Here is a 72,089-nt window from a genome sequence, read left to right as displayed (position 1 = left end):
GAGTTACCCTAGTCCCTTATAAGCACTCCCTAACCCCAAGAGAGTTATCCTAGCCCCTTTATATGCACTCCCTGACCTGAAGTGAGTTATCCTAGCCCCTTTATATGTACTCTCTGACCGCAAGTGAGTTATCCTAGTCCCTTTATAAGTACTCCCTTACCCCAAGTGTGTTACCCTAGTTTCATATTAGTTATCCCTGGCCCCAAGTGAGTTACCATAGCCCCTTTATAAATACTCCCTGACCCCAAGTGAGTTACCCTAGCCCCTTTATAAGTACACCCTGGCCACAAGTGAGTTACCCTGGTCCCAAATAAGTTCTCTCAAACACCAAGTGAGTTACCCTAGTCCAGTATAAGTACTCCTTGACCCAAAGAGAGTTACCCTAGCCCCTTTTTAATTACCCCCTGACCGCAAGTGAGTTACCCTAGTCCCATATAAGTACTCCCTGACCCCAAGTGAGGTACCATAGCCCCTTTATATGTACTCTCTGACCGCAAGTGAGTTATTCAAACCCCTTTTATAAGTACTCCCTGACCCCAACTGTGTTACCCTAGTCTCGTATAAGTACTCCCTGAACCCAAGTGTGTTACCTTAGCCCCTTTATAAGTGTTCCCTGACCCCAAGTGAGTTATCCTATCCCATTTATATGTACTCTCTGACCGCAAGTGAGTTACCCTAGTCCCATATATGTACTCCCTGACCCCAAGTGAGTTATCCTATCCCCTTTATATGTACTCTCTGACCGCAAGTGAGTTACCCTAGTCCCATATAACAACTACCTGTCCCTAAATGAGTACCCTAGTCCCAAATAAGTACTTCCTGACCCCAAGTGAGTTACTATAGCCCCTTTATAAGTACTCCCTGACCCCAAGTGAGTTATCCTAGCCCCTTTATAAGTACTCCTTGACCCCAAGTGAGTTACCATATCACCTTTATAAGTACTCCCTGACCCCAAGTGAGTTATCCTAGCCCCTATATAAGTACTCTCTTCCCGCAAGTGAGTTATCCTAGCCCCTTTATATGTACTCTCTGACGGCAAGTGAGTTACCTAGTCCCATAGTAGTACTCCTTGACCCCAAGTGAGTTACCATAGCCCCTTTATAAGTACCCCCTGACCCCAAGTGAGTTATTCTAGCCCCTTTATATGTATTCTCTGTCGGCAAGTGAGTTATCCTAGTCCCATAGTAGTACTCCTTGACCCCAAGTGAGTTACCCTAGTCCCTTATAAGTACTCCCTGACCCCAAGAGAGTTACCTTAGTCCCATAAATGTACTCCCTGACCCCAAGTGAGTTATCCTAGCCTCTTTATAAGTACTCCCTGAACCCAAGTGTGTTACCTTAGTTTCATATTAGTACTCTCTGGCCCCAAGTGAGTTACCATAGCCCCTTTATAAGTACTCCCTGACCCCAAGTGTGTTACCCTAGTCTCATATAAGTACTCCCTGACCCCAAGTGTGTTACCCTAGTTTCATATTAGTACTCCCTAGCCACAATTGAGTTACCATAGGCCCTTTATAAGTACTCCCTGACCCCAAGTGAGTTATCCTAGCCCCTTGATAAGTACTCCCTGACCCCAAGTGAGTTATCCTAGCCGCTTTATATGTACTCCCAGACCCCAAGAGAGTTACCTTAGTCCCATAAATGTACTCCCTGACCCCAAGTGAGTATTCCTAGCCCCTTTATATGTACTCTCTGACCACAAGTGAGTTATCCTAGCTCCTTTATAAGTACTCCCTGGCCCCAAGTGAGTTACCATAGCCCCTTTATAAGTACTTCCTAACGCCAAGTGAGTTATCCTAGCCCCTTTATATGTACTCTCTGAACGCAAGTGAGTTACCCTGGTCCCATATAAGTACTCCCAGACACCAAGTGAGTTAGCCTAGTCCAATAGAAGTACTCCTTGACCCAAAGAGAATTACCCTAGCCCCTTTATAAGTACTCCCAGACCCCAAGAGAGTTACCTTAGTCCCATAAATGTACTCCCTGACCCCAAGTGAGTTACCCTAGCCCCTTTATATGTACTCTCTGAACGCAAGTGAGTTACCCTGGTCCCATATATGTACTCCCTGACCCCAAGTGAGTTATCCTATCCCCTTTATATGTACTCTCTGACTCCAAGTGAGTTACCCTAGTCCCTTATAAGTACTCCCTGACCCCAAGAGAGTTACCTTAGTCCCATAAATGTACTCCCTGGCCCCAAGTGAGTTACCATAGCCCCTTTATAAGTACTCCCTGACCCCAAGTGAGTTATCCTAGCCGCTTTATATGTACTCCCAGACCCCAAGTAGTTACCCTAGTCCCTTATAGGTACTCCCTGACCCCAAGAGAGTTACCCTAGCCCTTTTATAAGTAGACCCTGGCCCCAAGTGAGTTACCCTGGTCCCATATAATTACTCACAGACACCAAGTGAGTTATCCTAGACCCTTTATATGTACTCTCTGTCGGCAAGTGAGCTATCCTAGTCCCATAGTAGTACTCATTGACTCCAAGTGAGTTACCCTAGTCCCTTATAAGTACTCCCAGACCCCAACAGAGTTACCTTAGTCCCATAAATGTACTCCCTGACCCCAAGTGAGTTACCCTAGCCCCTTTATATGTACTCTCTGAACGCAAGTGAGTTACCCTGGTCCCATATATGTACTCCCTGACCCCAAGTGAGTTATCCTATCCCCTTTATATGTACTCTCTGACTCCAAGTGAGTTACCCTAGTCCCTTATAAGTACTCCCTGACCCCAAGAGAGTTACCTTAGTCCCATAAATGTACTCCCTGTCCCCAAGTGAGTTATACTAGCCCCTTTATAAGTACTCCCTGACCCCTAGTGTGTTACCCTAGTCTCATATAAATACTCCCACACCCCAAGTGTGTTACCCTAGTTTCATATTAGTACTCCCTGGCCACAATTGAGTTACCATAGGCCCTTTATAAGTACTCCCTGACCCCAAGTGAGTTATCCTAATCCCTTTATATGTACTCTCTGACCGCAAGTGAGTTACCATAGCCCCTTTATAAGTACTCCCTGACCCCAAGTGAGTTATCCTAGCCGCTTTATATGTACTCCCAGACCCCAAGAGAGTTACCTTAGTCCCATAAATGTACTCCCTGACCCCAAGTGAGTTATCCTAGCCCCTTTATATGTACTCTCTGACCACAAGTGAGTTATCCTAGCCCCTTTATAAGTACTCCCTGGCCCCAAGTGAGTTACCATAGCCCCTTTATAAGTACTCCCTGACCCCAAGTGAGTTATCCTAGCCCCTTTATATGTTCTCTCTGACCGCAAGTGAGTTACCCTGGTCCCTTATAAGTACTCCCAAACACCAAGTGAGTTAGCCTAGTCCAATAGAAGTACTCCTTGACCCAAAGAGAGTTACCCTAGCCCCTTTATAAGTACTCCCTGACCGCAAGTGAGTTACCCTAGTCCCATATATGTACTCCCTGACCCTAAGTGAGTTATCCTATCCCCTTTATATGTACTCTCTGACCGCAAGTGAGTTATCCTAGCCCCTTTGTATGTACTCCCTGACCCCAAGTGAGTTATTCTAGCCCCTTTATATGTACTCTCTGACCGCAAGTGAGTAATCCTAGCCCCTTTATAAGTACTCCCTGACCGCAAGTAAGTTACCCTAGTCCCATATATGTACTCCCTGACCCCAAGTGAGTTATCCTAGCCCCTTTATATGTACTCTCTGACCGCAAGTGAGTTACCCTGGTCCCATATAAGTACCCTCAGACACCAAGTGAGTTAGCCTAGTCTAATAGAAGTACTCCTTGACCCAAAGAGAGTTACCCTAGTCCAATATAAGTACTCCTTGACCCAAAGAGAGTTACCCTAGTCCCTTATAAGTACTCCCTGACCCCAAGAGAGTTACCCTAGTCCCATATATGTACTCCCTGACCCCAAGTGAGTTATCCTATCGCCTTTTTATGTACTCTCTAACCGCAAGTGAGTTATACTAGCCCCTTTATAAGTACTCCCTGAACCCAAGTGTGTTACCCTAGTTTCATTTATGTATTCCCTGAACACAAGTGAGTTACCCTAGTCCCATAGAGGTACTCCCTGATCCCAAATGAGTCACCGTAGCACCTTTATAAATTCTCCCTGACCCCAAGTGTGTTACCTTAGTCACATAAATGTACTCCCTGACCCCAAGTGAGTTATCCTAGTCCCATCGAAGTACTCCCTGACCCCAAGTGAGTTATCCTATCCCCTTTATATGTACACTCTGACCGCAAGTGAGTTATTCAAACCCCTTTATAAGTACTCCCTGACCCCAAGTGTGTTACCCTAGTCTCATAAAAGTACTCCCTGAACACAAGTGAGTTAACATATCACCTTTATAAGTACTCCCTGACCCCAAGTAAGTTATCCTAGCTCCTTTATAAGTACTCTCTGACCGCAAGTGAGTTATCCTTGCCCCTTTATATGTACTCTCTGACGGCAAGTGAGTTATCCTAGTCCCATAGTAGTACTCCTTGACCCCAAGTGAGTTACCATAGCCCCTTTATAAGTACTCCCTTACCCCAAGTGAGTTGCCGTAGCCCCTTTATAAGAACTCCCTGACCCCAATTGAGTTATCCTAGCCCCTTTATATCTACTCTCTCACCGCAAGTGAGTTATCCTAGTTTCATATTAGTACTCCCTGGCCCCAAGTGAGTTACCATAGCCCCTTTATAAGTACTCCCTGACCGCAAGTGAGTCACCCTAGCCCCTTTATATGTACTCTCTGACCGCAAGTGAGTTATCCTAGCCCCTTTATATGCACTCCCTGCCCTCAAGTGAGTTATCCTAGCCCCTTTATATGTACTCTCTGACCGCAAGTGAGTTATCCTAGTCCCTTTATAAGTACTCCCTGACCCCAAGTGTGTTACCCTAGTGTCATATTAGTACTCCCTGACCCCAAGTGAGTTATCCTAGCCGCTTTATATATACTCCCAGACCCAAAGTGAGTTACCCTAGTCCCTTATAAGCACTCCCTAACCCCAAGAGAGTTATCCTAGCCCCTTTATATGCACTCCCTGACCTGAAGTGAGTTATCCTAGCCCCTTTATATGTACTCTCTGACCGCAAGTGAGTTATCCTAGTCCCTTTATAAGTACTCCCTTACCCCAAGTGTGTTACCCTAGTTTCATATTAGTTATCCCTGGCCCCAAGTGAGTTACCATACGCCCAACCATTGCGAGGTCCCTAATCTCCGCGCAGAGGGTCATGGCGCTGAGGGTTTCCCGCGCGTGTCGTACGGCTTCGTCCTGTGCGCTATTAGTAATCTCGGGCATACCACCGGCCCATCTTTTAGCTTTGGAGCGCAGGGAGGTGTACGATGCGTCGCGTGCGGGTGGCTCCTCGGCTGGCGTGGCCGAAGCGCGGAGATTGGCGAGGGCTAATTTAGTAGAGAGATGGCAGGCAGCATGGGACTCGGATGGTCGGGGTAGGTGGACCCACCGCCTCATCCCGGACATCCGGTCCTGGCTGGCTGCTAATTGTAGAAGCTTGAACTACCATGTTTCCCAGATGCTCCTGGGGCATGGTAGTTTCATGAGTCATCGCGCGAGGGTGGGCCGCAGGGCGACTCCCGACTGCTGGTGCTCCCCGAATCCGGTCGCGGATACGGCGGAGCACACGCTGTTGTGGTGTCCCCTGTGGGAATGCGAAAGAGCAGAACTCTGTGATGCTTTAGGTGTGCCCTCGTTGGAGGTGGAGACCCTTGTGTCCCATGTTACGAGTACGCCGAGAGCTTGGAATGCATTTTCCAGCTTCTCGGTTAGGGTCCTCACCTCCAAGGACAGTAGAGTCCGAGCTGAGGAGTCTGCTGCTCTCTCCTCTGGGGTGGGGTAGAGTCTGGGGTTTTTGTTTGTCTTGGGATGACCGCATACGGTCGTAGAGTAGAGCGTATACCCTCCTACCTGATGTTATAAGCTATGCTTGGTACCGGGTAGGGGGGCAGGTAGGGGGTTTTGGTGGGTTAGAATCCCACATAACCTCTGGCCAAAACATCGGCCGCCGGAGGTACTTAACAAGCCGTAAGGCTTTAAGAAGTTTCCCCCTACCTCGCAAAGCGTCGGAAAAAAAAAAAAAAAAAAAAAAAAAAAAAAAAAAGTGAGTTACCATAGCCCCTTTATAAATACTCCCTGACCCCAAGTGAGTTACCCTAGCCCCTTTATAAGTACACCCTGGCCACAAGTGAGTTACCCTGGTCCCATATAAGTTCTCTCAAACACCAAGTGAGTTACCCTAGTCCAGTATAAGTACTCCTTGACCCAAAGAGAGTTACCCTAGCCCCTTTTTAATTACCCCCTGACCGCAAGTGAGTTACCCTAGTCCCATATAAGTACTCCCTGACCCCAAGTGAGGTACCATAGCCCCTTTATATGTACTCTCTGACCGCAAGTGAGTTATTCAAACCCCTTTTATAAGTACTCCCTGACCCCAACTGTGTTACCCTAGTCTCGTATAAGTACTCCCTGAACCCAAGTGTGTTACCTTAGCCCCTTTATAAGTGTTCCCTGACCCCAAGTGAGTTATCCTATCCCCTTTATATGTACTCTCTGACCGTAAGTGAGTTACCCTAGTCCCTAATAAAAACTCCCTGTCCCTAAGTGAGTACCCAAGTCCCAAATAAGTACTTCCTGACCCCAAGTGAGTTACTATAGCCCCTTTATAAGTACTCCCTGACCCCAAGTTAGTTATCCTAGCCCCTTTATATGTACTCCCTGACCCCAAGTGAGTTATCCTATCCCCTTTATATGTACTCTCTGACCGCAAGTGAGTTATTCAAACCCCTTTATAAGTACTCCCTGACCCCAAGTGAGTTATCCTAGTCCCATCGAAGTACTCCCTGACCCCAAGTGAGTTATCCTATCCCCTTTATATGTACACTCTGACCGCAAGTGAGTTATTCAAACCCCTTTATAAGTACTCCCTGTCCCTAAGTGAGTACCCTAGTCCCAAATAAGTACTTCCTGACCCCAAGTGAGTTACTATAGCCCCTTTATAAGTACTCCCTGACCCCAAGTGAGTTATCCTAGCCCCTTTATAAGTACTCCTTGACCCCAAGTGAGTTACCATATCACCTTTATAAGTACTCCCAGACCCCAAGTGAGTTATCCTAGCCCCTATATAAGTACTCTCTTCCCGCAAGTGAGTTATCCTAGCCCCTTTATATGTACTCTCTGACGGCAAGTGAGTTACCTAGTCCCATAATAGTACTCCTTGACCCCAAGTGAGTTACCATAGCCCCTTTATAAGTACCCCCTGACCCCAAGTGAGTTATTCTAGCCCCTTTATATGTATTCTCTGTCGGCAAGTGAGTTATCCTAGTCCCATAGTAGTACTCCTTGACCCCAAGTGAGTTACCCTAGTCCCTTATAAGTACTCCCTGACCCCAAGAGAGTTACCTTAGTCCCATAAATGTACTCCCTGACCCCAAGTGAGTTATCCTAGCCTCTTTATAAGTACTCCCTGAACCCAAGTGTGTTACCTTAGTTTCATATTAGTACTCTCTGGCCCCAAGTGAGTTACCATAGCCCCTTTATAAGTACTCCCTGACCCCAAGTGTGTTACCCTAGTCTCATATAAGTACTCCCTGACCCCAAGTGTGTTACCCTAGTTTCATATTAGTACTCCCTAGCCACAATTGAGTTACCATAGGCCCTTTATAAGTACTCCCTGACCCCAAGTGAGTTATCCTAGCCCCTTGATAAGTACTCCCTGACCCCAAGTGAGTTATCCTAGCCGCTTTATATGTACTCCCAGACCCCAAGAGAGTTACCTTAGTCCCATAAATGTACTCCCTGACCCCAAGTGAGTATTCCTAGCCCCTTTATATGTACTCTCTGAACGCAAGTGAGTTACCCTGGTCCCATATAAGTACTCCCAGACACCAAGTGAGTTAGCCTAGTCCAATAGAAGTACTCCTTGACCCAAAGAGAATTACCCTAGCCCCTTTATAAGTACTTCCAGACCCCAAGAGAGTTACCTTAGTCCCATAAATGTACTCCCTGACCCCAAGTGAGTTACCCTAGCCCCTTTATATGTACTCTCTGAACGCAAGTGAGTTACCCTGGTCCCATATATGTACTCCCTGACCCCAAGTGAATTATCCTATCCCCTTTATATGTACTCTCTGACTCCAAGTGAGTTACCCTAGTCCCTTATAAGTACTCCCTGACCCCAAGAGAGTTACCTTAGTCCCATAAATGTACTCCCTGGCCCCAAGTGAGTTACCATAGCCCCTTTATAAGTACTCCCTGACCCCAAGTGAGTTATCCTAGCCGCTTTATATGTACTCCCAGACCCCAAGTAGTTACCCTAGTCCCTTATAGGTACTCCCTGACCCCAAGAGAGTTACCCTAGCCCTTTTATAAGTAGACCCTGGCCCCAAGTGAGTTACCCTGGTCCCATATAAGTACTCACAGACACCAAGTGAGTTATCCTAGACCCTTTATATGTACTCTCTGTCGGCAAGTGAGCTAACCTAGTCCCATAGTAGTACTCATTGACTCCAAGTGAGTTACCCTAGTCCCTTATAAGTACTCCCTGACCCCGAGAGAGTTACCTTAGTCCCATAAATGTACTCCCTGTCCCCAAGTGAGTTATCCTAGCCCCTTTATATGTACTCTCTGACCACAAGTGAGTTATCCTAGCCCTTTTATAAGTACTCCCTGACCCCAAGTGTGTTACCCTAGTTTCATATTAGTACTCCCTGGCCACAATTGAGTTACCATAGGCCCTTTATAAGTACTCCCTGACCCCAAGTGAGTTATCCTAATCCCTTTATATGTACTCTCTGACCGCAAGTGAGTTACCATAGCCCCTGTATAAGTACTCCCTGACCCCAAGTGAGTTATCCTAGCCGCTTTATATGTACTCCCAGACCCCAAGAGAGTTACCTTAGTCCCATAAATGTACTCCCTGACCCCAAGTGAGTTATCCTAGCCCCTTTATATGTACTCTCTGACCACAAGTGAGTTATCCTAGCCCCTTTATAAGTACTCCCTGGCCCCAAGTGAGTTACCATAGCCCCTTTATAAGTACTCCCTGACCCCAAGTGAGTTATCCTAGCCCCTTTATATGTACTCTCTGAACGCAAGTGAGTTACCCTGGTCCCATATAAGTACTCCCAGACACCAAGTGAGTTAGCCTAGTCCAATAGAAGTACTCCTTGACCCAAAGAGAATTACCCTAGCCCCTTTATAAGTACTCCCAGACCCCAAGAGAGTTACCTTAGTCCCATAAATGTACTCCCTGACCGCAAGTGAGTTACCCTAGCCCCTTTATATGTACTCTCTGAACGCAAGTGAGTTACCCTGGTCCCATATATGTACTCCCTGACCCCAAGTGAGTTATCCTATCCCCTTTATATGTACTCTCTGACTCCAAGTGAGTTACCCTAGTCCCTTATAAGTACTCCCTGACCCCAAGAGAGTTACCTTAGTCCCATAAATGTACTCCCTGGCCCCAAGTGAGTTACCATAGCCCCTTTATAAGTACTCCCTGACCCCAAGTGAGTTATCCTAGCCGCTTTATATGTACTCCCAGACCCCAAGTAGTTACCCTAGTCCCTTATAGGTACTCCCTGACCCCAAGAGAGTTACCCTAGCCCCTTTATAAGTACTCCCTGACCGCAAGTGAGTTACCCTAGTCCCATATATATACTCCCTGACCCCAAGTGAGTTATCCTATCTCCTTTATATGTACTCCCTGACCCCAATTGAGTTATCCTAGCCCCTTTATATGTACTCTCTGACCGCAAGTGAGTTATCCTAGCCCCTTTATATGTACTCTATGACCGCATGTGTGTTACCCTAGTCTCATATAAGTACTCCGTGACCCCAAGTGTGTTACCCTAGTTTCATATTAGTACTCCCTGGCCACAATTGAGTTACCATAGGCCCTTTATATTTACTCCCTGACCCAAAGTGAGTTATCCTAGCTCCTTTATATGTACTCTCTGACCGCAAGTGAGTTATCCTAGCCCCTTTATAAGTACTCCCTGACCCCAAGTGTGTTACCCTAGTGTCATATTAGTACTCCCTGGCCCCAAGTGAGTTACCATAGCCTGGGGCGGTTTACCACGCTACCAGGCGCGTCCCCGGGTGGTGGATAGGGGGACGGCCGGCAGATATGCCGGTTAGCTGCGAAATAAGCCGTTTCATACGGACGAATAAGCAGTCGCGAACCAAAATGGTATTCTCACCCTCGCCTCATTTCATTCTCATGTGTCATCTGCCGTCGTACGGATTCCGGACGAGGGCCCCATAACATCACTTTTCTCATTTCACCCATTTCAGGGGACACGGGTACGGCCTCTGTGTTGACACTGCCCGAAAGGGATGTGTGGATGATTCCAGTAAGGTCGTGCTCGTGTCGGATCCCGGTGTCTACGCACCGTCCTCCCACGGAGGTATGCGGAATGCCAGTGATGGAAGAAGGTGTAAGGCGGCCTGGATGTTTGTCCCCGGGCTTGAGCCCCAAGCCATGGTGTCTGATGGAGGTAGGCATCATGGTGATCACCCCTCCACTTCCTGAGGCGGCGCGTTCGGAGACGCTCCGCATGCTGGTGATTATTTATTAATTTATGGAAAACCAAACTTCTTCTTATTCTTCCCCTACAGGTAACGGCGTTAGCGCAGGATCGGGCTCCAGAGCCATGGACTTGGAGGAGGTGCGGCTGCGCCTGGAGGCCCGTGACAGAAGTGCGCAGGAACTGCATACGCTCATCCAGCGTATGTCAGTAGCAATGACGGAGCTTCTTGGACTCACGGACGGGAGAAAGGGCGTCAAGAGGAGCATCCAGGGAAAAGTGAGGGACCTGCGGGATCTCGTCGTCTCCGCTGTGCAGGAGGTGCAGGGAGCTGCGACCCAGGATTGTGGGTCACTTTTCCCTGTGCTTCTTGAGACGAGGGAGCGGGACGAAGCGCGAGAAGAGGTGCAACGGCCAGCGCTGAAGAATAAGGGTACGCAGACGTCGCTTCCGCTTCCACCGACTTCTAAAGGGGGGAGGGGGGTTTCGATTAAGTCGGGTGGAAGCGGCAATAGGGAAAGGGGCGCGAAAAGGGGAGCTGCCCTGGGGACGCCTTCTCCGCCGAAGGAGGGGGCCTCTGGGGCAGCTGGCCCGCCACCAGTGGCTACGGCATCTCCTCCGCGGGAAAAGGGGGTGCAATGGTCGGTCGTGGCTGGGCGGAAGGGAAGGGGGAGGAGGGATTTGGGGCCGGCCCCGATATCCCGTCCTCCTCATTCGGGTAGGGTTGGGGGACCTCCTCGTCGCCCCCGTGCCCAGGCCGTGCTCGTAGCGTGCGGGTCGGATGGGTATGGGGGGGCGATGAGGTTGCTGAAGGAAAGGGTGGACCCCGGTAAGGTCGGGGTTGAGGTCAGGTCGATCAGGAGGACTCGCAGGGGAGACCTCCTGATTGAGCTGAACAAAGGAGGGGGCTCCGCGTCCACGCTCGCGGGGGCGGTCGCGGAGGCGTTGGGTAACGGGATTCCGGTCTCTGCTCTCTCTCCGATGGAGAGGGTGGAGATCCGGGACCTCGATGGGGTTTCGTCCGGGGAGGATGTGCGTGCGGCCCTTCTGGCCGCACTGGGCAAGGAGGCAGCCGGGGTTAGAGTCTCCGCGCCGCGAAGAACTGGTGGGGGCTCCTGGGCCGTCGGCGCTTCCATGCCACCCGAGGTGGCTGGCAAGTTGTTGCGGCTTGGGCGCGTTCGCGTTGGGTGGGTGGTCTGCAGGGTTCGCCCTGCGACCAGTATCGTGCGGTGCAAGAGGTGTCACCACTTCGGTCACACCTCGGGTAGCTGCAAATTCAGCACAGACCGTTCGGGGCTGTGTTGGAGATGCGGGGAGGGGGGTCATGCCTCTGCCAGTTGTAGGGGTTCTCCTTGTTGTCTCGCCTGTAGGGACTCGGGGCTTGCGCATGATCACGCTGGGGGCTCTTCAGCGTGCGGATCGATCGGGGTGTGGAGAGGATCGAGACGTACATGAAGGGTCTCCAGATCAATGTCAATCGTTCGCGATCTGCTCAGGACTTGGCCGTCCATTGCACGTACTCTGGCGAGTACACGGTCTGCCTTGTCTCAGAGCAGCATAGGAATAGTAATTTCCCAAGCACCGGCTTGGAGGATGTCGGGGGGGATTCGGCTATGCTGCCCGGTGCTTCGTGCAAACTGGCATCCGTCTCGTCCGGTCGGGGGTTTTGTTCGTCTCTCGTTGGGGACATTAGGGTGTACAGTGTTTACTTTACCCCTAATGCCCCCATCGGGGAGTTCGAGGCTTTCCTGGAGGACTTGGCGGGGAGTGTCAGGGAGCATGGGGTGCCGGTCCTCATTGGTGGAGACTTCAACTCGTGGTCGACATCATGGGGATCCGGTTGCACTAACCGACGTGGAGAGCTTGTTGAGGAATGGGGCGGTCAGCTCGGGTTGACATTGCTCAACCGAGGTCGTTCTCCGACCTTCGTCTCAGGCGACCGTGGTAGTATAATAGATCTCACCTGGGTATCGTCGTCGATCGCCTCGAGAGTAGTCTCTTGGGAGGTGCTCGATGACGAGACTCTGAGCGATCACCGCTTCATCCAGTGGATTCTCACGGATGGGGGTCCTGGCCCTGCCTCGCCGGAGCGGGGGGTGCGCTGGGTTCGCTCGAGGTTCGACCCACTCTTATGCGAATTGGCATTTGCGTGGGGAATAGCCTCGAGCAGCTCAGCTTCCCCTCCGTCCGGGCGGGGGAGGGCCGGGGCGGACGTCGGCGGTGACGGCTCGGGCGTCTCGCCGGAGGGTTATCTCCGGAGACTCGTCGGGGCGTCCGACGCTTCTATGCCCAGGGCTCACGGAACTGCCAAGCGCTGGAAAGCAGCGTATTGGTGGTGTGAGGACCTCGACCGTCTCCGTAAGGCAGCGAATGCTGCCCGCAGGAGGTGGTCGAGGTCGAGGGGTGCCAATACGGAAGTTCACTTGCGCGAAGCCTATAAGACGGCGAGAACCGCTTTCTCCTCCGCTATACGCGAGAGGAAGCGGGCCGCATGGTTGGCGCTGGTGAATGAAGTGGAGGCAGATCCTTGGGGTCGCCCCTTCTGGGTGGCCTACAAGAGATTGAAGAGACAGACATCTGCTAGTCTGACGGAGTCTGAGACGGTGGTTGCGATTGAGAGTCTTTTCTCGACGTCGCAAGTGAGGCCTGGGGGCGTTCCATTCGTGTTTCGCGGTAACACCAGGCCGATCTTGGAGTCTGATCTCATCACGGAAACAGAGATTGTCATGGCTGCCGGGAGGTCCCCTGCAAAGGGGGCCCCTGGTGTCGATGGCATTCTCCCGGAAGTGGTTAAGGTTGCAGCAATGAGCTGCCCCGCTGATTTTGCCCGGTTGTTCAACCGCTGCCTGGAACTCGGCGACTTTCCCGCTATCTGGAGGAGGGCGAGGGTTGTCCTAATCCCGAAAGGGATCGGGGGCTTCAGACCCATATCTCTCCTACCGGTGGTGGGGAAGTTGTTCGAGAGGGTAGTTGTCGCTCGTCTTACGGAGGTTTATGAGGGGGTCGCACCTCTCGCGGACGGTCAATACGGGTTCCGTCCTGGTAGAAGTACCATGGATGCCGTATCGGCTGTCCAGAATTTTATTCGGATCGCCCTTCGGGGGTCTGTGTACCGGAGCAAACGCGTGGCCGTAATCCTTCTCGACATTAAGAACGCGTTCAATTCTGTGTCGCATGCGGCCATCTTGGAGGCCCTGGCCGCCAATGGCGCGGTCCCGGGGGTGATTGTGGATATAGTCCGCAGTTACCTGGGGGACCGGGTCATTGAGTGCGCTGGACGGCAGTGGCGCGTTGGGGCGGGTGTTCCGCAGGGATCGGTCTTAGGACCTCTCCTGTGGAACATTTGTTTCGACGGTCTGCTGCGGTTGAGTCTCCCGGAGGGCTGCACGTTGACTTGTTACGCGGACGATACGGCATTGTGTGTGTCTGCGGGAAGCGTCGGGTCCTTGCAGTTGAAGGCTAACAGGGCTTTGTCGCGTATCGTTCTGTGGCTTGAGGGGAGGAACCTGGAGGTGAACGTCTCCAAATCGGAGGCTGTTTTCTTCTCTAGGAGGCGGTCTGATCGGGCTCCGCGGTTTTCGGTCGGGGGCGAGACGGTTTCCGTCTCCCCGCGGGCGAAATACCTCGGTGTGTGGTTGGATCGTCGTCTTTCCTTCAAGTTTCACATTGATTGCATGGTGGGAAAAGCCAAAAAGGCTGGGTGGGCGTTGAGTAATTTATTGCCGAACGTGGGTGGGTCGGGGGTCTCGGGAAGGATGTTGTACACGAATTTAGTGCACAGCATTCTTCTTTACGGGGCGCCTTGCTGGGCTGAGGCTGCCTCTCGCCCAACCATTGCGAGGTCCCTAATCTCCGCGCAGAGGGTCATGGCGCTGAGGGTTTCCCGCGCGTGTCGTACGGCTTCGTCCTGTGCGCTATTAGTAATCTCGGGCATACCACCGGCCCATCTTTTAGCTTTGGAGCGCAGGGAGGTGTACGGTGCGTCGCGTGCGGGTGGCTCCTCGGCTGGCGTGGCCGAAGCGCGGAGATTGGCGAGGGCTAATTTAGTAGAGAGATGGCAGGCAGCATGGGACTCGGATGGTCGGGGTAGGTGGACCCACCGCCTCATCCCGGACATCCGGTCCTGGCTGGCTGCTAATTGTAGAAGCTTGAACTACCATGTTTCCCAGATGCTCCTGGGGCATGGTAGTTTCATGAGTCATCGCGCGAGGGTGGGCCGCAGGGCGACTCCCGACTGCTGGTGCTCCCCGAATCCGGTCGCGGATACGGCGGAGCACACGCTGTTGTGGTGTCCCCTGTGGGAATGCGAAAGAGCAGAACTCTGTGATGCTTTAGGTGTGCCCTCGTTGGAGGTGGAGACCCTTGTGTCCCATGTTACGAGTACGCCGGGAGCTTGGAATGCATTTTCCAGCTTCTCGGTTAGGGTCCTCACCTCCAAGGACAGTAGAGTCCGAGCTGAGGAGTCTGCTGCTCTCTCCTCTGGGGTGGGGTAGAGTCTGGGGTTTTTGTTTGTCTTGGGATGACCGCATACGGTCGTAGAGTAGAGCGTATACCCTCCTACCTGATGTTATAAGCTATGCTTGGTACCGGGTAGGGGGGCAGGTAGGGGGTTTTGGTGGGTTAGAATCCCACATAACCTCTGGCCAAAACATCGGCCGCCGGAGGTACTTAACAAGCCGTAAGGCTTTAAGAAGTTTCCCCCTACCTCGCAAAGCGTCGGAAAAAAAAAAAAAAAAAAAAAAAAAAAAAAAAAAGTGAGTTACCATAGCCCCTTTATAAGTACTCCCTGACCCCAAGTGAGTTATCCTAGCCCCTTTATATGTACTCCCAGACCCCAAGTAGTTACCCTAGTCCCTTATAGGTACTCCCTGACACCAAGAGAGTTACCCTAGCCCTTTTATAAGTAGACCCTGGCCCCAAGTGAGTTACCCTGGTCCCATATAAGTACTCACAGACACCAAGTGAGTTATCCTAGCCCCTTTATATGTACTCTCTGAACGCAAGTGAGTTACCCTAGTCCCTTATAAGTACTCCCTGACCCCGAGAGAGTTACCTTAGTCCCATAAATGTACTCCCTGTCCCCAAGTGAGTTATCCTAGCCCCTTTATATGTACTCTCTGACCACAAGTGAGTTATCCTAGCCCCTTTATAAGTACTCCCTGACCCCAAGTGTGTTACCCTAGTTTCATATTAGTACTCCCTGGTCCCAAGTGAGTTACCATAGCCCCTTTATAAGTACTCCCTGACCCCTAGTGTGTTACCCTAGTCTCATATAAGTACTCCCACACCCCAAGTGTGTTACCCTAGTTTCATATTAGTACTCCCTGGCCACAATTGAGTTACCATAGGCCTTTTATAAGTACTCCCTGACCCCAAGTGAGTTATCCTAGCCCCTTTATATGTACTCTCTGACCGCAAGTGAGTTACCATAGCCCCTTTATATGTACTCCCAGACCCCAAGAGAGTTACCTTAGTCCCATAAATGTACTCCCTGACCCCAAGTGAGTTATCCTAGCCCCTTTATATGTACTCTCTGACCACAAGTGAGTTATCCTAGCCCCTTTATAAGTACTCCCTGGCCCCAAGTGAGTTACCATAGCCCCTTTATAAGTACTCCCTGACCCCAAGTGAGTTTTCCTAGCCCCTTTATATGTACTCTCTGACCGCAAGTGAGTTACCATAGCCCCTTTATAAGTACTCCCTGACCCCAAGTGAGTTATCCTAGCCCCTTTATAAGTACTCTCTGGCCCCAAGTGAGTTACCATAGCCCCTTTATAAGTACCCCCTGATCCCAAGTGAGTTATCCTAGCCCCTTTATATGTTCTCTCTGACCGCAAGTGAGTTACCCTGGTCCCATATAAGTACTCCCAGACACCAAGTGAGTTAGCCTAGTCCAATAGAAGTACTCCTTGACCCAAAGAGAGTTACCCTAGCCCCTTTATAAGTACTCCCTGACCGCAAGTGAGTTACCCTTGTCCCATATATGTACTCCCTGACCCCATGTGTGTTACCTTAGCCCCTTTATATGTACTCCCTGAACCCAAGTGAGTTATCCTGTCCCCTTTATATGTACTCTCTGACCGCAAGTGAGTTATCCTAGCCCCTTTATAAGTACTCCCTGACCCCAAGTGTGTTACCCTAGTGTCATATTAGTACTCCCTGGCCCCAAGTGAGTTACCATAGCCCCTTTATAAGTACTCCCTGACCCCAAGTGAGTTATCCTAGCCCCTTTATATGTACTCCCAGACCCCAAGTAGTTACCCTAGTCCCTTATAGGTACTCCCTGACACCAAGAGAGTTACCCTAGCCCTTTTATAAGTAGACCCTGGCCCCAAGTGAGTTACCCTGGTCCCATATAAGTACTCACAGACACCAAGTGAGTTATCCTAGACCCTTTATATGTACTCTCTGTCGGCAAGTGAGCTATCCTAGTCCCATAGTAGTACTCATTGACTCCAAGTGAGTTACCCTAGTCCCTTATAAGTACTCCCTGACCCCGAGAGAGTTACCTTAGTCCCATAAATGTACTCCCTGTCCCCAAGTGAGTTATCCTAGCCCCTTTATATGTACTCTCTGACCACAAGTGAGTTATCCTAGCCCCTTTATAAGTACTCCCTGACCCCAAGTGTGTTACCCTAGTTTCATATTAGTACTCCCTGGTCCCAAGTGAGTTACCATAGCCCCTTTATAAGTACTCCCTGACCCCTAGTGTGTTACCCTAGTCTCATATAAGTACTCCCACACCCCAAGTGTGTTACCCTAGTTTCATATTAGTACTCCCTGGCCACAATTGAGTTACCATAGGCCCTTTATAAGTACTCCCTGACCCCAAGTGAGTTTTCCTAGCCCCTTTATATGTACTCTCTGACCGCAAGTGAGTTACCATAGCCCCTTTATAAGTACTCCCTGACCCCAAGTGAGTTATCCTAGCCCCTTTATAAGTACTCCCTGGCCCCAAGTGAGTTACCATAGCCCCTTTATAAGTACCCCCTGACCCCAAGTGAGTTATCCTAGCCCCTTTATATGTTCTCTCTGACCGCAAGTGAGTTACCCTGGTCCCATATAAGTACTCCCAGACACCAAATGAGTTAGCCTAGTCCAATAGAAGTACTCCTTGACCCAAAGAGAGTTACCCTAGCCCCTTTATAAGTACTCCCTGACCGCAAGTGAGTTACCCTTGTCCCATATATGTACTCCCTGATCCCAAGTGTGTTACCTTAGCCCCTTTATATGTACTCCCTGACCCCAAGTGAGTTATCCTATCCCCTTTATATGTACTCTCCGACCGCAAGTGAGTTATCCTAGCCCCTTTGTATGTACTCCCTGACCCCAAGTGAGTTATCCTAGCCCCTTTATATGTACTCTCTGACCGCAAGTGAGTTATCCTAGCCCCTTTATAAGTACTCCCTGACCGCAAGTAAGTTACCCTAGTCCCATATATGTACTCCCTGACCCCAAGTGAGTTATCCTAGCCCCTTTATATGTACTCTCTGAACGCAAGTGAGTTACCCTGGTCCCATATAAGTACTCCCAGACACCAAGTGAGTTAGCCTAGTCCAATAGAAGTACTCCTTGACCCAAAGAGAATTACCCTAGCCCCTTTATAAGTACTCCCTGACCGCAAGTGAGTTACCCTAGTCCCATATATATACTCCCTGACCCCAAGTGAGTTATCCTATCTCCTTTATATGTACTCCCTGACCCCAATTGAGTTATCCTAGCCCCTATATATGTACTCTCTGACCGCAAGTGAGTTATCCTAGCCCCTTTATAAGTACTCCCTGACCCCAAGTGTGTTACCCTAGTTTCATATTAGTACTCCCTGGCCACAATTGAGTTACCATAGGCCCTTTATAATTACTCCCTGACCCAAAGTGAGTTATCCTAGCCCCTATATATGTACTCTCTGACCGCAAGTGAGTTATCCTAGCCCCTTTATAAGTACTCCCTGACCCCAAGTGTGTTACCCTAGTGTCATATTAGTACTCCCTGGCCCCAAGTGAGTTACCATAGCCCCTTTATAAGTACTCCCTGACCCCAAGTGTGTTATCCTAGCCCCTTTATATGTACTCCCAGACCCCAAGTAGTTACCCTAGTCCTTTATAGGTACTCCCTGACACCAAGAGAGTTACCCTAGCCCTTTTATAAGTAGACCCTGGCCCCAAGTGAGTTACCCTGGTCCCATATAAGTACTCACAGACACCAAGTGAGTTATCCTAGACCCTTTATATGTACTCTCTGGCGGCAAGTGAGCTATCCTAGTCCCATAGTAGTACTCCTTGACTCCAAGTGAGTTACCCTAGTCCCTTATAAGTACTCCCTGACCCCGAGAGAGTTACCTTAGTCCCATAAATGTACTCCCTGTCCCCAAGTGAGTTATCCTAGCCCCTTTATATGTACTCTCTGACCACAAGTGAGTTATCCTAGCCCCTTTATAAGTACTCCCTGACCCCAAGTGTGTTACCCTAGTTTCATATTAGTACTCCCTGGTCCCAAGTGAGTTACCATAGCCCCTTTATAAGTACTCCCTGACCCCTAGTGTGTTACCCTAGTCTCATATAAGTACTCCCACACCCCAAGTGTGTTACCCAAGTTTCATATTAGTACTCCCTGGCCACAATTGAGTTACCATAGGCCCTTTATAAGTACTCCCTGACCCCAAGTGAGTTTTCCTAGCCCCTTTATATGTACTCTCTGACCGCAAGTGAGTTACCATAGCCCCTTTATAAGTACTCCCTGACCCCAAGTGAGTTATCCTAGCCGCTTTATATGTACTCCCAGACCCCAAGAGAGTTACCTTAGTCCCATAAATGTACTCCCTGACCCCAAGTGAGTTATCCTAGCCCCTTTATATGTACTCTCTGACCACAAGTGAGTTATCCTAGCCCCTTTATAAGTACTCCCTGGCCCCAAGTGAGTTACCATAGCCCCTTTATAAGTACTCCCTGACCCCAAGTGAGTTATCCTAGCCCCTTTATATGTTCTCTCTGACCGCAAGTGAGTTACCCTGGTCCCATATAAGTACTCCCAGACACCAAGTGAGTTAGCCTAGTCCAATAGAAGTACTCCTTGACCCAAAGAGAGTTACCCTAACCCCTTTATAAGTACTCCCTGACCGCAAGTGAGTTACCCTTGTCCCATATATGTACTCCCTGATCCCAAGTGTGTTACCTTAGCCCCTTTATATGTACTCCCTGACCCCAAGTGAGTTATCCTATCCCCTTTATATGTACTCTCTGACCGCAAGTGAGTTATCCTAGCCCCTTTGTATGTACTCCCTGACCCCAAGTGAGTTATCCTAGCCCCTTTATATGTACTCTCTGACCGCAAGTGAGTTATCCTAGCCCCTTTATAAGTACTCCCTGACCGCAAGTAAGTTACCCTAGTCCCATATATGTACTCCCTGACCCCAAGTGAGTTATCCTAGCCCCTTTATATGTACTCTCTGACCGCAAGTGAGTTATCCTAGCCCCTTTGTATGTACTCCCTGACCCCAAGTGAGTTATCCTAGCCCCTTTATATGTACTCTCTGACCGCAAGTGTGTTATCCTATCCCCTTTATAAGTACTCCCTGACCGCAGTAAGTTACCCTAGTCCCATATATGTGCTCCCTGACCCCAAGTGAGTTATCCTAGCCCCTTTATATGTACTCTCTGAACGCAAGTGAGTTACCCTGGTCCCATATAAGTACTCCCAGACACCAAGTGAGTTAGCCTAGTCCAATAGAAGTACTCCTTGACCCAATGAGAATTACCCTAGCCCCTTTATAAGTACTCCCTGACCGCAAGTGAGTTACCCTAGTCCCATATATATACTCCCTGACCCCAAGTGAGTTATCCTATCTCCTTTATATGTACTCCCTGACCCCAATTGAGTTATCCTAGCCCCTATATATGTACTCTCTGACCGCAAGTGAGTTATCCTAGCCCCTTTATAAGTACTCCCTGACCCCAAGTGTGTTACCCTAGTTTCATATTAGTACTCCCTGGCCACAATTGAGTTACCATAGGCCCTTTATAATTACTCCCTGACCCAAAGTGAGTTATCCTAGCCCCTATATATGTACTCTCTGACCGCAAGTGAGTTATCCTAGCCCCTTTATAAGTACTCCCTGACCCCAAGTGTGCTACCCTAGTGTCATATTAGTACTCCCTGGCCCCAAGTGAGTTACCATAGCCCCTTTATAAGTACTCCCTGACCCCAAGTGAGTTATCCTAGCCCCTTTCTATGTACTCCCAGACCCCAAGTAGTTACCCTAGTCCATTATAGGTACTCCCTGACACCAAGAGAGTTACCCTAGCCCTTTTATAAGTAGACCCTGGCCCCAAGTGAGTTACCCTGGTCCCATATAAGTACTCACAGACACCAAGTGAGTTATCCTAGACCCTTTATATGTACTCTCTGTCGGCAAGTGAGCTATCCTAGTCCCATAGTAGTACTCATTGACTCCAAGTGAGTTACCCTAGTCCCTTATAAGTACTCCCTGACCCCGAGAGAGTTACCTTAGTCCCATAAATGTACTCCCTGTCCCCAAGTGAGTTATCCTAGCCCCTTTATATGTACTCTCTGACCACAAGTGAGTTATCCTAGCCCCTTTATAAGTACTACCTGACCCCAAGTGTGTTACCCTAGTTTCATATTAGTACTCCCTGGTCCCAAGTGAGTTACCATAGCCCCTTTATAAGTACTCCCTGACCCCTAGTGTGTTACCCTAGTCTCATATAAGTACTCCCACACCCCAAGTGTGTTACCCTAGTTTCATATTAGTACTCCCTGTCCCCAAGTGAGTTATCCTAGCCCCTTTATATGTACTCTCTGACCACAAGTGAGTTATCCTAGCCCCTTTGTATGTACTCCCTGACCCCAAGTGAGTTATCCTAGCCCCTTTATATGTACTCTCTGACCGCAAGTGAGTTATCCTAGCCCCTTTATAAGTACTCCCTGACCGCAAGTAAGTTACCCTAGTCCCATATACGTACTCCCTGACCCCAAGTGAGTTATCCTAGCCCCTTTATATGTACTCTCTGACCGCAAGTGAGTTATCCTAGCCCCTTTGTATGTACTCCCTGACCCCAAGTGAGTTATCCTAGCCCCTTTATATGTACTCTCTGACCGCAAGTGAGTTATCCTAGCCCCTTTATAAGTACTCCCTGACCGCAAGTAAGTTACCCTAGTCCCATATATGTACTCCCTGACCCCAAGTGAGTTATCCTAGCCCCTCTATATGTACTCTCTGACCGCAAGTGAGTTACCCTGGTCCCATATAAGTACTCCCAGACACCAAGTGAGTTAGCCTAGTCTAATAGAAGTACTCCTTGACCCAAAGAGAGTTACCCTAGCCCCTTTATAAGTACTCCCAGACCCCAAGAGAGTTACCCTAGTCCCATATATGTACTCCCTGACCCCAAGTGAGTTATCCTTTCCCCTTTATATGTACTCTCTGACCGCAAGTGAGTTATCCTAGCCCCTTTGTATGTACTCCCTGACCCCAATTGAGTTATCCTAGCCCCTTTATATGTACTCTCTGACCGCATGTGTGTTATCCTATCCCCTTTATATGTACTCTCTGACCGCAAGTGAGTTATCCTAGCCCCTTTGTATGTACTCCCTGACCCCAAGTGAGTTATCCTAGCCCCTTTATATGTACTCTCTGACCGCAAGTGAGTTATCCTAGCCCCTTTATAAGTACTCCCTGACCGCAAGTAAGTTACCCTAGTCCCATATATGTACTCCCTGACCCCAAGTGAGTTATCCTAGCCCCTTTATATGTACTCTCTGAACGCAAGTGAGTTACCCTAGTCCCATATATGTACTCCCTGACCCCAATTGAGTTATCCTAGCCCCTTTATATGTACTCTCTGACCGCAAGTGAGTTACCCTGGTCCCATATAAGTACTCCCAGACACCAAGTGAGTTAGCCTAGTCTAATAGAAGTACTCCTTGACCCAAAGAGAGTTACCCTAGCCCCTTTATAAGTACTCCCAGACCCCAAGAGAGTTACCCTAGTCCCATATATGTACTCCCTGACCCCAAGTGAGTTATCCTATCCCCTTTATATGTACTCTCTGACCGCAAGTGATTTATCCTAGCCCCTTTGTATGTACTCCCTGACCCCAAGTGAGTTATCCTAGCCCCTTTATATGTACTCTCTGACCGCAAGTGTGTTATCCTATCCCCTTTATAAGTACTCCCTGACCGCAGTAAGTTACCCTAGTCCCATATATGTACTCCCTGACCCCAAGTGAGTTATCCTAGCCCCTTTATATGTACTCTCTGAACGCAAGTGAGTTACCCTGGTCCCATATAAGTACTCCCAGACACCAAGTGAGTTAGCCTAGTCCAATAGAAGTACTCCTTGACCCAAAGAGAATTACCCTAGCCCCTTTATAAGTACTCCCTGACCGCAAGTGAGTTACCCTAGTCCCATATATATACTCCCTGACCCCAATTGAGTTATCCTAGCCCCTATATATGTACTCTCTGACCGCAAGTGAGTTATCCTAGCCCCTTTATAAGTACTCCCTGACCCCAAGTGTGTTACCCTAGTTTCATATTAGTACTCCCTGGCCACAATTGAGTTACCATAGGCCCTTTATAATTACTCCCTGACCCAAAGTGAGTTATCCTAGCCCCTATATATGTACTCTCTGACCGCAAGTGAGTTATCCTAGCCCCTTTATAAGTACTCCCTGACCCCAAGTGTGTTACCCTAGTGTCATATTAGTACTCCCTGGCCCCAAGTGAGTTACCATAGCCCCTTTATAAGTACTCCCTGACCCCAAGTGAGTTATCCTAGCCCCTTTATATGTACTCCCAGACCCCAAGTAGTTACCCTAGTCCCTTATAGGTACTCCCTGACACCAAGAGAGTTACCCTAGCCCTTTTATAAGTAGACCCTGGCCCCAAGTGAGTTACCCTGGTCCCATATAAGTACTCACAGACACCAAGTGAGTTATCCTAGACCATTTATATGTACTCTCTGTCGGCAAGTGAGCTATCCTAGTCCCATAGTAGTACTCATTGACTCCAAGTGAGTTACCCTAGTCCCTTATAAGTACTCCCTGACCCCGAGAGAGTTACCTTAGTCCCATAAATGTACTCCCTGTCCCCAAGTGAGTTATCCTAGCCCCTTTATATGTACTCTCTGACCACAAGTGAGTTATCCTAGCCCCTTTATAAGTACTCCCTGACCCCAAGTGTGTTACCCTAGTTTCATATTAGTACTCCCTGGTCCCAAGTGAGTTACCATAGCCCCTTTATAAGTACTCCCTGACCCCTAGTGTGTTACCCTAGTCTCATATAAGTACTCCCACACCCCAAGTGTGTTACCCTAGTTTCATATTAGTACTCCCTGGCCACAATTGAGTTACCATAGGCCTTTTATAAGTACTCCCTGACCCCAAGTGAGTTATCCTAGCCCCTTTATATGTACTCTCTGACCGCAAGTGAGTTACCATAGCCCCTTTATAAGTACTCCCTGACCCCAAGTGAGTTATCCTAGCCGCTTTATATGTACTCCCAGACCCCAAGAGAGTTACCTTAGTCCCATAAATGTACTCCCTGACCCCAAGTGAGTTATCCTAGCCCCTTTATATGTACTCTCTGACCACAAGTGAGTTATCCTATCCCCTTTATAAGTACTCCCTGGCCCCAAGTGAGTTACCATAGCCCCTTTATAAGTACTCCCTGACCCCAAGTGAGTTATCCTAGCCCCTTTATATGTTCTCTCTGACCGCAAGTGAGTTACCCTGGTCCCATATAAGTACTCCCAGACACCAAGTGAGTTAGCCTAGTCCAATAGAAGTACTCCTTGACCCAAAGAGAGTTACCCTAGCCCCTTTATAAGTACTCCCTGACCGCAAGTGAGTTACCCTAGTCCCATATATGTACTCCCTGACCCCAAGTGTGTTACCTTAGCCCCTTTATATGTACTCCCTGACCCCAAGTGAGTTATCCTATCCCCTTTATATGTACTCTCTGACCGCAAGTGAGTTATCCTAGCCCCTTTGTATGTACTCCCTGACCCCAAGTGAGTTATCCTATCCCATTTATATGTACTCTCTGACCGCAAGTGAGTTACCCTAGTCCCATATATGTACTTCCTGACCCCAAGTGAGTTATCCTATCCCCTTTATATGTACTCTCTGACCGCAAGTGAGTTACCCTAGTCCCTAATAAAAACTCCCTGTCCCTAAGTGAGTACCCAAGTCCCAAATAAGTACTTCCTGACCCCAAGTGAGTTACTATAGCCCCTTTATAAGTACTCCCTGACCCCAAGTGAGTTATCCTATCCCCTTTATATGTACTCTCTGACCGCAAGTGAGTTACCCTAGTCCCATATAAGAACTCCCTGTCCCTAAGTGAGTACCCTAGTCCCAAATAAGTACTTCCTGACCCCAAGTGAGTTACTATAGCCCCTTTATTAGTACTCCCTGACCCCAAGTGAGTTATCTTAGCCCTTTTATAAGTAGACCCTGGCCCCAAGTGAGTTACCCTGGTCCCATAAAAGTACTCACAGACACCAAGTGAGTTACCCTAGTCCCATATAAGTACTCCTTGAACCAAAGTGAGTTACCCTAGCCCCTTTATAAGTACTCCCTGACCCCAAGTGAGTTACCATATCACCTTTATAAGTACTCCCTGACCCCAAATGAGTTATCCTAGACCCTTTATATGTACTCTCTGTCGGCAAGTGAGCTATCCTAGTCCCATAGTAGTACTCATTGACTCCAAGTGAGTTACCCTAGTCCCTTATAAGTACTCCCTGACCCCGAGAGAGTTACCTTAGTCCCATAAATGTACTCCCTGTCCCCAAGTGAGTTATCCTATCCCCTTATATGTACTCTCTGACCACAAGTGAGTTATCCTAGCCCCTTTAGAAGTACTCCCTGATCCCAAGTGTGTTACCCTAGTTTCATATTAGTACTCCCTGGTCCCAAGTGAGTTACCATAGCCCCTTTATAAGTACTCCCTGACCCCTAGTGTGTTACCCTAGTATCATATAAGTACTCCCACACCCCAAGTGTGTTACCCTAGTTTCATATTAGTACTCCCTGGCCACAATTGAGTTACCATAGGCCCTTTATAAGTACTCCCTGACCCCAAGTGAGTTATCCTAGCCCCTTTATATGTACTCTCTGACCGCAAGTGAGTTACCATAGCCCCTTTATAAGTACTCCCTGAACCCAAGTGAGTTACCTTTGTCCCATAAATGTACTCTCTGACCACAAGTGAGTTATCCTAGCCCCTTTATAAGTACTCCCTGACCGCAAGTAAGTTACCCTAGTCCCATATATGTACTCCCTGACCCTAAGTGAGTTATCCTAGCCCCTTTATATGTACTCTCTGACCGCAAGTGAGTTACCCTGGTCCCATATAAGTACTCCCAGACACCTAGTGAGTTAGCCTAGTCCAATTGAAGTACTCCTTGACCCAAAGAGAGTTACCCTAGCCCCTTTATAAGTACTCCCTGACCGCAAGTGAGTTACCCTAGTCCCATATATGTACTCCCTGACCCCAAGTGAGTTATCCTACCCCCTTTATATGTTCTCTCTGACCGCAAGTGAGTTACCCTGGTCCCATATAAGTACTCCCAGACACCAAGTGAGTTAGCCTAGTCCAATAGAAGTACTCCTTGACCCAAAGAGAGTTACCCTAGCCCCTTTATAAGTACTCCCTGACCGCAAGTGAGTTACCCTAGTCCCATATATGTACTCCCTGACCCCAAGTGTGTTACCTTAGCCCCTTTATATGTACTCCCTGACCCCAAGTGAGTTATCCTATCCCCTTTATATGTACTCTCTGACCGCAAGTGAGTTATCTTAGCCCCTTTGTATGTACTCCCTGACCCCAAGTGAGTTATCCTAGCCCCTTTATATGTACTCTCTGATCGCAAGTGAGTTATCCTAGCCCCTTTATAAGTACTCCCTGACCGCAAGTAAGTTACCCTAGTCCCATATATGTACTCCCTGACCCCAAGTGAGTTATCCTAGCCCCTTTATATGTACTCTCTGACCGCAAGTGAGTTATCCTAGCCCCTTTATAAGTACTCCCTGGCCCCAAGTGAGTTACCATAGCCCCTTTATAAGTACTCCCTGACCCCAAGTGAGTTATCCTAGCCCCTTTATATGTACTCTCTGACCGCAAGTGAGTTACCCTGGTCCCATATAAGTACTCCCAGACACCATGTGAGTTAGCCTAGTCCAATATAAGTACTCCTTGACCCAAAGAGAGTTACCCTAGCCCCTTTATATGCACACCCTGGCCCCAAGTGAGTTACCCTGGTCCCATATAAGTACTCCCAGACACCAAGTGAGTTAGCCTAGTCCAATATAAGTACTCCTTGACCAAAAGAGAGTTACCCTAGCCCCTTTATAAGTACTCCCTGACCGCAAGTGAGTTACCTTAGTCCCATAAATGTACTCCCTGACCCCAAGTGAGTATTCCTAGCCCCTTTATATGTACTCTCTGACCACAAGTGAGTTATCCTAGCTCCTTTATAAGTACTCCCTGGCCCCAAGTGAGTTACCATAGCCCCTTTATAAGTACTCCCTGACCCCAAGTGAGTTATCCTAGCCCCTTTATATGTAATCTCTGAACGCAAGTGAGTTACCCTGGTCCCATATAAGTACTCCCAGACACCAAGTGAGTTAGCCTAGTCCAATAAAAGTACTCCTTGACCCAAAGAGAATTACCCTAGCCCCTTTATAAGTACTCCCTGACCGCAAGTGAGTTACCCTAGTCCCATATATGTACTCCCTGACCCCAAGTGAGTTATCCTATCCCCTTTATATGTACTCCTTGACCCCAAGTGAGTTACCATAGCCCCTTTATAAGTACTCCCTGACCCCAAGTGAGTTATCCTAGCCCCCTTATATGTACTCTCTGACCGCAAGTGAGTTATCCTAGCCCCTTTATATGTACTCTCTCACCGCAAGTGAGTTATCCTAGTTTCATATTAGTACTCCCTGGCCCCAAGTGAGTTACCATAGCCCCTTTATAAGTACTCCCTGACCGCAAGTGAGTCACCCTAGCCCCTTTATATGTACTCTCTGACCGCAAGTGAGTTATCCTAGCCCCTTTATATGCACTCCCTGCCCTCAAGTGAGTTATCCTAGCCCCTTTATATGTACTCTCTGACCGCAAGTGAGTTATCCTAGTCCCTTTATAAGTACTCCCTGACCCCAAGTGTGTTACCCTAGTGTCATATTAGTACTCCCTGACCCCAAGTGAGTTATCCTAGCCGCTTTATATGTACTCCCAGACCCAAAGTGAGTTACCCTAGTCCCTTATAAGCACTCCCTAACCCCAAGAGAGTTATCCTAGCCCCTTTATATGCACTCCCTGACCTCAAGTGAGTTATCCTAGCCCCTTTATATGTACTCTCTGACCGCAAGTGAGTTATCCTAGTCCCTTTATAAGTACTCCCTGACCCCAAGTGTGTTACCCTAGTTTCATATTAGTACTCCCTGACCGCAAGTGAGTCACCCTAGCCCCTTTATATGTACTCTCTGACCGCAAGTGAGTTATCCTAGCCCCTTTATATGCACTCCCTGCCCTCAAGTGAGTTATCCTAGCCCCTTTATATGTACTCTCTGACCGCAAGTGAGTTATCCTAGTCCCTTTATAAGTACTCCCTGACCCCAAGTGTGTTACCCTAGTTTCATATTAGTTCTCCCTGGCCCCAAGTGAGTTACCATAGCCCCTTTATAAGTACTCCCTGACCCCAAGTGAGTTACCCTAGCCCCTTTATAAGTACACCCTGGCCACAAGTGAGTTACCCTGGTCCCATATAAGTTCTCTCAAACACCAAGTGAGTTACCCTAGTCCAGTATAAGTACTCCTTGACCCAAAGAGAGTTACCCTAGCCCCTTTATAAGTACCCCCTGACCGCAAGTGAGTTACCCTAGTCCCATATATGTACTCCCTGACCCCAAGTGAGGTACCATAGCCCCTTTATATGTACTCTCTGACCGCAAGTGAGTTATTCAAACCCCTTTTATAAGTACTCCCTGACCCCAACTGTGTTACCCTAGTCTCGTATAAGTACTCCCTGAACCCAAGTGTGTTACCTTAGCCCCTTTATAAGTGTTCCCTGACCCCAAGTGAGTTATCCTATCCCATTTATATGTACTCTCTGACCGCAAGTGAGTTACTCTAGTCCCATATAAGAACTCCCTGTCCCTAAGTGAGTACCCTAGTCCCAAATAAGTACTTCCTGACCCCAAGTGAGTTACTATAGCCCCTTTATAAGTACTCCCTGACCCCAGGTGTATTTTACCCTAGTGTCATATTAGTACTCCCTGCCCCAAGTGAGTTACCATAGCCCCTTTATAAGTACTCCCTGACCCCAAATGAGTCACCGTAGCACCTTTATTAATTCTCCCTGACCCCATGTGTGTTACCTTAGTCACATAAATGTACTCCCTGACCCCAAGTGAGTTATCCTAGTCCCATCGAAATACTCCCTGACCCCAAGTGAGTTAACCTAGCCCCTATATAAGTACTCCCTCACCCCAAGTGAGTTGTCCTAGCCCCTTTATATGTACTCTCTGACCGCAAGTGAGTTATCCTAGCCCCATTATATGTACTCCCTGACCCCAAGTGAGTTATCCTAGCCCCTTTTTATGTACTCTCTAACCGCAAGTGAGTTACCCTAGTCCCATATAAGAACTCCCTCTCCCTAAGTGAGTACCCTAGTCCCAAATAAGTACTTCCTGACCCCAAGTGAGTTACTATAGCCCCTTTATAAGTACTCCCTGACCCCAAGTGAGTTATCCTAGCCCCTTTATATGTACTCCCTGACCCCAAGTGAGTTATCCTATCCCCTTTATATGTACTCTCTGACCGCAAGTGAGTTATTCAAACCCCTTTATAAGTACTCCCTGACCCCAAGTGTGTTACCCTAGTCTTATATAAGTACTCCCTGAACCCAAGTGTGTTACCTTAGCCCCTTTATAAGTGTTCCCTGACCCCAAGTGAGTTAGCCTATCCCCTTTATATGTACTCTCTGACCGCAATTGAGTTACCCTAGTCCCATATAAGAACTCCCTGTCCCTAAGTGAGTACCCTAGTCCCAAATAAGTACTTCCTGACCCCAAGTGTGTTATTATAGCCCCTTTATAAGTACTCCCTGACCCCAAGTGAGTTATACTAGCCCCTTTATAAGTACTCCTTGACCCCAAGTGAGTTACCATATCACCTTTATAAGTACTCCCTGACCCCAAGTGAGTTATCCTAGCCCCTATATAAGTACTCTCTTCCCGCAAGTGAGTTATCCTAGCCTCTTTATATGTACTCTCTGACGGCAAGTGAGTTACCTAGTCCCATAGTAGTACTCCTTGACCCCAAGTGAGTTACCATAGCCCCTTTATAAGTACTCCCTGACCCCAAGTGAGTTACCATAGCCCCTTTATAAGTACTCCCTGACCCCAAGTGAGTTATTCTAGCCCCTTTATATGTATTCTCTGTCGGCAAGTGAGTTATCCTAGTCCCATAGTAGTACTCCTTGACCCCAAGTGAGTTACCCTAGTCCCTTATAAGTACTCCCTGACCCCAAGAGAGTTATCTTAGTCCCATAAATGTACTCCCTGACCCCAAGTGAGTTATCCTAGCCTCTTTATAAGTACTCCCTGACCACAAGTGTGTTACCTTAGTTTCATATTAGTACTCTCTGGCCCCAAGTGAGTTACCATAGCCCCTCTATAAGTACTCCCTGACCCCAAGTGTGTTACCCTAGTCTCATATAAGTACTCCCTGACCCCAAGTGTGTTACCCTAGTTTCATATTAGTACTCCCTAGCCACAATTGAGTTACCATAGGCCCTTTATAAGTACTCCCTGACCCCAAGTGAGTTATCCTAGCCCCTTGATAAGTACTCCCTGACCCCAAGTGAGTTATCCTAGCCGCTTTATATGTACTCCCAGACCCCAAGAGAGTTACCTTAGTCCCATAAATGTACTCCCTGACCCCAAGTGAGTATTCCTAGCCCCTTTATATGTACTCTCTGACCACAAGTGAGTTATCCTAGCTCCTTTATAAGTACTCCCTGGCCCCAAGTGAGTTACCATAGCCCCTTTATAAGTACTCCCTGACCCCAAGTGAGTTATCCTAGCCCCTTTATATGTACTCTCTGAACGCAAGTGAGTTACCCTGGTCCCATATAAGTACTCCCAGACACCAAGTGAGTTAGCCTAGTCCAATAGAAGTACTCCTTGACCCAAAGAGAATTACCCTAGCCCCTTTATAAGTACTCCCATACCCCAAGATAGTTACCTTAGTCCCATAAATGTACTTCCTGACCCCAAGTGAGTTACCCTAGCCCCATTATATGTACTCTCTGAACGCAAGTGAGTTACCCTGGTCCCATATATGTACTCCCTGACCCCAAGTGAGTTATCCTATCCCCTTTATATGTACTCTCTGACCCCAAGTGAGTTACCCTAGTCCCTTATAAGTACTACCTGACCCCAAGAGAGTTACCTTAGTCCCATAAATGTACTCCCTGACCCCAAGTGAGTTACCCTAGCCCCTTTATATGTACTCTCTGAACGCAAGTGAGTTACCCTGGTCCCATATATGTACTCCCTGACCCCAAGTGAGTTATCCTATCCCCTTTAAATGTACTCCCTGACGCCAAGTGAGTTATCCTAGCCCCTATATATGTGCTCTCTGACCATAAGTGAGTTACCCAAGCCCCTTTATAAGTACTCACTGACCCCAATTGTATTACCCTAGTGTCATCTTAGTACTCCCTGGCCCCAAATGAGTTACCATAGCCCCTTTATAAGTACTTCCTGACCCCAAGTGTGTTACCCTAGTCTCATATAAGTATTCCCTGACACCAAGTGTGTTACCCTAGTTTCATATTAGTACTCCCTGGCCACAATTGAGTTACCATAGGCCCTTTATAAGTACTCCCTGACCCCAAGTGAGTTATCCTAGCCGCTTTATATGTACTCCCAGACCCCAATAGAGTTACCTTATTCCCATAAATGTACTCCCTGACCCCAGGTGAGTTATCCTAGCCCCTTTATATGTACTCTCTGACCGCAAGTGAGTTACCATAGCCCCTTTATATGTACTCCCTAACCCCAAGTAAGTTATCCTACCCCCATTATATGTACTCTCTGACCGCAAGTGAGTTATCCTAGCCCCTTTATAAGTACTCCCTGGCCCCAAGTGAGTTACCATAGCCCCTTTATAAGTACTCCCTGACCCAAAGAGAGTTACCCTAGCCCCTTTATAAGTACTCCCTGACCGCAAGTGAGTTACCCTAGTCCCATATATGTACTCCCTGACCCCAAGTGTGTTACCTTAGCCCCTTTATATGCACTCCCTGACCCCAAGTGAGTTATCCTATCCCCTTTATATGTACTCTCTGACCGCAAGTGAGTTATCCTAGCCCCTTTGTATGTACTCCCTGACCCCAAGTGAGTTATCCTAGCCCCTTTATATGTACTCTCTGACCGCAAGTGAGTTATCCTAGCCCCTTTATAAGTACTCCCTGACCGCAAGTAAGTTACCCTAGTCCCATATATGTACTCCCTGACCCCAAGTGAGTTATCCTGGCCCCTTTATATGTACTCTCTGACCGCAAGTGAGTTACCCTGGTCCCATATAAGTACTCCCACACACCAAGTGAGTTAGCCTAGTCCAATAGAATACTCCTTGACCCAAAGAGAGTTACCCTAGCCCCTTTATAAGTACTCCCAGACCCCAAGAGAGTTACCCTAGTCCCATATATGTACTCCCTTGTCCCAAGTGAGTTACCATAGCCCCTTTATAAGTACTCTCTGACCGCAAGTGAGTTATCCTAGCCCCTTTATAAGTACTCCCACACCCCAAGTGTGTTACCCTAGTTTCATATTAGTACTCCCTGGCCACAATTGAGTTACCATAGGCCCTTTATAAGTACTCCCTGACCCCAAGTGAGTTATCCTAGCCGCTTTATATGTACTCCCAGACTCCAAGAGAGTTACCTTAGTCCCATAAATGTACTCCCTCACCCCAAGTGAGTTATCCTAGCCCCTTTATATGTACTCTCTGACCACAAGTGAGTTATCCTAGCCCCTTTATAAGTACTCCCTGGCCCCAAGTGAGTTACCATAGCCCCTTTATAAGTACTCCCTGACCCCAAGTGAGTTATCCTAGCCCCTTTATATGTTCTCTCTGACCGCAAGTGAGTTACCCTGGTCCCATATAAGTACTCCCAGACACCAAGTGAGTTAACCTATTCCAATAGAAGTACTCCTTGACCCAATGAGAGTTACCCTAGCCCCTTTATAAGTACTCCCAGACCCCAAGAGAGTTACCTTAGTCCCATAAATGTACTTCCTGACCCCAAGTGAGTTATCCTAGCCCCTATATATGTACTCTCTGACCGCAAGTGAGTTATCCTAGCCCCTTTATAAGTACTCCCTGACCAAAAGTGAGTTATCCTAGCCCCTTTATATGTACTCTCTGACCGCAAGTGAGTTATCCTAGCCCCTTTATAAGTACTCCCTGGCCCCAAGTGAGTTACCATAGCCCCTTTATAAGTACTCCCTGACCCCAAGTGAGTTATCCTAGCCCCTTTATATGTACTCTCTGACCGCAAGTGAGTTACCCTGGTCCCATATAAGTACTCCCAGACACCAAGTGAGTTAGCCTAGTCCAATATAAGTACTCCTTGACCCAAAGAGAGTTACCCTAGCCCCTTTATAAGTACTCCCTGACCCCAAGTGAGTTATCCTAGCCCCTTTATATGTACTCTCTGACCGCAAGTGAGTTACCCTGGTCCCATATAAGTACTCCCAGACACCAAGTGAGTTAGCCTAGTCCAATATAAGTACTCCTTGACCGAAAGAGAGTTACCCTAGCCCCTTTATATGCACACCCTGGCCCCAAGTGAGTTACCCTGGTCCCATATAAGTACTCCCTGACCCCAAGTGAGTTATCCTAGCCCCTTTATATGTACTCTCTGACCGCAAGTAAGTTATCCTATCCCCTTTATAAGTACTCCCTGACCCCAAGTGTGTTACCCTAGTTTCATATTAGTACTCCCTGACCCCAAGTGAGTTATCCTAGCCCCTATATATGTACTTTCTGAACGCAAGTGAGTTACCCTGGTCCCATATAAGTACTCCCAGACACCAAGTGAGTTAGCCTAGTCCAATAAAAGTACTCCTTGACCCAAAGAGAATTACCCTAGCCCCTTTATAAGTACTCCCTGACCGCAAGTGAGTTACCTTATCCCCTTTATATGTACTCTCTGACCGCAAGTGAGTTATCCTAGCCCCTTTGTATGTACTCTCTGACCGCAAGTGAGTTATCCTAGCCCCTTTGTATGTACTCTCTGACCGCAAGTGAGTTACCATAGCCCCTTTATAAGTACTCCCTGACCCCAAGTGAGTTATCCTAGCCCCTTTATATGTACTCTCTGACCGCAAGTGAGTTACCCTGGTCCCATATAAGTACTCCCAGACACCAAGTGAGTTAGCCTAGCCCCTTTATATGTACTCTCTGACCCCAAGTGAGTTATCCTATCCCCTTTATATGTACTCTCTGACCGCAAGTGAGTTATCCTAGCCCCTTTGTATGTGCTCTCTGACCGCAAGTGAGTTATCCTAGCCCCTTGATAAGTACTCCCTGACCCCAAGTGAGTTATCCTAGCCGCTTTATATGTACTCCCAGACCCCAAGAGAGTTACCTTAGTCCCATAAATGTACTCCCTGACCCCAAGTGAGTATTCCTAGCCCCTTTATATGTACTCTCTGACCACAAGTGAGTTATCCTAGCTCCTTTATAAGTACTCCCTGGCCCCAAGTGAGTTACCATAGCCCCTTTATAAGTACTCCCTGACCCCAAGTGAGTTATCCTAGCCCCTTTATATGTACTCTCTGAACGCAAGTGAGTTACCCTTGTCCCATATAAGTACTCCCAGACACCAAGTGAGTTAGCCTAGTCCAAAAGAAGTACTCCTTGACCCAAAGAGAATTACCCTAGCCCCTTTATAAGTACTCCCATACCCCAAGATAGTTACCTTAGTCCCATAAATGTACTCCCTGACCCCAAGTGAGTTACCCTAGCCCCTTTATATGTACTCTCTGAACGCAAGTGAGTTACCCTGGTCCCATATATGTACTCCCTGACCCCAAGTGAGTTAACCTATCCCCTTTATATGTACTCTCTGACCCCAAGTGAGTTACCCTAGTCCCTTATAAGTACTACCTGACCCCAAGAGAGTTACCTTAGTCCCATAAATGTACTCCCTGACCCCAAGTGTGTTACCCTAGTTTCATATTAGTACTCCCTGACGCCAAGTGAGTTATCCTAGCCCCTATATATGTGCTCTCTGACCATAAGTGAGTTACCCAAGCCCCTTTATAAGTACTCACTGACCCCAATTGTATTACCCTAGTGTCATCTTAGTACTCCCTGGCCCCAAATGAGTTACCATAGCCCCTTTATAAGTACTTCCTGACCCCAAGTGTGTTACCCTAGTCTCATATAAGTATTCCCTGACCCCAAGTGTGTTACCCTAGTTTCATATTAGTACTCCCTGGCCACAATTGAGTTACCATAGGCCCTTTATAAGTACTCCCTGACCCCAAGTGAGTTATCCTAGCCGCTTTATATGTACTCCCAGACCCCAATAGAGTTACCTTATTCCCATAAATGTACTCCCTGACCCCAGGTGAGTTATCCTAGCCCCTTTATATGTACTCTCTGACCGCAAGTGAGTTACCATAGCCCCTTTATATGTACTCCCTAACCCCAAGTAAGTTATCCTACCCCCATTATATGTACTCTCTGACCGCAAGTGAGTTATCCTAGCCCCTTTATAAGTACTCCCTGGCCCCAAGTGAGTTACCATAGCCCCTTTATAAGTACTCCCTGACCCAAAGAGAGTTACCCTAGCCCCTTTATAAGTACTCCCTGACCATAAGTGAGTTACCCTAGTCCCATATATGTACTCCCTGACCCCAAGTGTGTTACCTTAGCCCCTTTATATGTACTCCCTGACCCCAAGTGAGTTATCCTATCCCCTTTATATGTACTCTCTGACCGCAAGTGAGTTATCCTAGCCCCTTTGTATGTACTCCCTGACCCCAAGTGAGTTATCCTAGCCCCTTTATATGTACTCTCTGACCGCAAGTGAGTTATCCTAGCCCCTTTATAAGTACTCCCTGACCGCAAGTAAGTTACCCTAGTCCCATATATGTACTCCCTGACCCCAAGTGAGTTATCCTGGCCCCTTTATATGTACTCTCTGACCGCAAGTGAGTTACCCTGGTCCCATATAAGTACTCCCACACACCAAGTGAGTTAGCCTAGTCCAATACAATACTCCTTGACCCAAAGAGAGTTACCCTAGCCCCTTTATAAGTACTCCCAGACCCCAAGAGAGTTACCCTAGTCCCATATATGTACTCCCTTGTCCCAAGTGAGTTACCATAGCCCCTTTATAAGTACTCTCTGACCGCAAGTGAGTTATCCTAGCCCCTTTATAAGTACTCCCACACCCCAAGTGTGTTACCCTAGTTTCATATTAGTACTCCCTGGCCACAATTGAGTTACCATAGGCCCTTTATAAGTACTCCCTGACCCCAAGTGAGTTATCCTAGCCGCTTTATATGTATTCCCAGACTCCAAGAGAGTTACCTTAGTCCCATAAATGTACTCCCTGACCCCAAGTGAGTTATCCTAGCCCCTTTATATGTACTCTCTGACCACAAGTGAGTTATCCTAGCCCCTTTATAAGTACTCCCTGGCCCCAAGTGAGTTACCATAGCCCCTTTATAAGTACTCCCTGACCCCAAGTGAGTTATCCTAGCCCCTTTATATGTTCTCTCTGACCGCAAGTGAGTTACCCTGGTCCCATATAAGTACTCCCAGACACCAAGTGAGTTAACCTATTCCAATAGAAGTACTCCTTGTCCCAATGAGAGTTACCCTAGCCCCTTTATAAGTACTCCCAGACCCCAAGAGAGTTACCTTAGTCCCATAAATGTACTTCCTGACCCCAAGTGAGTTATCCTAGCCCCTTTATATGTACTCTCTGACCGCAAGTGAGTTATCCTAGCCCCTTTATAAGTACTCCCTGACCAAAAGTGAATTATCCTAGCCCCTTTATATGTACTCTCTGACCGCAAGTGAGTTATCCTAGCCCCTTTATAAGTACTCCCTGGCCCCAAGTGAGTTACCATAGCCCCTTTATAAGTACTCCCTGACCCCAAGTAAGTTATCCTAGCCCCTTTATATGTACTCTCTGACCGCAAGTGAGTTACCCTGGTCCCATATAAGTACTCCCAGACACCAAGTGAGTTAGCCTAGTCCAATATAAGTACTCCTTGACCCAAAGAGAGTTACCCTAGCCCCTTTATAAGTACTCCCTGACCCCAAGTGAGTTATCCTAGCCCCTTTATATGTACTCTCTGACCGCAAGTGAGTTATCCTAGCCCCTTTATAAGTACTCCCTGGCCCCAAGTGAGTTACCATAACCCCTTTATAAGTACTCCCTGACCCCAAGTGAGTTATCCTAGCCCCTTTATATGTACTCTCTGACCGCAAGTGAGTTACCCTGGTCCCATATAAGTACTCCCAGACACCAAGTGAGTTAGCCTAGTCCAATATAAGTACTCCTTGACTCAAAGAGAGTTACCCTAGCCCCTTTATATGCACACCCTGGCCCCAAGTGAGTTACCCTGGTCCCATATAAGTACTCCCTGACCCCAAGTGAGTTATCCTAGCCCCTTTATATGTACTCTCTGACCGCAAGTGAGTTACCATAGCCCCTTTATATGTACTCCCTAACCCCAAGTAAGTTATCCTACCCCCATTATATGTACTCTCTGACCGCAAGTGAGTTATCCTAGCCCCTTTATAAGTACTCCCTGGCCCCAAGTGAGTTACCATAGCCCCTTTATAAGTACTCCCTGACCCAAAGAGAGTTACCCTAGCCCCTTTATAAGTACTCCCTGACCACAAGTGAGTTACCCTAGTCCCATATATGTACTCCCTGACCCCAAGTGTGTTACTTTAGCCCCTTTATATGTACTCCCTGACCCCAAGTGAGTTATCCTATCCCCTTTATAAGTACTCCCTGACCCCAAGTGTGTTACCCTAGTTTCATATTAGTACTCCCTGACCCCAAGTGAGTTATCCTAGCCCCTATATATGTACTTTCTGAACGCAAGTGAGTTACCCTGGTCCCATATAAGTACTCCCAGACACCAAGTGAGTTAGCCTAGTCCAATAAAAGTACTCCTTGACCCAAAGAGAATTACCCTAGCCCCATTATATGTACTCTCTGACCGCAAGTGAGTTATCCTAGCCCCTTTATAAGTACTCCCTGGCCCCAAGTGAGTTACCATAGCCCCTTTATAAGTACTCCCTGACCCAAAGAGAGTTACCCTAGCCCCTTTATAAGTACTCCCTGACCACAAGTGAGTTACCCTAGTCCCATATATGTACTCCCTGACCCCAAGTGTGTTACCTTAGCCCCTTTATATGTACTCCCAGACACCAAGTGAGTTAGCCTAGCCCCTTTATATGTACTCTCTGACCCCAAGTGAGTTATCCTATCCCCTTTATATGTACTCTCTGACCGCAAGTGAGTTATCCTAGCCCCTTTGTATGTACTCTCTGACCGCAAGTGAGTTATCCTAGCCCCTTGATAAGTACTCCCTGACCCCAAGTGAGTTATCCTAGCCGCTTTATATGTACTCCCAGACCCCAAGAGAGTTACCTTAGTCCCATAAATGTACTCCCTGACCCCAAGTGAGTATTCCTAGCCCCTTTATATGTACTCTCTGACCACAAGTGAGTTATCCTAGCTCCTTTATAAGTACTCCCTGGCCCCAAGTGAGTTACCATAGCCCCTTTATAAGTACTCCCTGACCCCAAGTGAGTTATCCTAGCCCCTTTATATGTACTCTCTGAACGCAAGTGAGTTACCCTGGTCCCATATAAGTACTCCCAGACACCAAGTGAGTTAGCCTAGTCCAATAGAAGTACTCCTTGACCCAAAGAGAATTACCCTAGCCCCTTTATAAGTACTCCCATACCCCAAGATAGTTACCTTAGTCCCATAAATGTACTCCCTGACCCCAAGTGAGTTACCCTAGCCCCTTTATATGTACTCTCTGAACGCAAGTGAGTTACCCTGGTCCCATATATGTACTCCCTGACCCCAAGTGAGTTATCCTATCCCCTTTATATGTACTCTCTGACCCCAAGTGAGTTACCCTAGTCCCTTATAAGTACTACCTGACCCAAAGAGAGTTACCTTAGTCCCATAAATGTACTCCCTGACCCCAAGTGTGTTACCCTAGTTTCATATTAGTACTCCCTGACGCCAAGTGAGTTATCCTAGCCCCCATATATGTGCTCTCTGACCATAAGTGAGTTACCCAAGCCCCTTTATAAGTACTCACTGACCCCAATTGTATTACCCTAGTGTCATCTTAGTACTCCCTGGCCCCAAATGAGTTACCATAGCCCCTTTATAAGTACTTCCTGACCCCAAGTGTGTTACCCTAGTCTCATATAAGTATTCCCTGACCCCAAGTGTGTTACCCTAGTTTCATATTAGTACTCCCTGGCCACAATTGAGTTACCATAGGCCCTTTATAAGTACTCCCAGACACCAAGTGAGTTAGCCTAGTCCAATATAAGTACTCCTTGACCCAAAGAGAGTTACCCTAGCCCCTTTATAAGTACTCCCTGACCCCAAGTGAGTTATCCTAGCCCCTTTATATGTACTCTCTGACCGCAAGTGAGTTATCCTAGCCCCTTTATAAGTACTCCCTGGCCCCAAGTGAGTTACCATAGCCCCTTTATAAGTACTCCCTGACCCCAAGTGAGTTATCCTAGCCCCTTTATATGTACTCTCTGACCGCAAGTGAGTTACCCTGGTCCCATATAAGTACTCCCAGACACCAAGTGAGTTAGCCTAGTCCAATATAAGTACTCCTTGACCCAAAGAGAGTTACCCTAGCCCCTTTATATGCACACCCTGGCCCCAAGTGAGTTACCCTGGTCCCATATAAGTACTCCCTGACCCCAAGTGAGTTATCCTAGCCCCTTTATATGTACTCTCTGACCGCAAGTAAGTTATCCTATCCCCTTTATAAGTACTCCCTGACCCCAAGTGTGTTACCCTAGTTTCATATTAGTACTCCCTGACCCCAAGTGAGTTATCCTAGCCCCTATATATGTACTTTCTGAACGCAAGTGAGTTACCCTGGTCCCATATAAGTACTCCCAGACACCAAGTGAGTTAGCCTAGTCCAATAAAAGTACTCCTTGACCCAAAGAGAATTACCCTAGCCCCTTTATATGTACTCTCTGACCGCAAGTGAGTTATCCTAGCCCCTTTGTATGTACTCTCTGACCGCAAATGAGTTATCCTAGCCCCTTTGTATGTACTCTCTGACCGCAAGTGAGTTACCATAGCCACTTATAAGTACTCCCTGACCCCAAGTGAGTTATCCTAGCCCCTTTATATGTACTCTCTGACCGCAAGTGAGTTACCCTGGTCCCATATAAGTACTCCCAGACACCAAGTGAGTTAGCCTAGCCCCTTTATATGTACTCTCTGACCCCAAGTGAGTTATCCTATCCCCTTTATATGTACTCTCTGACCGCAAGTGAGTTATCCTAGCCCCTTTGTATGTACTCTCTGACCGCAAGTGAGTTATCCTAGCCCCTTGATAAGTACTCCCTGACCCCAAGTGAGTTATCCTAGCCGCTTTATATGTACTCCCAGACCCCAAGAGCGTTACCTTAGTCCCATAAATGTACTCCCTGACCCCAAGTGAGTATTCCTAGCCCCTTTATATGTACTCTCTGACCACAAGTGAGTTATCCTAGCTCCTTTATAAGTACTCCCTGGCCCCAAGTGAGTTACCATAGCCCCTTTATAAGTACTCCCTGACCCCAAGTGAGTTATCCTAGCCCCTTTATATGTACTCTCTGAACGCAAGTGAGTTACCCTGGTCCCATATAAGTACTCCCAGACAACAAGTGAGTTAGCCTAGTCCAATAGAAGTACTCCTTGACCCAAAGAGAATTACCCTAGCCCCTTTATAAGTACTCCCATACCCCAAGATAGTTACCTTAGTCCCATAAATGTACTCCCTGACCCCAAGTGAGTTACCCTAGCCCCTTTATATGTACTCTCTGAACGCAAGTGAGTTACCCTGGTCCCATATATGTACTCCCTGACCCCAAGTGAGTTAACCTATCCCCTTTATATGTACTCTCTGACCCCAAGTGAGTTACCCTAGTCCCTTATAAGTACTACCTGACCCCAAGAGAGTTACCTTAGTCCCATATAAGTACTCCCTGACCCCAAGTGAGTTATCCTAGCCCCTTTATATGTACTCTCTGACCGCAAGTAAGTTATCCTATCCCCTTTATAAGTACTCCCTGACCCCAAGTGTGTTACCCTAGTTTCATATTAGTACTCCCTGACCCCAAGTGAGTTATCCTAGCCCCTATATATGTACTTTCTGAACGCAAGTGAGTTACCCTGGTCCCATATAAGTACTCCCAGACACCAAGTGAGTTAGCCTAGTCCAATAAAAGTACTCCTTGACCCAAAGAGAATTACCCTAGCCCCTTTATATGTACTCTCTGACCGCAAGTGAGTTATCCTAGCCCCTTTGTATGTACTCTCTGACCGCAAATGAGTTATCCTAGCCCCTTTGTATGTACTCTCTGACCGCAAGTGAGTTACCATAGCCACTTATAAGTACTCCCTGACCCCAAGTGAGTTATCCTAGCCCCTTTATATGTACTCTCTGACCGCAAGTGAGTTACCCTGGTCCCATATAAGTACTCCCAGACACCAAGTGAGTTAGCCTAGCCCCTTTATATGTACTCTCTGACCCCAAGTGAGTTATCCTATCCCCTTTATATGTACTCTCTGACCGCAAGTGAGTTATCCTAGCCCCTTTGTATGTACTCTCTGACCGCAAGTGAGTTATCCTAGCCCCTTGATAAGTACTCCCTGACCCCAAGTGAGTTATCCTAGCCGCTTTATATGTACTCCCAGACCCCAAGAGCGTTACCTTAGTCCCATAAATGTACTCCCTGACCCCAAGTGAGTATTCCTAGCCCCTTTATATGTACTCTCTGACCACAAGTGAGTTATCCTAGCTCCTTTATAAGTACTCCCTGGCCCCAAGTGAGTTACCATAGCCCCTTTATAAGTACTCCCTGACCCCAAGTGAGTTATCCTAGCCCCTTTATATGTACTCTCTGAACGCAAGTGAGTTACCCTGGTCCCATATAAGTACTCCCAGACACCAAGTGAGTTAGCCTAGTCCAATAGAAGTACTCCTTGACCCAAAGAGAATTACCCTAGCCCCTTTATAAGTACTCCCATACCCCAAGATAGTTACCTTAGTCCCATAAATGTACTCCCTGACCCCAAGTGAGTTACCCTAGCCCCTTTATATGTACTCTCTGAACGCAAGTGAGTTACCCTGGTCCCATATATGTACTCCCTGACCCCAAGTGAGTTAACCTATCCCCTTTATATGTACTCTCTGACCCCAAGTGAGTTACCCTAGTCCCTTATAAGTACTACCTGACCCCAAGAGAGTTACCTTAGTCCCATAAATGTACTCCCTGACCCCAAGTGTGTTACCCTAGTTTCATATTAGTACTCCCTGACGCCAAGTGAGTTATCCTAGCCCCTATATATGTGCTCTCTGACCATAAGTGAGTTACCCAAGCCCCTTTATAAGTACTCACTGACCCCAATTGTATTACCCTAGTGTCATCTTAGTACTCCCAGGCCCCAAATGAGTTACCATAGCCCCTTTATAAGTACTTCCTGACCCCAAGTGTGTTACCCTAGTCTCATATAAGTATTCCCTGACCCCAAGTGTGTTACCCTAGTTTCATATTAGTACTCCCTGGCCACAATTGAGTTACCATAGGCCCTTTATAAGTACTCCCTGACCCCAAGTGAGTTATCCTAGCCGCTTTATATGTACTCCCAGACCCCAATAGAGTTACCTTATTCCCATAAATGTACTCCCTGACCCCAGGTGAGTTATCCTAGCCCCTTTATATGTACTCTCTGACCGCAAGTGAGTTACCATAGCCCCTTTATATGTACTCCCTAACCCCAAGTAAGTTATCCTACCCCCATTATATGTACTCTCTGACCGCAAGTGAGTTATCCTAGCCCCTTTATAAGTACTCCCTGGCCCCAAGTGAGTTACCATAGCCCCTTTATAAGTACTCCCTGACCCAAAGAGAGTTACCCTAGCCCCTTTATAAGTACTCCCTGACCACAAGTGAGTTACCCTAGTCCCATATATGTACTCCCTGACCCCAAGTGTGTTACCTTAGCCCCTTTATATGTACTCCCTGACCCCAAGTGTGTTACCCTAGTTTCATATTAGTACTCCCTGACGCCAAGTGAGTTATCCTAGCCCCTATATATGTGCTCTCTGACCATAAGTGAGTTACCCAAGCCCCTTTATAAGTACTCACTGACCCCAATTGTATTACCCTAGTGTCATCTTAGTACTCCCTGGCCCCAAATGAGTTACCATAGCCCCTTTATAAGTACTTCCTGACCCCAAGTGTGTTACCCTAGTCTCATATAAGTATTCCCTGACCCCAAGTGTGTTACCCTAGTTTCATATTAGTACTCCCTGGCCACAATTGAGTTACCATAGGCCCTTTATAAGTACTCCCTGACCCCAAGTGAGTTATCCTAGCCGCTTTATATGTACTCCCAGACCCCAATAGAGTTACCTTATTCCCATAAATGTACTCCCTGACCCCAGGTGAGTTATCCTAGCCCCTTTATATGTACTCTCTGACCGCAAGTGAGTTACCATAGCCCCTTTATATGTACTCCCTAACCCCAAGTAAGTTATCCTACCCCCATTATATGTACTCTCTGACCGCAAGTGAGTTATCCTAGCCCCTTTATAAGTACTCCCTGGCCCCAAGTGAGTTACCATAGCCCCTTTATAAGTACTCCCTGACCCAAAGAGAGTTACCCTAGCCCCTTTATAAGTACTCCCTGACCACAAGTGAGTTACCCTAGTACCATATATGTACTCCCTGACCCCAAGTGTGTTACCTTAGCCCCTTTATATGTACTCCCTGACCCCAAGTGAGTTATCCTATCCCCTTTATATGTACTCTCTGACCGCAAGTGAGTTATCCTAGCCCCTTTGTATGTACTCCCTGACCCCAAGTGAGTTATCCTAGCCCCTTTATATGTACTCTCTGACCGCAAGTGAGTTATCCTAGCCCCTTTATAAGTACTCCCTGACCGCAAGTAAGTTACCCTAGTCCCATATATGTACTCCCTGACCCCAAGTGAGTTATCCTGGCCCCTTTATATGTACTCTCTGACCGCAAGTGAGTTACCCTGGTCCCATATAAGTACTCCCACACACCAAGTGAGTTAGCCTAGTCCAATAGAATACTCCTTGACCCAAAGAGAGTTACCCTAGCCCCTTTATAAGTACTCCCAGACCCCAAGAGAGTTACCCTAGTCCCATATATGTACTCCCTTGTCCCAAGTGAGTTACCATAGCCCCTTTATAAGTACTCTCTGACCGCAAGTGAGTTATCCTAGCCCCTTTATAAGTACTCCCACACCCCAAGTGTGTTACCCTAGTTTCATATTAGTACTCCCTGGCCACAATTGAGTTACCATAGGCCCTTTATAAGTACTCCCTGACCCCAAGTGAGTTATCCTAGCCGCTTTATATGTATTCCCAGACTCCAAGAGAGTTACCTTAGTCCCATAAATGTACTCCCTGACCCCAAGTGAGTTATCCTAGCCCCTTTATATATACTCTCTGACCACAAGTGAGTTATCCTAGCCCCTTTATAAGTACTCCCTGGCCCCAAGTGAGTTACCATAGCCCCTTTATAAGTACTCCCTGACCCCAAGTGAGTTATCCTAGCCCCTTTATATGTTCTCTCTGACCGCAAGTGAGTTACCCTGGTCCCATATAAGTACTCCCAGACACCAAGTGAGTTAACCTATTCCAATAGAAGTACTCCTTGTCCCAATGAGAGTTACCCTAGCCCCTTTATAAGTACTCCCAGACCCCAAGAGAGTTACCTTAGTCCCATAAATGTACTTCCTGACCCCAAGTGAGTTATCCTAGCCCCTTTATATGTACTCTCTGACCGCAAGTGAGTTATCCTAGCCCCTTTATAAGTACTCCCTGACCAAAAGTGAATTATCCTAGCCCCTTTATATGTACTCTCTGACCGCAAGTGAGTTATCCTAGCCCCTTTATAAGTACTCCCTGGCCCCAAGTGAGTTACCATAGCCCCTTTATAAGTACTCCCTGACCCCAAGTAAGTTATCCTAGCCCCTTTATATGTACTCTCTGACCGCAAGTGAGTTACCCTGGTCCCATATAAGTACTCCCAGACACCAAGTGAGTTAGCCTAGTCCAATATAAGTACTCCTTGACCCAAAGAGAGTTACCCTAGCCCCTTTATAAGTACTCCCTGACCCCAAGTGAGTTATCCTAGCCCCTTTATATGTACTCTCTGACCGCAAGTGAGTTATCCTAGCCCCTTTATAAGTACTCCCTGGCCCCAAGTGAGTTACCATAGCCCCTTTATAAGTACTCCCTGACCCCAAGTGAGTTATCCTAGCCCCTTTATATGTACTCTCTGACCGCAAGTGAGTTACCCTGGTCCCATATAAGTACTCCCAGACACCAAGTGAGTTAGCCTAGTCCAATATAAGTACTCCTTGACTCAAAGAGAGTTACCCTAGCCCCTTTATATGCACACCCTGGCCCCAAGTGAGTTACCCTGGTCCCATATAAGTACTCCCTGACCCCAAGTGAGTTATCCTAGCCCCTTTATATGTACTCTCTGACCGCAAGTGAGTTACCATAGCCCCTTTATATGTACTCCCTAACCCCAAGTAAGTTATCCTACCCCCATTATATGTACTCTCTGACCGCAAGTGAGTTATCCTAGCCCCTTTATAAGTACTCCCTGGCCCCAAGTGAGTTACCATAGCCCCTTTATAAGTACTCCCTGACCCAAAGAGAGTTACCCTAGCCCCTTTATAAGTACTCCCTGACCACAAGTGAGTTACCCTAGTCCCATATATGTACTCCCTGGCCCCAAGTGAGTTACCATAGCCCCTTTATAAGTACTCCCTGACCCAAAGAGAGTTACCCTAGCCCCTTTATAAGTACTCCCTGAGCCCAAGTGAGTTATCCTAGCCCCTTTATATGTACTCTCTGACCGCAAGTGAGTTATCCTAGCCCCATTATATGTACTCCCTGACTCCAAGTGAGTTATCCTAGCCCCTTTATATGTACTCTCTGACCGCAAGTGAGTTACCCTAGCCCCTTTATATGTACTCTCTGACGGCAAGTGAGTTATCCTAGTCCCATAGTAGTACTCCTTGACCCCAAGTGTATTACCATAGCCCCTTTATAAGTATTCCCTGACCCCAAGTGAGTTATCCTAGCCCCTTTATATGTACTCTCTCACCGCAAGTGAGTTATCCTAGCCCCTTTATATGTACTCCCACACCCCAAGTGAGTTACCCTAGTCCCTTATAACTACTCCCTGACCCCTAGTGAGTTACCGTAGCCCCTTTATAAGTACACCCTGGCCCCAAGTGAGTTACACTGGTCCCATATAAGTACTCCCAGACACCAAGTGAGTTAGCCTAGTCCAATATAAGTACTCCTTGACCCAAAGAGAGTTACGCTAGCACCTTTATAAGTACTCCCTGACCGCAATTGAGTTACCCTAATCCCATATAAGTACTCCCTGACCCCAAGTGAGGTACCATAGCCCCTTTATAAGTACTCCCTGACCCCAAGTGAGTTATCCTAGCCCCTTTATATGTACTCCCAGACCCCAAGTGAGTTACCCTAGTCCCTTATAACTACTCCCTGACCCTAGTGAGTTACCCTAGCCCCTTTATAAGTACTCCCTGACCGCAAGCGAGTTACCCTAGTCCCATATATGTACTCCCTGACCCCAAGTGAGTTATCCTATCCCCTTTATATGTACTCTCTGACCGCAAGTGAGTTAATCAAACCACTTTAAAAGTACTCCCTGACCCCAAGTGTGTTACCCTAGTCTCATATAAGTACTCCCTGACCCCAAGTGTGTTACCCTAGTTTCTAATTAGTACTTCCTGGCCACAATTGAGTTACCATAGGCCCTTTATATGTACACCCTGACCCCAAGAGAGTTACCTTAGTCCCATAAATGTACTCCCTCACCCCAAGTGAGTTATCCTAGCCCCATTATATGTACTCCCTGACCCCAAGTGAGTTATCCTATCCCCATTATATGTACTCTCTGACCGCAAGTGAGTTATTCAAACCACTTTAAAAGTACTCCCTGACCCCAAGTGTGTTACCCTAGTCTCATATAAGTACTCCCTGACCCCAAGTGTGTTACCTTAGCCCCTTTATAAGTACTCCCTGACCCCAAGTGAGTTATCCTATCCCCTTTATATGTACTCTCTGACCGCAAGTGAGTTACCCTAGTCCCATATAAGTACTCCCTGACCCCAAGTGAGTTACCATAGCCCCTTTATAAGTACTCCCTGACACCAAGTGAGTTAACATAGCCCCTTTATAAGTACTCCCTGACAGCAAGTGAGTTATTCAAACCACTTTAAAAGTACTCCCTGACCCCAAGTGTGTTACCCTAGTCTCATATAAGTACTCCCTGACCCCTAGTGTGTTACCTTAGCCCCTTTATAAGTACTCCCTGACCCCAAGTGAGTTATCCTATCCCTTTTATATGTACTCTCTGACCGCAAGTGAGTTACCCTAGTCCCATATATGTACTCCCTGACCCCAAGTGAATTATCCTATCCCCTTTATATGTACTCTCTGACCGCATGTGAGTTATCCTAGTCCCATATAAGTACTCCCTGACCCCAAGTGAGGTACCATAGCCCCTTTATAAGTACTCCCTGGCCCAAGTGAGTAATCCCATCCCCTTTATATGTACTCTCTGACCGCAAGTGAGTTACCCTAGTCCCATATATGTACTCCCTGACCCCAAGTGAGTTATCCTATCCCCATTATATGTACTCTCTGACCGCAAGTGAGTTATTCAAACCACTTTAAAAGTACTCCCTGACCCCAAGTGTGTTACCCTAGTCTCATATAAGTACTCCCTGACCCCAAGTGTGTTACCTTAGCCCCTTTATAAGTTCCCCCTGGCCCAAGTGAGTTATCCCATGCCCTTTATATGTACTCTCTGACCGCAAGTGAGTTACCCTAGTCCCATATATGTACTCCATGACACCAAGTGAGTTATCCTATCCCCATTATATGTACTCTCCGACCGCAAGTGAGTTATTCAAACCACTTTAAAAGTACTCCCTGACCCCAAGTGTGTTACCCTAGTCTCATATAAGTACTCCCTGACCCCAAGTGAGTTACCATAGCCCCTTTATAAGTACTCCCTGACCCCAAGTGAGTTATCCTAGCACCTTTATATGTACTCTCTGACCGCAAGTGAGATATCCTAGCCCCAATATATGTACTCCCTGACCCCAAGTGAGTTATTCTGGCCCCTTTATATGTACTCCCTGAACGCAAGTGAGTTACCCTAGTCCCATATAAGTACTCCCTGACCCCAAGTGAGGTACCATGGCCCCTTTATAAGTACTTCCTGACCCCAAGTGAGTTATCCTAGCCCCTTTATATGTATTCTCTGATCGCAAGTGAGTTACCCTAGTCCCATATAAGTACTCCCTGACCCCAAGTGAGTTACCATAGCCCCTTTATATGTACTCCCTGTCCCCAAGTGAGTTAACATAGCCCCTTTATAAGTACACCCTGACCCCAAATGAGTTATCCTAGCCCCCTTATATGTACTATCTGACAGCAATTGAGTTATTAAAACCCCTTTATAAGTACTCCCTGACCCCAAGTGAGTTATCCTAGCCCCTTTATATGTACTCTCTGACCGCAAGTGAGTTATCCTAGCCTCATTATATGTACTCCCTGACCCCAAGTGAGTTATCCTATCCCCATTATATGTACTCTCTGACCGCAAGTGAGTTATTCAAACCACTTTAAAAGTACTCCCTGACCCCAAGTGTGTTACTCTAGTCTCATATAAGTACTCCCTGACCCCAAGTGTGTTACCTTAGCCCCTTTATAAGTACTCCCTGACGCCAAGTGAGTTATCCTATCCCCTTTATATGTACTCTCTGACTGCAAGTGAGTTACCCTAGTCCCATATATGTACTCCCTGACCCCAAGTGAATTATCCTATCCCCTTTATATGTACTCTCTGACCGCATGTGAGTTATCCTAGTCCCATATAAGTACTCCCTGACCCCAAGTGAGGTACCATAGCCCCTTTATAAGTACTCCCTGGCCCAAGTGAGTTATCCCATCCCCTTTATATGTACTCTCTGACCGCAAGTGAGTTACCCTAGTCCCATATATGTACTCCCTGACCCCAAGTGAGTTATCCTATCCCCTTTATATGTACTCTCTGACCGCAAGTGAGTTACCCTAGTCCCATATAAGTACTCCCTGACCCCAAGTGAGTTACCATAGCCCCTTTATAAGTACTCCCTGACCCCAAGTGAGTTAACATAGCCCCTTTATAAGTACTCCCTGACCGCAAGTGAGTTATTCAAACCACTTTAAAAGTACTCCCTGACCCCAAGTGTGTTTTCCTAGTCTCATATAAGTACTCCCTGACCCCTAGTGTGTTACCTTAGCCCCTTTATAAGTACTCCCTGACCCCAAGTGAGTTATCCTATCCCCTTTATATGTACTCTCTGACCGCAAGTGAGTTACCCTAGTTCCATATATGTACTCCCTGACCCCAAGTGAATTATCCTATCCCCTTTATATGTACTCTCTGACCGCAAGTGAGTTATCCTAGTCCCATATAAGTACTCCCTGACCCCAAGTGAGGTACCATAGCCCCTTTATAAGTACTCCCTGACCGCAAGTGAGTTATTCAAACCACTTTAAAAGTACTCCCTGACCCCAAGTGTGTTACCCTAGTCTCATATAAGTACTCCCTGACCCCTAGTGTGTTACCTTAGCCCCTTTATAAGTACTCCCTGACCCCAAGTGAGTTATCCCATCCCCTTTATATGTACTCTCTGACCGCAAGTGTGTTACCCTAGTCCATATATGTACTCCCTGACCCCAAGTGAGTTATCGTATCCCCATTATATGTACTCTCTGACCGCAAGTGAGTTATTCAAACCACTTTAAAAGTACTCCCTGACCCCAAGTGTGTTACCCTAGTCTCATATAAGTACTCCCTGACCCCAAGTGTGTTACCTTAGCCCCTTTATAAGTACTCCCTGGCCCAAGTGAGTTATCCCATGCCCTTTATATGTACTCTATGACCGCAAGTGAGTTACCCTAGTCCCATATATGTACTCCATGACCCCAAGTGAGTTATCCTATCCCCATTATATGTACTCTCCGACCGCAAGTGTGTTATTCAAACCACTTTAAAAGTACTCCCTGACCCCAAGTGTGTTACCCTAGTCTCATATAAGTACTCCCTGACCCCAAGTGAGTTACCATAGCCCCTTTATAAGTACTCCTTGACCCCAAGTGAGTTATCCTAGCACCTTTATATGTACTCTCTGACCGCAAGTGAGATATGCTAGCCCCAATTAATGTACTCCCTGACCTCAAGTGAGTTATTCTGGCCCCTTTATATGTACTCTCTGACCGCAAGTGAGTTATTCAAACCACTTTAAATGTACTCCCTGACCCCAAGTGTGTTACCCTAGTCTCATATAAGTACTCCCTGACCCCAAGTGTGTTACCTTAGCCCCTTTATAAGTACTCCCTCACCCCAAGTGAGTTATCCTATCCCCTTTATATGTACTCTCTGACCGCAAGTGAGTTACCCTAGTCCCATATATGTACTCCCTGACCCCAAGTGAATTATCCTATCCCCTTTATATGTACTCTCTGACCGCAAGAGAGTTATCCATGCCCATATAATTACTCCCTGTCCCCAAGTGAGGTACCATAGCCCCTTTAAAAGTACTCCCTGACCCCAAGAGAGTTACCTTAGTCCCATAAATGTACTCCCTGACCCCAAGTGAGTTATCTTAGCACCTTTATATGTACTCTCTGACCGCAAGTGAGTTATCCTAGCCCCTTTATAAGTACTCCCTGACCCCAAGTGAGTTATCCTAGCCCATTTATATGTACTCTCTGACCGCAAGTGAGTTATTCAAACCACATTAAAAGTACTCCCTGACCCCAAGTGTGTTACCCTAGTCTCATATAAGTACTCCCTGACTCCAAGTGTGTTACCTTAGCCCCTTTATAAGTACTCATTGACCCCAAGTGAGTTATCCTATTCCCCTTTTTATGTACTCTCTGACCGCAAGTGAGTTACCCTAGTCCCATATATGTACTCCCTGACCCCAAGTGAATTATCCTATCCCCTTTATATGTACTCTCTGACCGCAAGAGAGTTATCCATGCCCATATAAGTACTCCCTGACCCCAAGTGAGGTACCGTAGCCCCTTTATAAGTACTTCCTGACCCCAAGTGAGTTATCCTAGCCCCTTTATATGTATTCTCTGACCGCAAGTGAGTTACCCTAGTCCCATATAAGTACTCCCTGACCCCAAGTGAGTTACCATAGCCCCTTTATATGTACTCCCTGTCCCCAAGTGAGTTAACATAGCCCCTTTATAAGTACACCCTGACCCCAAATGAGTTATCCTAGCCCCCTTATATGTACTATCTGACAGCAATTGAGTTATTAAAACCCCTTTATAAGTACTCCCTGACCCCAAGTGAGTTATCCTAGCCACTTTATATGTACTCTCTGACCGCAAGTGAGTTATCCTAGCCTCATTATATGTACTCCCTGACCCCAAGTGAGTTATCCTATCCCCATTATATGTACTCTCTGACAGCAAGTGAGTTATTCAAACCACTTTAAAAGTACTCCCTGACCCCAAGTGTGTTACTCTAGTCTCATATAAGTACTCCCTGACCCCAAGTGTATTACCTTAGCCCCTTTATAGGTACTCCCTGACCCCAAGTGAGCTATCCTATCCCCTTTATATGTACTCTCTGACCGCAAGTGAGTTACCCTAGTCCCATATATGTACTCCCTGACCCCAAGTGAATTATCCTATCCCCTTTATATGTACTCTCTGACCGCAAGTGAGTTATCCTAGTCCCATATAAGTACTCCCTGACCCCAAGTGAGGTACCATAGCCCCTTTATAAGTACTCCCTGGCCCAAGTGAGTTATCCCATCCCCTTTATATGTACTCTCTGACCGCAAGTGTGTTACCCTAGTCCCATATATGTACTCCCTGACCCCAAGTGAGTTATCGTATCCCCATTATATGTACTCTCTGACCGCAAGTGAGTTATTCAAACCACTTTAAAAGTACTCCCTGACCCCAAGTGTGTTACCTTAGCCCCTTTATAAGTACTCCCTGGCCCAAGTGATTTATCCCATGCCCTTTATATGTACACTCTGACCGCAAGTGAGTTACCCTAGTCCCATATATGTACTCCATGACCCCAAGTGAGTTATCCTATCCCCATTATATGTACTCTCCGACCGCAAGTGAATTATTCAAACCACTTTAAAAGTACTCCCTGACCCCAAGTGTGTTACACTAGTCTCATATAAGTACTCCCTGACCCCAAGTGAGTTACCATAGCCCCTTTATAAGTACTCCTTGACCCCAAGTGAGTTATCCTAGCACCTTTATATGTACTCTCTGACCGCAAGTGAGATATCCTAGCCCCAATATATGTACTCCCTGACCCCAAGTGAGTTATTCTGGCCCCTTTATATGTACTCCCTGAACGCAAGTGAGTTACCCTAGTCCCATATAAGTACTCCCTGACCCCAAGTGAGGTACCATGGCCCCTTTATAAGTACTTCCTGACCCCAAGTGAGTTATCCTAGCCCCTTTATATGTATTCTCTGACCGCAAGTGAGTTACCCTAGTCCCATATAAGTACTCCCTGACCCCAAGTGTGTTACCCTAGCCTCATATAAGTACTCCCTGACCCCTAGTGTGTTACCTTAGCCCCTTTATAAGTACTCCCTGACCCCAAGTGAGTTATCCTATCCCTTTTATATGTACTCTCTGACCGCAAGTGAGTTACCCTAGTCCCATATATGTACTCCCTGACCCCAAGTGAATTATCCTATCCCCTTTATATGTACTCTCTGACCGCATGTGAGTTATCCTAGTCCCATATAAGTACTCCCTGACCCCAAGTGAGGTACCATAGCCCCTTTATAAGTACTCCCTGGCCCAAGTGAGTTATCCCATCCCCTTTATATGTACTCTCTGACCGCAAGTGAGTTACCCTAGTCCCATATATGTACTCCCTGACCCCAAGTGAGTTATCCTATCCCCAATATATGTACTCTCTGACCGCAAGTGAGCAATTCAAACCACTTTAAAAGTACTCCCTGACCCCAAGTGTGTTACCCTAGTCTCATATAAGTACTCCCTGACCCCAAGTGTGTTACCTTAGCCCCTTTATAAGTTCCCCCTGGCCCAAGTGAGTTATCCCATGCCCATTATATGTACTCTCTGACCGCAAGTGAGTTACCCTAGTCCCATATATGTACTCCATGACACCAAGTGAGTTATCCTATCCCCATTATATGTACTCTCCGACCGCAAGTGAGTTATTCAAACCACTTTAAAAGTACTCCCTGACCCCAAGTGTGTTACCCTAGTCTCATATAAGTACTCCCTGACCCCAAGTGAGTTACCATAGCCCCTTTATAAGTACTCCCTGACCCCAAGTGAGTTATCCTAGCACCTTTATATGTACTCTCTGACCGCAAGTGAGATATCCTAGCCCCAATATATGTACTCACTGACCCCAAGTGAGTTATTCTGGCCCCTTTATATGTACTCCCTGAACGCAAGTGAGTTACCCTAGTCCCATATAAGTACTCCCTGACCCCAAGTGAGGTACCATGGCCCCTTTATAAGTACTTCCTGACCACAAGTGAGTTATCCTAGCCCCTTTATATGTATTCTCTGACCGCAAGTGAGTTACCCTAGTCCCATATATGTACTCCCTGACCCCAAGTGAGTTATCCTATCCCCATTATATGTACTCTCTGACCGCAAGTGAGTTATTCAAACCACTTTAAAAGTACTCCCTGACCCCAAGTGTGTTACCCTAGTCTCATATAAGTACTCCCTGACCCCAAGTGTGTTACCTTAGCCCCTTTATAAGTTCCCCCTGGCCCAAGTGAGTTATCCCATGCCCTTTATATGTACTCTCTGACCGCAAGTGAGTTACCCTAGTCCCATATATGTACTCCCTGACCCCAAGTGAGTTATCCTATCCCCATTATATGTACTCTCCGATCGCAAGTGAGTTATTCAAACCACTTTAAAAGTACTCCCTGACCCCAAGTGTGTTACCCTATTCTCATATAAGTACTCCCTGACCCCAAGTGAGTTACCATAGCCCCTTTATAAGTACTCCCTGACCCCAAGTGAGTTATCCTAGCACCTTTATATGTACTCTCTGACCGCAAGTGAGATATCCTAGCCCCAATATATGTACTCCCTGACCCCAAGTGAGTTATTCTGGCCCCTTTATATGTACTCCCTGAACGCAAGTGAGTTACCCTAATACCAAATAAGTACTCCCTGACCCCAAGTGAGGTACCATGGCCCCTTTATAAGTACTTCCTGACCCCAAGTGAGTTATCCTAGCCCCTTTATATGTATTCTCTGACCGCAAGTGAGTTACCCTAGTCCCATATAAGTACTCCCTGACCCCAAGTGAGTTACCATAGCCCCTTTATATGTACTCCCTGTCCCCAAGTGAATTAACATAGCCCGTTTATAAGTACACCCTGACCCCAAATGAGTTATCCTTGCCCCCTTATATGTACTATCTGACAGCAATTGAGTTATTAAAACCCCTTTATAAGTACTCCCTGACCCCAAGTGACTTATCCTAGCCCCTTTATATGTACTCTCTGACCGCAAGTGAGTTATCCTAGCCTCATTATATGTACTCCCTGACCCCAAGTGAGTTATCCTATCCCCATTATATGTACTCTCTGACCGCAAGTGAGTTATTCAAACCACTTTAAAAGTACTCCCTGACCCCAAGTGTGTTACTCTAGTCTCATATAAGTACTCCCTGACCCCAAGTGTGTTACCGTAGCCCCTTTATAAGTACTCCCTGACCCCAAGTGAGTTATCCTATCCCCTTTATATGTACTCTCTGACCGCAAGTGAGTTACCCTAGTCCCATATAAGTACTCCCTGACCCCAAGTGAGTTACCATAGCCCCTTTATAAGTACTCCCTGACCCCAAGTGAGTTAACATAGCCCCTTTATAAGTACTCCCTGACCGCAAGTGAGTTATTCAAACCACTTTAAAAGTACTCCCTGACCCCAAGTGTGTTACCCTAGTCTCATATAAGTACTCCCTGACCCCTAGTGTGTTACCTTAGCCCCTTTATAAGTACTCCCTGACCCCAAGTGAGTTATCCTATCCCCTTTATATGTACTCTCTGACCGCAAGTGAGTTACCCTAGTCCCATATATGTACTCCCTGACCCCAAGTGAATTATCCTATCCCCTTTATATGTACTCTCTGACCGCAAGTGAGTTATCCTAGTCCCATATAAGTACTCCCTGACCCCAAGTGAGGTACCATAGCCCCTTTATAAGTACTCCCTGACCGCAAGTGAGTTATTCAAACCACTTTAAAAGTACTCCCTGACCCCAAGTGTGTTACCCTAGTCTCATATAAGTACTCCCTGACCCCTAGTGTGTTACCTTAGCCCCTTTATAAGTACTCCCTGACCCCAAGTGAGTTATCCCATCCCCTTTATATGTACTCTCTGACCGCAAGTGTGTTACCCTAGTCCCATATATGTACTCCCTGACCCCAAGTGAGTTATCGTATCCCCATTATATGTACTCTCTGACCGCAAGTGAGTTATTCAAACCACTTTAAAAGTACTCCCTGACCCCAAGTGTGTTACCCTAGTCTCATATAAGTACTCCCTGACTCCAAGTGTGTTACCTTAGCCCCTTTATAAGTACTCCCTGACCCCAAGTGAGTTATCCTATTCCCCTTTTTATGTACTCTCTGACCGCAAGTGAGTTACCCTAGTCCCATATATGTACTCCCTGACCCCAAGTGAATTATCCTATCCCCTTTATATGTACTCTCTGACCGCAAGAGAGTTATCCATGCCCATATAAGTACTCCCTGACCCCAAGTGAGGTACCGTAGCTCCTTTATAAGTACTTCCTGACCCCAAGTGAGTTATCCTAGCCCCTTTATATGTATTCTCTGACCGCAAGTGAGTTACCCTAGTCCCATATAAGTACTCCCTGACCCCAAGTGAGTTACCATAGCCCCTATATATGTACTCCCTGTCCCCAAGTGAGTTAACATAGCCCCTTTATAAGTACACCCTGACCCCAAATGAGTTATCCTAACCCCCTTATATGTACTATCTGACAGCAATTGAGTTATTAAAACCCCTTTATAAGTACTCCCTGACCCCAAGTGAGTTATCCTAGCCACTTTATATGTACTCTCTGACCGCAAGTGAGTTATCCTAGCCTCATTATATGTACTCCCTGACCCCAAGTGAGTTATCCTATCCCCATTATATGTACTCTCTGACCGCAAGTGAGTTATTCAAACCACTTTAAAAGTACTCCCTGACCCCAAGTGTGTTACTCTAGTCTCATATAAGTACTCCCTGACCCCAAGTGTGTTACCTTAGCCCCTTTATAGGTACTCCCTGACCCCAAGTGAGCTATCCTATCCCCTTTATATGTACTCTCTGACCGCAAGTGAGTTACCCTAGTCCCATATATGTACTCCCTGACCCCAAGTGAATTATCCTATCCCCTTTATATGTACTCTCTGACCGCAAGAGAGTTATCCATGCCCATATAAGTACTCCCTGACCCCAAGTGAGGTACCGTAGCCCCTTTATAAATACTTCCTGACCCCAAGTGAGTTATCCTAGCCCCTTTATATGTATTCTCTGCCGCAAGTGAGTTACCCTAGTCCCATATAAGTACTCCCTGACCCCAAGTGAGTTACCATAGCCCCTTTATATGTACTCCCTGTCCCCAAGTGAGTTAACATAGCCCCTTTATAAGTACACCCTGACCCCAAATGAGTTATCCTAGCCCCCTTATATGTACTATCTGACAGCAATTGAGTTATTAAAACCCCTTTATAAGTACTCCCTGACCCCAAGTGAGTTATCCTAGCCACTTTATATGTACTCTCTGACCGCAAGTGAGTTATCCTAGCCTCATTATATGTACTCCCTGACCCCAAGTGAGTTATCCTATCCCCATTATATGTACTCTCTGACCGCAAGTGAGTTATTCAAACCACTTTAAAAGTACTCCCTGACCCCAAGTGTGTTACTCTAGTCTCATATAAGTACTCCCTGACCCCAAGTGTGTTACCTTAGCCCCTTTATAAGTACTCCCTGACCCCAAGTGAGTTATCCTAGCCACTTTATATGTACTCTCTGACCGCAAGTGAGTTATCCTAGCCTCATTATATGTACTCCCTGACCCCAAGTGAGTTATCCTATCCCCATTATATGTACTCTCTGACCGCAAGTGAGTTATTCAAACCACTTTAAAAGTACTCCCTGACCACAAGTGTGTTACTCTAGTCTCATATAAGTACTCCCTGACCCCAAGTGTGTTACCTTAGCCCCTTTATAGGTACTCCCTGACCCCAAGTGAGCTATCCTATCCCCTTTATATGTACTCTCTGACCGCAAGTGAGTTACCCTAGTCCCATATATGTACTCCCTGACCCCAAGTGAATTATCCTATCCCCTTTATATGTACTCTCTGACCGCAAGTGAGTTATCTTAGTCCCATATAAGTACTCCCTGACCCCAAGTGAGTTATCGTATCCCCATTATATGTACTCTCTGACCGCAAGTGAGTTATTCAAACCACTTTAAAAGTACTCCCTGACCCCAAGTGAGTTATCTTAGCCCCTTTATATGTACTCTCTGACCGCAAGTGAGTTATCCTAGCCTCATTATATGTACTCCCTGACCCCAAGTGAGTTATCCTATCCCCATTATATGTACTCTCTGACCGCAAGTGAGTTATTCAAACCACTTTAAAAGTACTCCCTGACCCCAAGTGTGTTACTCTAGTCTCATATAAGTACTCCCTGACCCCAAGTGTGTTACCTTAGCCCCTTTATAAGTACTCCCTGACGCCAAGTGAGTTATCCTATCCCCTTTATATGTACTCTCTGACCGCAAGTGAGTTACCCTAGTCCCATATATGTACTCCCTGACCCCAAGTGAATTATCCTATCCCCTTTATATGTACTCTCTGACCGCATGTGAGTTATCCTAGTCCCAAATAAGTACTCCCTGACCCCAAGTGAGGTACCATAGCCCCTTTATAAGTACTCCCTGGCCCAAGTGAGTTATCCCATCCCCTTTATATGTACTCTCTGACCGCAAGTGAGTTACCCTAGTCCCATATATGTACTCCCTGACCCCAAGTGAGTTATCCTATCCCCATTATATGTACTCTCTGACCGCAAGTGAGTTATTCAAACCACTTTAAAAGTACTCCCTGACCCCAAGTGTGTTACCCTAGTCTCATATAAGTACTCCCTGACCCCAAGTGTGTTACCTTAGCCCCTTTATAAGTTCCCCCTGGCCCAAGTGAGTTATCCCATGCCCTTTATATGTACTCTCTGACCGCAAGTGAGTTACCCTAGTCCCATATATGTACTCCCTGACCCCAAGTTAGTTATCCTATCCCCATTATATGTACTCTCCGATCGCAAGTGAGTTATTCAAACCACTTTAAAAGTACTCCCTGACCCCAAGTGTGTTACCCTAGTCTCATATAAGTACTCCCTGACCCCAAGTGAGTTACCATAGCCCCTTTATAAGTACTCCCTGACCCCAAGTGAGTTATCCTAGCACCTTTATATGTACTCTCTGACCGCAAGTGAGATATCCTAGCCCCAATATATGTACTCCCTGACCCCAAGTGAGTTATTCTGGCCCCTTTATATGTACTCCCTGAACGCAAGTGAGTTACCCTAATCCCAAATAAGTACTCCCTGACCCCTAGTGAGGTACCATGGCCCCTTTATAAGTACTTCCTGACCCCAAGTGAGTTATCCTAGCCCCTTTATATGTATTCTCTGACCGCAAGTGAGTTACCCTAGTCCCATATAAGTACTCCCTGACCCCAAGTGAGTTACCATAGCCCCTTTATATGTACTCCCTGTCCCCAAGTGAATTAACATAGCCCCTTTATAAGTACACCCTGACCCCAAATGAGTTATCCTTGCCCCCTTATATGTACTATCTGACAGCAATTGAGTTATTAAAACCCCTTTATAAGTACTCCCTGACCCCAAGTGAGTTATCCTAGCCCCTTTATATGTACTCTCTGACCGCAAGTGAGTTATCCTAGCCTCATTATATGTACTCCCTGACCCCAAGTGAGTTATCCTATCCCCATTATATGTACTCTCTGACCGCAAGTGTGTTATTCAAAACACTTTAAAAGTACTCCCTGACGCCAAGTGTGTTACTCTAGTCTCATATAAGTACTCCCTGACCCCAAGTGTGTTACCTTAGCCCCTTTATAAGTACTCCCTGACCCCAAGTGAGTTATCCTATCCCCTTTATATGTACTCTCTGACCGCAAGTGAGTTACCCTAGTCCCATATAAGTACTCCCTGACCCCAAGTGAGTTACCATAGCCCCTTTATAAGTACTCCCTGACCCCAAGTGAGTTAACATAGCCCCTTTATAAGTACTCCCTGACCGCAAGTGAGTTATTCAAACCACTTTAAAAGTACTCCCTGACCCCAAGTGTGTTACCCTAGTCTCATATAAGTACTCCCTGACCCCTAGTGTGTTACCTTAGCCCCTTTATAAGTACTCCCTGACCCCAAGTGAGTTATCCTATCCCCTTTATATGTACTCTCTGACCGCAAGTGAGTTACCCTAGTCCCATATATGTACTCCCTGACCCCAAGTGAATTATCCTATCCCCTTTATATGTACTCTCTGACCGCAAGTGAGTTATCCTAGTCCCATATAAGTACTCCCTGACCCCAAGTGAGGTACCATAGCCTCTTTATAAGTACTCCCTGACCGCAAGTGAGTTATTCAAACCACTTTAAAAGTACTCCCTGACCCCAAGTGTGTTACCCTAGTCCCATATATGTACTCCCTGACCCCAAGTGAGTTATCGTATCCCCATTATATGTACTCTCTGACCGCAAGTGAGTTATTCAAACCACTTTAAAAGTACTCCCTGACCCCAAGTGTGTTACCCTAGTCTCATATAAGTACTCCCTGACCCCAAGTGTGTTACCTTACCCCCTTTATAAGTAATCCCTGGCCCAAGTGAGTTATCCCATGCCCTTTATATGTACTCTATGACCGCAAGTGAGTTACCCTAGTCCCATATATGTACTCCATGACCCCAAGTGAGTTATCCTATCCCCATTATATGTACTCTCCGACCGCAAGTGTGTTATTCAAACCACTTTAAAAGTACTCCCTGACCCCAAGTGTGTTACCCTAGTCTCATATAAGTACTCCCTGACCCCAAGTGAGTTACCATAGCCCCTTTGTAAGTACTCCTTGACCCCAAGTGAGTTATCCTAGCACCTTTATATGTACTCTCTGACCGCAAGTGAGATATCCTAGCCCCAATATATGTACTCCCTGACCCCAAGTCAGTTATTCTGGCCCCTTTATATGTACTCTCTGACCGCAAGTGAGTTATTCAAACCACTTTAAATGTACTCCCTGACCCCAAGTGTGTTACCCTAGTCTCATATAAGTACTCCCTGACCCCAAGTGTGTTACCTTAGCCCCTTTATAAGTACTCCCTGACCCCAAGTGAGTTATCCTATCCCCTTTATATGTACTCTCTGACCGCAAGTGAGTTACCCTAGTCCCATATATGTACTCCCTGACCCCAAGTGAATTATCCTATCCCCTTTATATGTACTCTCTGACCGCAAGTGAGTTATCCTAGCCCCTTTATAAGTACTCCCTGACCCCAAGTGGGTTATCCTAGCCCAGTTATATGTACTCTCTGACCGCAAGTGAGTTATTCAAACCACTTTAAAAGTACTCCCTGACCCCAAGTGTGTTACCCTAGTCTCATATAAGTACTCCCTGACTCCAAGTGTGTTACCTTAGCCCCTTTATAAGTACTCCCTGACCCCAAGTGAGTTATCCTATTCCCCTTTTTATGTACTCTCTGACCGCAAGTGAGTTACCCTAGTCCCATATATGTACTCCCTGACCCCAAGTGAATTATCCTATCCCCTTTATATGTACTCTCTGACCGCAAGAGAGTTATCCATGCCCATATAAGTACTCCCTGACCCCAAGTGAGGTACCGTAGCCCCTTTATAAGTACTTCCTGACCCCAAGTGAGTTATCCTAGCCCCTTTATATGTATTCTCTGCCGCAAGTGAGTTACCCTAGTCCCATATAAGTACTCCCTGACCCCAAGTGAGTTACCATAGCCCCTTTATATGTACTCCCTGTCCCCAAGTGAGTTAACATAGCCCCTTTATAAGTACACCCTGACCCCAAATGAGTTATCCTAGCCCCCTTATATGTACTATCTGACAGCAATTGAGTTATTAAAACCCCTTTATAAGTACTCCCTGACCCCAAGTGAGTTATCCTAGCCACTTTATATGTACTCTCTGACCGCAAGTGAGTTATCCTAGCCTCATTATATGTACTCCCTGACCCCAAGTGAGTTATCCTATCCCCATTATATGTACTCTCTGACCGCAAGTGAGTTATTCAAACCACTTTAAAAGTACTCCCTGACCCCAAGTGTGTTACTCTAGTCTCATATAAGTACTCCCTGACCCCAAGTGTGTTACCTTAGCCCCTTTATAAGTACTCCCTGACCCCAAGTGAGTTATCCTAGCCACTTTATATGTACTCTCTGACCGCAAGTGAGTTATCCTAGCCTCATTATATGTACTCCCTGACCCCAAGTGAGTTATCCTATCCCCATTATATGTACTCTCTGACCGCAAGTGAGTTATTCAAACCACTTTAAAAGTACTCCCTGACCACAAGTGTGTTACTCTAGTCTCATATAAGTACTCCCTGACCCCAAGTGTGTTACCTTAGCCCCTTTATAGGTACTCCCTGACCCCAAGTGAGCTATCCTATCCCCTTTATATGTACTCTCTGACCGCAAGTGAGTTACCCTAGTCCCATATATGTACTCCCTGACCCCAAGTGAATTATCCTATCCCCTTTATATGTACTCTCTGACCGCAAGTGAGTTATCTTAGTCCCATATAAGTACTCCCTGACCCCAAGTGAGTTATCGTATCCCCATTATATGTACTCTCTGACCGCAAGTGAGTTATTCAAACCACTTTAAAAGTACTCCCTGACCCCAAGTGTGTTACCTTAGCCCCTTTATAAGTACTCCCTGGCCCAAGTGAGTTATCCCATGCCCTTTATATGTACTCTCTGACCGCAAGTGAGTTACCCTAGTCCCATATATGTACTCCATGACCCCAAGTGAGTTATCCTATCCCCATTATTAGTACTCTCCGACCGCAAGTGAATTATTCAAACCACTTTAAAAGTACTCCCTGACCCCAAGTGTGTTACACTAGTCTCATATAAGTACTCCCTGACCCCAAGTGAGTTACCATAGCCCCTTTATAAGTACTCCTTGACCCCAAGTGAGTTATCCTAGCACCTTTATATGTACTCTCTGACCGCAAGTGAGATATCCTAGCCCCAATATATGTACTCCCTGACCCCAAGTGAATTATCCTATCCCCTTTATATGTACTCTCTGACCGCAAGAGAGTTATCCATGCCCATATAATTACTCCCTGTCCCCAAGTGAGGTACCATAGCCCCTTTAAAAGTACTCCCTGACCCCAAGAGAGTTACCTTAGTCCCATAAATGTACTCCCTGACCCCAAGTGAGTTATCTTAGCCCCTTTATATGTACTCTCTGACCGCAAGTGAGTTATCCTAGCCCCTTTATAAGTACTCCCTGACCCCAAGTGGGTTATCCTAGCCCAGTTATATGTACTCTCTGACCGCAAGTGAGTTATTCAAACCACTTTAAAAGTACTCCCTGACCCCAAGTGTGTTACCCTAGTCTCATATAAGTACTCCCTGACTCCAAGTGTGTTACCTTAGCCCCTTTATAAGTACTCCCTGACCCCAAGTGAGTTATCCTATTCCCCTTTTTATGTACTCTCTGACCGCAAGTGAGTTACCCTAGTCCCATATATGTACTCCCTGACCCCAAGTGAATTATCGTATCCCCTTTATATGTACTCTCTGACCGCAAGAGAGTTATCCATGCCCATATAAGTACTCCCTGACCCCAAGTGAGGTACCGTAGCCCCTTTATAAGTACTTCCTGACCCCAAGTGAGTTATCCTAGCCCCTTTATATGTATTCTCTGACCGCAAGTGAGTTACCCTAGTCCCATATAAGTACTCCCTGACCCCAAGTGAGTTACCATAGCCCCTTTATATGTACTCCCTGTCCCCAAGTGAGTTAACATAGCCCCTTTATAAGTACACCCTGACCCCAAATGAGTTATCCTAGCCCCCTTATATGTACTATCTGACAGCAATTGACTTATTAAAACCCCTTTATAAGTACTCCCTGACCCCAAGTGAGTTATCCTAGCCACTTTATATGTACTCTCTGACCGCAAGTGAGTTATCCTAGCCTCATTATATGTACTCCCTGACCCCAAGTGAGTTATCCTATCCCCATTATATGTACTCTCTGACCGCAAGTGAGTTATTCAAACCACTTTAAAAGTACTCCCTGACCCCAAGTGTGTTACTCTAGTCTCATATAAGTACTCCCTGACCCCAAGTGTGTTACCTTAGCCCCTTTATAGGTACTCCCTGACCCCAAGTGAGCTATCCTATCCCCTTTATATGTACTCTCTGACCGCAAGTGAGTTACCCTAGTCCCATATATGTACTCCCTGACCCAAAGTGAATTATCCTATCCCCTTTATATGTACTCTCTGACCGCAAGTGAGTTATCTTAGTCCCATATAAGTACTCCCTGACCCCAAGTGAGTTATCGTATCCCCATTATATGTACTCTCTGACCGCAAGTGAGTTATTCAAACCACTTTAAAAGTACTCCCTGACCCCAAGTGTGTTACCTTAGCCCCTTTATAAGTACTCCCTGGCCCAAGTGAGTTATCCCATGCCCTTTATATGTACTCTCTGACCGCAAGTGAGTTACCCTAGTCCCATATATGTACTCCATGACCCCAAGTGAGTTATCCTATCCCCATTATATGTACTCTCCGACCGCAAGTGAATTATTCAAACCACTTTAAAAGTACTCCCTGACCCCAAGTGTGTTACACTAGTCTCATATAAGTACTCCCTGACCCCAAGTGAGTTACCATAGCCCCTTTATAAGTACTCCCTGGCCCAAGTGAGTTAGCCCATCCCCTTTATATGTACTCTCTGACCGCAAGTGAGTTACCCTAGTCCCATATATGTACTCCCTGACGCCAAGTGAGTTATCCTATCCTCATTATATGTACTCTCTGACTGCAAGTGAGATATCCTAGCCCCAATATATGTACTCCCTGACCCCAAGTGAGTTATTCTGGCCCCTTTATATGTACTCTCTGACCGCAAGTGAGTTATTCAAACCACTTTAAATGTACTCCCTGACCCCAAGTGTGTTACCCTAGTCTCATATAAGTACTCCCTGACCCCAAGTGTGTTACCCTAGTCTCTTATAAGTACTCCCTGACCCCAAGTTTGTTACCTTAGCCCCTTTATATGTACTCTCTGACCGCAAGTGAGTTATCCATGCCCATATAAGTACTCCCTGACCCCAAGTGAGGTACCATAGCCCCTTTATAAGTACTCCCTGGCCCAAGTGAGTTAGCCCATCCCCTTTATATGTACTCTCTGACCGCAAGTGAGTTACCCTAGTCCCATATATGTACTCCCTGACGCCAAGTGAGTTATCCTATCCTCATTATATGTACTCTCTGACCGCAAGTGAGTTATTTAAACCACTTTAAAAGTACTCCCTGACCCCAAGTGTGTTACCCTAGTCTCATATAAGTACTCCCTGACCCCAAGTGTATTACCTTAGCCCCTTTATAAGTACTCCCTGGCCCAAGTGAGTTATCCCATCCCCTTTATATGTACTCTCTGACCGCAAGTGAGTTACCCTAGTCCCATATATGTACTCCCTGATCCCAAGTGAGTTATCCTATCCCCATTATATGTACTCTCTGACCGCAAGTGAGTTATTCAAACCACTTTAAAAGTACTCCCTGACCCCAAGTGTGTTACCCTAGTCTTATATAAGTACTCCCTGACCCCAAGTGAGTTATACTAGCCCCATTATATGTACTCCCTGAACCCAAGTGAGTTATTCTAGCCCCTTTATATGTACTCTCTGACCGCAAGTGAGTTACCCTGGTCCCATATAAGTATTCCCAGACACCAAGTGAATTAGCCTAGTCCAATAGAAGTACTCCTTGACCCAAAGAGAGTTACCCTAGCCCCTTTATAAGTACTCCCTGACCCCAAGTGAGTTATCCTAGCACCTTTATATGTACTCTCTGACCACAAGTGAGATATCCTAGCCCCTATATATGTACACCCTGACCCCAAGTGTGTTACCATAGCCCCTTTATAAGTACTACCTGACCCCAAGTGAGTTATCCTAGCACCTTTATATGTACTCCCTGACCCCAAGTGAGGTACCATAGCCCCTTTATAAGTACTCCCTGAACCCAAGTGAGTTATCCTAGCTCCTTTATATGTATTCTCTGACCGCAAGTGAGTTACCCTAGTCCCATATAAGTACTCCCTGACCCCAAGTGAGTTACCATAGCCCCTTTATAAGTACTCCCTGACCCCAAGTGAGTTAACATAGCCCCTTTATAAGTACTCCCTGACCCCAAATGAGTTATCCTAGCCCCCTTATATGTACTATCTGACAGCAATTGAGTTATTAAAACCCCTTTATAAGTACTCCCTGACCCCAAGTGAGTTATCCTAGCCCCTTTATAAGTACTCCCTGAACGCAAGTGAGTTACCCTAGTCCCATATAAGTACTCCCTGACCCCAAGTGAGGTACCATAGCCCCTTTATAAGTACTTCCTGACCCCAAGTGAGTTATCCTAGCCCCTTTATATGTACTCCCTGTCCCCAAGTGAGTTAACATAGCCCCTTTATAAGTACACCCTGACCCCAAATGAGTTATCCTAGCCCCCTTAAATGTACTATCTGACAGCAATTGAGTTATTAAAACCCCTTTATAAGTACTCCCTGACCCCAAGTGAGTTATCCTATCCCCATTATATGTACTCTCTGACCGCAAGTGAGTTATTCAAACCACTTTAAAAGTACTCCCTGCCCTCAAGTGTGTTACCCTAGTCGCATATAGGTACTCCCTGACCCCAAGTGTGTTACCTTAGCCCCTTTATAAGTACTCCCTGACCCCAAGTGAGTTATCCTATCCCCTTTATATGTACTCTCTGACCGCAAGTGAGTTACCCTAGTCCCATGTAAGTACTCCCTGACCCCAAGTGAGTTACCATAGCCCCTTTATAAGTACTCCCTGACCCCAAGTGAGTTAACATAGCCCCTTTATAAGTACTCCCTGACCGCAAGTGAGTTATTCAAACCACTTTAAAAGTACTCCCTGACCCCAAGTGTGTTACCCTAGTCTCATATAAGTACTCCCTGACCCCTAGTGTGTTACCTTAGCCCCTTTATAAGTACTCCCTGACCCCAAGTGAGTTATCCTATCCCCTTTATATGTACTCTCTGACCGCAAGTGAGTTACCCTAGTCCCATATAAGTACTCCCTGACCCCAAGTGAATTAGCCTAGTCCAATAGAAGTACTACCTGACGCAAAGAGAGTTACCCTAGCCCCTTTATAAGTACTCCCTGAACGCAAGTGAGTTACCCTATTCCCATATAAGTACTCCCTGACCCCAAGTGAGGTACCATAGCCCCTTTATAAGTACATCCTGACCCCAAGTGAGTTATCCTAGCCCCTTTATATGTATTCTCTGACCGCAAGTGAGTTACCCTAGTCCCATATAAGTACTTCCTGACCCCAAGTGAGTTAATATAGCCCCTTTATAAGTACTCCCTGACCCCAAGTGAGTTAACATAGCCCCTTTATAAGTACTCCCTGACCCCAAATGAGTTATCCTAGCCCCCTTATATGTACTATCTGACAGCAATTGAGTTATTAAAACCCCTTTATAAGTACTCCCTGACCCCAAGTGAGTTATCCTAGCCCCTTTATATGTACTCTCTGACCGCAAGTGAGTTATCCTAGCCCCATTATATGTACTCCCTGACCCCAAGTGAGTTATCCTAGCCCCTTTATATGTACTCTCTGACCGCAAGTGAGTTATCCTAGCCCCCTTATATGTACTCTCTGACCGCAAGTGAGTTACCCTGGTCCCATATAAGTACTCCCAGACACCAAGTGAGTTAGCCTAGTCCAATATAAGTACTCCTTGACCCAAAGAGAGTTAACCTAGCACCTTTATAAGTACTCCCTGACCGCAATTGAGTTACCCTAGTCCCATATAAGTACTCCCTGACCCCAAGTGAGGTACCATAGCCCCTTTATAAGTACACCCTGGCCCCAAGTGAGTTACCCTGGTCCCATATAAGTACTCCCAGACACCAAGTGAATTAGCATAGTCCAATATAAGTACTCCTTGACTGAAAGAGAGTTACCCTAGCCCCTTTTTAAGTACTCCCTGACAGCAAGTGAGTTACCCTAGTCCCATATAAGTACTCCCTGACCCCAAGTGAGTTACCATAGCCCCTTTATATGTACTCCCTGTCCCCAAGTGAGTTAACATAGCCCCTTTATAAGTACACCCTGACCCCAAATGAGTTATCCTAGCCCCCTTATATGTACTATCTGACAGCAATTGAGTTATTAAAACCCCTTTATAAGTACTCCCTGACCCCAAGTGAGTTATCCTAGCCACTTTATATGTACTCTCTGACCGCAAGTGAGTTATCCTAGCCTCATTATATGTACTCCCTGACCCCAAGTGAGTTATCCTATCCCCATTATATGTACTCTCTGACCGCAAGTGAGTTATTCAAACCACTTTAAAAGTACTCCCTGACCCCAAGTGTGTTACTCTAGTCTCATATAAGTACTCCCTGACCCCAAGTGTGTTACCTTAGCCCCTTTATAGGTACTCCCTGACCCCAAGTGAGCTATCCTATCCGCTTTATATGTACTCTCTGACCGCAAGTGAGTTACCCTAGTCCCATATATGTACTCCCTGACCCCAAGTGAATTATCCTATCCCCTTTATATGTACTCTCTGACCGCAAGTGAGTTATCTTAGTCCCATATAAGTACTCCCTGACCCCAAGTGAGTTATCGTATCCCCATTATATGTACTCTCTGACCGCAAGTGAGTTATTCAAACCACTTTAAAAGTACTCCCTGACCCCAAGTGTGTTACCTTAGCCCCTTTATAAGTACTCCCTGGCCCAAGTGAGTTATCCCATGCCCTTTATATGTACTCTCTGACCGCAAGTGAGTTACCCTAGTCCCATATATGTACTCCATGACCCCAAGTGAGTTATCCTATCCCCATTATATGTACTCTCCGACCGCAAGTGAATTATTCAAACCACTTTAAAAGTACTCCCTGACCCCAAGTGTGTTACACTAGTCTCATATAAGTACTCCCTGACCCCAAGTGAGTTACCATAGCCCCTTTATAAGTACTCCTTGACCCCAAGTGAGTTATCCTAGCACCTTTATATGTACTCTCTGACCGCAAGTGAGATATCCTAGCCCCAATATATGTACTCCCTGACCCCAAGTGAGTTATTCTGGCCCCTTTATATGTACTCTCTGACCGCAAGTGAGTTATTCAAACCACTTTAAATGTACTCCCTGACCCCAAGTGTGTTACCCTAGTCTCATATAAGTACTCCCTGACCCCAAGTGTGTTACCCTAGTCTCTTATAAGTACTCCCTGACCCCAAGTGTGTTACCTTAGCCCCTTTATATGTACTCTCTGACCGCAAGTGAGTTATCCATGCCCATATAAGTACTCCCTGACCCCAAGTGAGGTACCATAGCCCCTTTATAAGTACTCCCTGGCCCAAGTGAGTTAGCCCATCCCCTTTATATGTACTCTCTGACCGCAAGTGAGTTACCCTAGTCCCATATATGTACTCCCTGACGCCAAGTGAGTTATCCTATCCTCATTATATGTACTCTCTGATCGCAAGTGAGTTATTTAAACCACTTTAAAAGTACTCCCTGACCCCAAGTGTGTTACCCTAGTCTCATATAAGTACTCCCTGACCCCAAGTGTGTTACCTTAGCCCCTTTATAAGTACTCCCTGGCCCAAGTGAGTTATCCCATCCCCTTTATATGTACTCTCTGACCGCAAGTGAGTTACCCTAGTCCCATATATGTACTCCCTGATCCCAAGTGAGTTATCCTATCCCCATTATATGTACTCTCTGACCGCAAGTGAGTTATTCAAACCACTTTAAAAGTACTCCCTGACCCCAAGTGTGTTACCCTAGTCTTATATAAGTACTCCCTGACCCCAAGTGAGTTATACTAGCCCCATTATATGTACTCCCTGAACCCAAGTGAGTTATTCTAGCCCCTTTATATGTACTCTCTGTCCCCAAGTGAGTTAACATAGCCCCTTTATAAGTACACCCTGACCCCAAATGAGTTATCCTAGCCCCCTTATATGTACTATCTGACAGCAATTGAGTTATTAAAACCCCTTTATAAGTACTCCCTGACCCCAAGTGAGTTATCCTAGCCACTTTATATGTACTCTCTGACCGCAAGTGAGTTATCCTAGCCTCATTATATGTACTCCCTGACCCCAAGTGAGTTATCCTATCCCCATTATATGTACTCTCTGACCGCAAGTGAGTTATTCAAACCACTTTAAAAGTACTCCCTGACCCCAAGTGTGTTACTCTAGTCTCATATAAGTACTCCCTGACCCCAAGTGTGTTACCTTAGCCCCTTTATAGGTACTCCCTGACCCCAAGTGAGCTATCCTATCCGCTTTATATGTACTCTCTGACCGCAAGTGAGTTACCCTAGTCCCATATATGTACTCCCTGACCCCAAGTGAATTATCCTATCCCCTTTATATGTACTCTCTGACCGCAAGTGAGTTATCTTAGTCCCATATAAGTACTCCCTGACCCCAAGTGAGTTATCGTATCCCCATTATATGTACTCTCTGACCGCAAGTGAGTTATTCAAACCACTTTAAAAGTACTCCCTGACCCCAAGTGTGTTACCTTAGCCCCTTTATAAGTACTCCCTGGCCCAAGTGAGTTATCCCATGCCCTTTATATGTACTCTCTGACCGCAAGTGAGTTACCCTAGTCCCATATATGTACTCCATGACCCCAAGTGAGTTATCCTATCCCCATTATATGTACTCTCCGACCGCAAGTGAATTATTCAAACCACTTTAAAAGTACTCCCTGACCCCAAGTGTGTTACACTAGTCTCATATAAGTACTCCCTGACCCCAAGTGAGTTACCATAGCCCCTTTATAAGTACTCCTTGACCCCAAGTGAGTTATCCTAGCACCTTTATATGTACTCTCTGACCGCAAGTGAGATATCCTAGCCCCAATATATGTACTCCCTGACCCCAAGTGAGTTATTCTGGCCCCTTTATATGTACTCTCTGACCGCAAGTGAGTTATTCAAACCACTTTAAATGTACTCCCTGACCCCAAGTGTGTTACCCTAGTCTCATATAAGTACTCCCTGACCCCAAGTGTGTTACCCTAGTCTCTTATAAGTACTCCCTGACCCCAAGTGTGTTACCTTAGCCCCTTTATATGTACTCTCTGACCGCAAGTGAGTTATCCATGCCCATATAAGTACTCCCTGACCCCAAGTGAGGTACCATAGCCCCTTTATAAGTACTCCCTGGCCCAAGTGAGTTAGCCCATCCCCTTTATATGTACTCTCTGACCGCAAGTGAGTTACCCTAGTCCCATATATGTACTCCCTGACGCCAAGTGAGTTATCCTATCCTCATTATATGTACTCTCTGATCGCAAGTGAGTTATTTAAACCACTTTAAAAGTACTCCCTGACCCCAAGTGTGTTACCCTAGTCTCATATAAGTACTCCCTGACCCCAAGTGTGTTACCTTAGCCCCTTTATAAGTACTCCCTGGCCCAAGTGAGTTATCCCATCCCCTTTATATGTACTCTCTGACCGCAAGTGAGTTACCCTAGTCCCATATATGTACTCCCTGATCCCAAGTGAGTTATCCTATCCCCATTATATGTACTCTCTGACCGCAAGTGAGTTATTCAAACCACTTTAAAAGTACTCCCTGACCCCAAGTGTGTTACCCTAGTCTTATATAAGTACTCCCTGACCCCAAGTGAGTTATACTAGCCCCATTATATGTACTCCCTGAACCCAAGTGAGTTATTCTAGCCCCTTTATATGTACTCTCTGACCGCAAGTGAGTTACCCTGGTCCCATATAAGTATTCCCAGACACCAAGTGAATTAGCCTAGTCCAATAGAAGTACTCCTTGACCCAAAGAGAGTTACCCTAGCCCCTTTATAAGTACTCCCTGACCCCAAGTGAGTTATCCTAGCACCTTTATATGTACTCTCTGACCACAAGTGAGATATCCTAGCCCCTATATATGTACACCCTGACCCCAAGTGTGTTACCATAGCCCCTTTATAAGTACTACCTGACCCCAAGTGAGTTATCCTAGCACCTTTATATGTACTCCCTGACCCCAAGTGAGGTACCATAGCCCCTTTATAAGTACTCCCTGAACCCAAGTGAGTTATCCTAGCTCCTTTATATGTATTCTCTGACCGCAAGTGAGTTACCCTAGTCCCATATAAGTACTCCCTGACCCCAAGTGAGTTACCATAGCCCCTTTATAAGTACTCCCTGACCCCAAGTGAGTTAACATAGCCCCTTTATAAGTACTCCCTGACCCCAAATGAGTTATCCTAGCCCCCTTATATGTACTATCTGACAGCAATTGAGTTATTAAAACCCCTTTATAAGTACTCCCTGACCCCAAGTGAATTATCCTATCCCCTTTATATGTACTCTCTGACCGCAAGTGAGTTATCTTAGTCCCATATAAGTACTCCCTGACCCCAAGTGAGTTATCGTATCCCCATTATATGTACTCTCTGACCGCAAGTGAGTTATTCAAACCACTTTAAAAGTACTCCCTGACCCCAAGTGTGTTACCTTAGCCCCTTTATAAGTACTCCCTGGCCCAAGTGAGTTATCCCATGCCCTTTATATGTACTCTCTGACCGCAAGTGAGTTACCCTAGTCCCATATATGTACTCCATGACCCCAAGTGAGTTATCCTATCCCCATTATATGTACTCTCCGACCGCAAGTGAATTATTCAAACCACTTTAAAAGTACTCCCTGACCCCAAGTGTGTTACACTAGTCTCATATA

This window comes from Prorops nasuta, unplaced genomic scaffold (assembly GCF_024137725.1).
Source record: "Prorops nasuta isolate Cenicafe-Biocafe unplaced genomic scaffold, Cenicafe_Pnas_1.2 PNAS00001, whole genome shotgun sequence".
NCBI classification, from domain to species: Eukaryota; Metazoa; Arthropoda; class Insecta; order Hymenoptera; family Bethylidae; genus Prorops; species Prorops nasuta.
The sequence above is the reverse complement of the archived record's forward strand: the minus strand, read 5'-3'. Positions refer to the sequence as shown.